This window comes from Panicum virgatum, chromosome 1N, assembly GCF_016808335.1.
Source record: "Panicum virgatum strain AP13 chromosome 1N, P.virgatum_v5, whole genome shotgun sequence".
Lineage (NCBI taxonomy): Eukaryota > Viridiplantae > Streptophyta > Magnoliopsida > Poales > Poaceae > Panicum > Panicum virgatum.
The window spans coordinates 38,229,190-38,300,197 of record NC_053145.1 but is presented as its reverse complement, the minus strand read 5'-3'; the positions used below and the strand labels follow the sequence as shown (position 1 = coordinate 38,300,197).

Below are 71,008 nucleotides of genomic sequence, written 5' to 3'. Positions count from 1 at the left end.
TTTTTGAAAAAAAACAATGATAGAGAACCAATTTGCCAAATTGTTTGAGATGCTCTTATCCCCTAGCGCTCATTAACTTTCTAAAATCTCTCCGCATACTTCCCTTCTACCCTCACACCATTGCAAAAGGAAGATAGCATCTCCAACAGTCTCCTAGTAATTCTTTCACAATAACTAGTATTGGGAGATGTCCCAATAGCAGTTTTAGAATTAATGAGGTAGTCTCTCAATAATCTTCTCTCAATCCAACTACCTTATTGGGAGTCACAACTTCCCTCTTTATTTAGGGAGTTGTGAGGTGAAATGTTGGGATGTCCCAATAATTATTGGGAAAAAGGAAAGATTTTGAAAAACAGCTAGAGCACTAGTTTCTTATCTACTCTCCCAATATGGTAGTTGGATTGGGGATTGATGGACTGCTGGAGATGCTCTGACCTCTCATCCAATTATTCCCTTTGTTTTTATTTACAAGCTCTCCAAACACATACCGATCAGCCGGCGAAAAGGATGAGCGCGACCCCACGCTCGCTCAGAATATCAAATGTTTTTTTTCTAAAAAAGTTTCCTTATTCTAAATATAGAAATTAATGTTTTGCTTACAATTATTAAGATTCAGAAACGATGGATTCAAATGTTATCTGATCCAATAAAACACAAAAATCCTGCTTAATTGGTGGAGTATTTGAAGAGTTGCAAACCTTTCTAGTAACTAAGATGTTCTATATTTATTAATTTATTACAAATATAAATTTTATGTGTACTATATTTTAAAAACACATACATCTTTACTTAGTTGTAGCACCATTGCATCTTGGTGTATACTCTCTTGTCCTAAAATAAATGCAATTCTAGGGCTAAGCATACAAACCAATGCCGGGTGTAAAATTATAAAAATATATTTTGTATTTTGTGATGAGTGGATGAGGTGTTAGTTATCTTTTGCGAAAATCTTCCAGAAATTGTTTTATCTTTTGTTATAGGTAGATTAAAATTAGTAGTATTTTAGGATAAATTTGAATTCTGTAGTTGCAATTATTTTGTGATAGTTACCATTAGCATTGTCACCCTTGCTTTTAAATCCGGGAACTCAGGAGTCCAGCAGAATCATTCAGTTATTTTTCCTCTTTCTATTTGTTCAGAAATATAAAATTTCTCTACTAGAAAAGGAAAATATAAAATTTATTTGTGTATATTAGCTACTAGGAAAAGAAACATGGGAACGTATCTCGTGGAAATTACACTTTCATAAAAACTCGTGCAAATCATGGCAAAAAATTCATCTAAATTCATCAAAACAATTACACATATAGATGATATGATGATACATAATCTTGTAAATTTTTTTTTACAAACTCGACTCAATTTATAAGATATAAAAATAACAAATTTCTAACAAATTATCTGGACAACTTTTTGGCTTGAAAATTGTTATTTTTATATCTCACAAACGAAGTCAAGTTTGGACAAGATATTTTATAAGATTGTGTATCATTATATCATCTATATGTGTGATTTTTTAGTGAATTTAGACGACTTTTTTATCGTAGTTTGCAAAAGTTTTAATGAATGTGTAATTTCCATAAGATATGTTCCCAAGAAACATTCCTTACATGGGCCCAATCCCGTGGCGTGTGGGCACCAGGGTTTACATTTCCGTCGGGAAGCGTTTTCCCGCCTGAGTCCGGGAACGGGAAACCGGCCGGTTCCCGGTGAAAACCGCCAGAAACCGGATGAAATGGCACTTCAAATTCAAAAATCGGGAAACCGGTTTTTCCGACCGGGAACCGGTGTTTTCTGACCGGGAAACCGGTCACAGCGACCGGGAATTAAAAAAAACAGGTGCAGTGAAGCCAAATTTTACAAAGAAATGACTCCATTTGAACAATTGACATGCCGTAAGAAATAACTCCATATATAATGTTTTAATGTATATAATGGACATAGCATTGCATAGTTAGTACGAACAATGAAAATTTTGGCAGCATTTCAGTGCAAATTGAATACATGACATGGCACAAACATATATAAGATACATATATACATGTCACACACATATATAGACATGTCACATACATGTAACCATCATTATGCACCTAACATTTTGATAAGTACTACCACATATATGATAAATCCTACCACTAACATATCATCTCCTACAATATCAACAACTAACTTACTAACACATACATGTACCCATCATTATGCACCTAACATTTTGCAAGATAATGTATAGTCCTCTAGCACTGTGTCATACACACATGAATTTATATGTGTATGCTAGCTATTTGTACGAGGGTATATGGTTCTTATGCAACATAATGATTATTTCAAATAATTATTGTGTTGCATAAAAACCATATACCCTCATACAAATAACATGATGTGTATTTGATGATTTGTATGGACTATGGATATGAAGTTTGGATGGACTATTGTTGTGATTTATGGACTACTCATGCGAACACAACATTTATATGTATATGAACTTCTATTTATATGTTTATCTCCCTGTCAATGATACATAAATGCTTGATATATACTTTGTGCAATGCTATTTACAAAATTACGGAGAAATGTTGCCAAAATTTTTAATTTTCCCCTCGGCCGACGGCATTTCCCGGTAAAAATCAACGGTAACCGGTCGGGAAACAACGGTTCCCGCTCGGGATGCAGCGGTTACCGTTCATACAAATTTTTTTTAAAAATTTAAATTTGGGTGAAATTTTTCGGGAAATCCTGGCGGTTTCCAATCCCGCCCAGTTCCGGGAACGGGAAAAAAACCCGGTTTCCGGCGGTTTCGGAGCGGGATTGTAAACCCTGGTGGGCACATGCCGGTGACTCCGCGCGTGCCGCGGGCGCCACTCCAGACAATTCCCCCACCCCCAACCCTCTCCTCTCTGCTCCAAAACCCCAACTGCTCGTCTGCTCCACCGTACCCCACAACAACCGCTCGCCATGGCGCCGCCGCCTCCTCGTCGTCCTGCTCCCACGCCCTCCGGTAAGCACCTCGGAATCCCTCCTTCCTCACCCGTCCCTCAGCCACGATCACTAACCCTAATCCTCCTTCCCTTCAATTCCTTCCTCCCGCCGCACTGCAGCCGTCGATGCGATGCGAGGAATGCTCCTCCAGGCGGCGTTCGACGGCGACCTCGTCATATTCAAAAGTACATCTCCCTAACCCATCTCGATCCTCGTTCTAATCCTGGTTATCATCATCGCCGCGCGGCCCCATGTAATACCGTTAGCTGCAGAGCTAGCGGGGTTCCTGGACAAGGGGAGGGGACGCGTCAGGGAGACGGTGGAGGCGGTCACGGTGGATTCAGACAACGAGGAGATGAAGGGGCTCGGGGTACTGCACCTCGCCGCCGGCAACGGGAAGCTGGAGATGTGCCGCCACCTGGTCGAAGATCTCCTGATGGACGTGGACATCCTGGATTCCGCAGGTCGATCTATCCCTCTTTCGCGACAAATCCTAGCATACCAAGAGTTATGGTTCTATTCACGCTTCCAGTCCTGGGTGCAGTATAGATTCCACGGCTGCACGTGTAACTTTGTGGTGAGGATATCAACGGTGGTTTGGTTTTTTATGCACAGCGTAAATTATTAAATTACCCGATCAATCCATAAACACCTGTCATTCCGTTGTACATTGTTGGTTTGGACTTGCTAAAGTTAACGCATAGCAGCGTCTGTTAGTGTTTCAAAGGCACAAGTATTTTGTTGAAGAATGGTAAATTTTATGTTTAGACCGAAGCCTTGATTGACAGAAGAAAGGTATGTTGGAGCAGCTGTTCTATATTCCATTTGCGTATATCCTCTGGTAGAAAGCAGATTTTTCTATTGTCTATTATTGTCTTTGCTACATTTCTTAATTCTTTGTTGCTTTTGTTTTTACATGTTTTTGTGTTCATTTGATGAAATCGGGCAGTGGGTGCAAATTATTATGATACGGTACTCATTGTCTTTTTTACTCGTTTGTATTCTAGATGAAGTTCACACATGTGCACATGTGCATAATATTCATGCATACATTTGTGGCGGGCTAAACATTTGAAGTGAACCATTTTCCTTTCTGGTTTAAATTATCTGTTGGGAGATTAGTGGGATGATTGAATTTTGGAACTTTCATTATAAAGTTTGGATAGTTTTATTAAATATGAATTTTAAACTTAAAACCAATGATAATAGGAATCTCAGTCACTAAGAACTTAGTTGCTAATAGTAACATATGCACCCAAGAGGGTCTGCCTTCAATACCCATCTTGCAATTTGCAGCATTTCTAGCCCTCTTAATGCAGGTTTTCCATAGCATTGAGCAGTTCCAATTCCAAATTCAGTAAATCAAAACTTCCGTTGGAAGCGTACATTTTTGTTGGTAGTTGGAATAACTGAATTATTGTGAATTTGGGATCCTCCCTGCTCAGCCTATGTGTCCATTATAGTCTCAAAAGATTCTACTATTTTTTTCTTGACAGTACTCTGATATTCTACTATGTGCAGTAACTAAATATGAAATGCCTATATTTATTTTCTGTATCAAACGGCCATGTTCTTCTGTGCTATCATAAAAAAACCATTTTCCCTATCCACATAGAGATGAAAAATATGTTTTCATAGAAACAGGTCTCTTCTCTAAACCCAAATACTCATCACATCGTAAGCTTCCTTATTTTCCTTGACAGGTAGGACTCCTCTGGTTAGTGCTATATATGGTAAGAGTGTGGATGCTGTCAAATATCTTCTTGAGCATGGTGCCAATCAAGACAAACTCGACCGCAATGGGTTTTCCCCTCTACATGTTGCTGCAGGATTAGGTTTCCCTAAAAAACATCTCTATCATGCATCCATGCATTGCACTTATCTTCAGTTCGGTCTTTTCTGGTTATAATTTGTTCTGTACTGGTGTAATTTTTTTTAGAATCTATCTATCCTTATTTCACATAAACTTTCTGTTCCATGAGCTAATGTATGTAAAATTGTGAATTATTTCAAACCTGATATGAGAATTCTGGATAAGTAACATCATAATAAACATCCTAAAATGTGGGAGGTGGTGGGTCTTTAATGTGTATTTAGAAGGTTTTCATAAACTGCGGGATAGGTCCTTGCCCTGTCACACAATTGCTTCAAGATGGTCCATGAATTGAAAACTTGATATTTGACCCTCAAAGTTGTTGGTGTGGATTGATTAAGTCGAAAACCGTTTTTCCCCTTGAATATGCAGGAGAGCGCATATCATTGCATTAAGAGAGGAAAGGGGCCAAAATAGCCTACAATGCACACACACCACACACAAAAGCATTTTTTTCCTGGGATGTACATGCAGTCCTTGTTTGTCCTTGAGGAAGGGAGAGAGATATGTTACCTCCAAGTAGTTGACCTACCTGCATGACTTGCAAAAAAAGAAGAAGATATTTTCAACAAAATCACTTATTATGTAATAACCACCTGGATCCTTTTCCTTTACTCAGGATGCTGTGAAATTGTAGAGCTATTGCTTGCAAAAGGGGCTTACACTGACTCGGTAACTTGTTGCGGGACACCACTTCATATTGCAGCTACTGAAGGGCAAGATGGTACTATGAAAATTTTGTTGAACCACAATGCAGATGTAAGTTTAACCGTATTTTGGTTGTACCTTACGACTCCTATGTTCAAATGTTCATGGTTTTTTCTTGTTTCCTTTCTGCAATAAACTATTTTATTTACCTAACCATCCTGTTCTCATGCTCTATTTTATGACACTGTTCTGGCGGCTTTTTCCATGCATTGAAAATCACATAAGGTTATAATGTTTCTTCTTTTGATAAGATCATAAGGTATAATGTTGGCCATTGCTTCCTAACTTGTACCGAACTGTTGAGTCTTGAAATTGTTTATGCTTATTTCTTCCCTTGTCCTTGTGCCCCTAGTTGTGTAGCAGTATGCCATTCTGCAAGATCATGATTTGGTAAAAAGCAATGAAGTACTTTGTCAACTTCTATTTACACCAGTAACATTGTATTTTAAAGATATGAGGTTTTTTCTCCTCTTCTTCACAAAAGGAACACATTTCTTTTTGTGTGAATGAGGACATGGTTTTACTTGTTTTCAATAAAAGTATGACCATACATGCTTTTCATTCCTATTTCTGCTATATGTCTTAGTCGACTTATACATCGCTAATAACTTATTTTGGATGCTATTACCCTTCTGTGTGTGCCAGTTGCTGTAATATATATTTTTTATCTGTAATTATAGTTGAATAAAGTGTACTAGTCAACGTTGAAGCAGAACTGTGCACAAATACTCTAGGATTAGGCATGAGATATTCTCATTTCTCGCGACTATATCCTTGTTTATTTTTGCAATGCCATGGGAACCTGCCTCTCATTAATCATGCACATAGGGGTGGGAAAGGGCCTTAAAATTTAGCCTAGATAATTTAAGGGTTGGGCTTGTATTCTATGTAATTTTGAGCTCTCAGAATAATTACAGCCATTTTTTTCTGTATTTTTTCCTCTATCCCACTAATATGCTTGATGTTTCTTGCCAGTACAACAAGATGGTAAATGGTATGACACCTCTTTATTTCGCTGTAAATGCTGCCTCAGTGAAATGCGTAAGACTCCTGGTTCAGGTACTCTTAACTTTGATGTAGCATGTCAATTCCTATAGGCTGTTATTTTGTTTCAACCTTTTTTTAACTCAAGTTATGAAATTGGCAAAAACTTCGGTTTTATTTGGTTAGCATTTGTTTTATGACCAAAGTACACCCTGGAGTCTTAGTCTCACTGGTTGGCGGTATTTAACATTTATTTGATACCCTTTCTGACACCAATCAGTTTGTCAGTTTGAAGCCCAAGTAGATTATTATTTCGTCATGTTTAGTTATTTCGTTTCATAGATGCTAAGGACTTTGTCTACTTATATTTAATGTTTATCTTGTGAACTTATAAATTATCTTCAATATCCCATATTTATTTCTTTTAATAGATACCATAAAACACTGTATCTGGCTTTTTTTAAAGAAAAGGGTATCGGTATTTGCTCTACCTAACACATGCATTGGGGCTCTGTGATATGCTTTTCATAGTGTCTTTTAATTTTTTCTGTCGTACAATGTAGCCATCAATTTTGTCTGCCACATATACAATGACAGTTAACTGGACTGTTCAATAGTAATTTGATGCAAATCCAAATGCAGTTCCATTAAGATCGTTATTTCATTTGTGAAATTGTGAAAAAAAATACAATGCTACCTTATCCATCTCTGGGCCATATCTCTAACTGGTTTCATGATAGGCAGGTGCTGTTGCTAATGGAGATTATTTCTTAACCGCTTTAATCAATGCACCGAAGAATGTCTCAGCTGAGTGCTTGAATTGCGTACTTGGCGTTGGCGTTGGTTCCAGCTGGAATGCTACCGATAATGTAAGATCTATCTCTTTGCTACTATAAAAAATCATTTTAAACCTTGCAACTGTTGTTGAAACAATGAAATTATTTTGGAAGCAATTTTTCCCTTAATGAGTCATGTCTATATTATCTATCAATGATTTAAGATTTACCTCTTTGCTATTATAGGAATGCACTTCAAACCTTGCAACTGTTGTTGAAATTCACTAGAATCCAATATAACTAAGAATAGTGGAATTCTAGTGAAAATTGAGTATTGTATCTCTTTAAGCTTTGGGAGTTGGGACACAATTTTTTATTAAAAGGTCAAGTCTCGTGTTTACTTTTCAGAATTAAGTTCATCTGTTACTGCACTACACACGCTGATTTTTTTTGTACTTCTGTACTGATTATTTGCTTTTTTTGTTGCTAGGCACATAAAAATACATTATTAGGTGTCCAGATTACTATTCCTGATTGTTGGATTTTTCTTCCTACTGGCTTAGGAATCGTCTTTTTAAATTGTTTTTAAAATTACATGCTTGTAGGATTTTTTTTACAAGAATTATTGATGCCCATTTGAGAACAATTTTCCTGTAATTCTTGTTCAAAGTTATAGGCCTGTAGGATTTTGTTTGTTTTACAGGATTCATGCATAGCTATATCTGTTTGGTTCATGCAAATTGCTCAGCTTGGTACAGAAAGACATGCAAAAGCAATTTTGTATTTTCAGAAGCAGATATGAAAATGGCAGCCCGTTGGATAATAAAAATTATTCTCTTATGTATCTGTTAAGCTTTGATCTCTGAAGTTCCTTCACCATGAAGAATTTGACTATGTGGTAAAATCCACACATGTTGCTTTTTTTTTTGCTGTGCCGTAAATCTTGTACTCCTTACTACTGCAGTCAGCAAAAGAGAAGTGAATGGCCTTCAAATTTCATTCTTGTGTATAGAAGCACAATATTATGAAACTTCTTTTGTTGCAAATTTACTCATTTCATTTTCATAAGCCCTATCCTATTGAGGAAATGCCTTTGGTCGAAATTAGTGTAGTTTTAGTCATTGTATTGCCTCCGTTTATGAGCAGAATGCCTGGGGGTGTATATTTTCTTATTTCTGTATGGGGTATAGTCATTGTATTGCCTACGTTTATAGCTTTCTTAGCATGGATAGCTTGGATATTATCATATGTGCTTGAAAGTTGAAATATCATTCGAATGCAGTCATAGAAATGATGAGCAGGAAATGTTTATGTGAAATCATAACCATATTTTTCTTTTTACATTATAATTTTATACCAAGTAGTTTCTTTAGAGTTATTATGTCTTCCATATGTCCATCAAACCATTGCTCATTAACTTCTCTTGATGATTCAGAAAGAGCCGTTGGATAAAATGAAAATGGCAGAGTTGAAGTCGCAAGGGAATAAGGCTGCTGGGAGAAAAAAATTTCTTTCTGCAGCAGAATTCTACAGTATGGTATGTGACAGCACCGTCTGCTTTGTTAATCACCAACCTCTAATACTTTTATTGGCTGGTCCTTGCACTGCATTCTGCATTAAGGATACAAGGTTCATGTATGACTGACGTACTGACCTGGTCTCACATTATTGAATGTAAACACATGAAAAATATAAAAAGGAGAAATTTCTATGCGAACTAGAAAATTTTCGTGTGAATCAGGGTGCCTTCTATCATTTCGTTTTTTTTTTTGAGCCACCAACTAAATGCATCTGGGCTTCAGCTGGCCTTATTATCTATGAATTCTTCCAACGGAACAGGCTATCAAGAACAAGGTCTAACTATGACGTGTTGGACTTATTTTTGTCTAATGGTTCTTCCCTTTCTCGATTATGTGGTGCATTCTCCGGTGTAATAGAATATATTCATACTTCCCTAACAGATGCTCTGTTGAGGAGAGCATATGCCTTAATTCCCTATGATAATGGAATGAGAGAATAATGTACTTTAACCTCCCTAAAATTTGCATGACTGCCTGTTACTATGTGTTACATCAGAAAATAGTGCTGCTATCATCTAAGGATGCATTTGGGATGCTGTTATTAACTTTCTGGATGTAGGCATTGGACCTTGACCCTGAAGATGCAACCTTGTTCTCGAATAGGAGCCTTTGCTGGCTTCACATGGGCAAGCCTTTGCTCAGTTTACTGGATGCTATTGAATGTAGAAAAAAGCGATCTGATTGGCCAAAGGCCTGCTATAGGCAAGGCATAGCTCTAATGTCACTGAAGGTTGGATTGAAACTCAGATTACTGCGTTCTGATTTGCTCTGCCAATTGTTTCGGACCATTACCTTGTCTTGTATTATCAGGACTACAAGGGCGCATGTGAGTCGCTTTTAGACGCACTCAAGTTGGACCCAGGGAGTTCTGAACTAAAGGATGTGTTGCGGTATCTTCTCTCATCCTTAGTTCCATTCTATGATTTATCGCACTTCCATTGCATAGAATTTAATTATACCTAGAAAACCTCCGAATTAGGCAGGATGTGTCCCTCGTCATGAAAAAATAGTTAGTACATGAATTATTTAACTCATACCTGTTTTGAGTTTTCCTTTCCTCCCCTGCCGTGCCATTGATCCCGTGGTAGCCGTATTTTATTTTTCATTTCCTTAATTTGTAGCATACTCTTCTACCCTTGAATGGGGATTTAGTTTTTGAAAAATAGGCATGTCAATTTGCATTAATGGATGTGTGGTCCCTCACTGGCACCTAACAGACGCTTTCAGAAACCACTTGGTAACTTCATTAGTTGTTGAAATGCGCAGGAAAGCTATGGAATCCTTGAAGGTGACTCGAAGCGTCAAGGCTAGGTGAACCTTATTATGGGTGTCGCAGAAGATAGCTCAAAGCACGTTCACGTTTTTGTGGGAAAGCTACATGGGTTCGATATCCTCCGTCTGTAAGTTAAGCCAGTGGGTGCTGAATGATTTTGGTGCCCCTTCTGTCCATGCAATGGAGTTGCTACTCTGCTAGTAGTCCGTGGGTGGGAACGGGCGAACGGCGGAAGTTAGTTGTCAGGCTTTCTTTTGGAGGGGCAACTGGCATGCGTGCGTGTAGCCTCCGCTTTCTTTCTGAATTATTACCAGTCGTGACTCGTGTCACAATTCAAACCACGCTTTTACGGGCCACGTTTATGTTTGCACTTTTGTCACAGGAGTACTATATATGTAGTCTAATTTCTCAAACTCGCGTATGTATTGGTGGTGCTAAACAACAGCTAGCTGCGCTGTGCCCCCATGCGTAAATAGCCAAGCGCCCAACGGCCCAACAGATCGAAGAGGAGGTCGGCGTTGCTTATGCGCCGCGAGTCGAGAGGGACGGCGCGAGTCTGCAGGGGGTGGAGAGGGGCGCACCGCGAACAAGAGGGAACGGGAAACAACTGATCTACTCTGTTTGCAAGCAATACACGCTGCTACCCTACCGAGGAATCCATCGTTGCTGATCTTTGTAGCAGTCTTCCAATACTAGTCTTACCCAAGCTCCAAAAAAAAAAAAAATACTAGTCTTACCCAGTCCATACTACTGGGCTTGGAGGTTAGAGCACAAATTGAATTTGCTTAGATTAATGTTTCTGTGCGCTCTTCTTTTACTATGGTTCTACTGTTAAGTACCATGCACCAGTTACTTGATGTTATTTGTTGATTCCCTTTGGCTTCGTTCCCTTCTGAACTCGGGGCCAGTTATGAGCTCTACAGACTACTAGCCAAATAGCACAGTTTCCATTGCAATAACTAACAAGTGACGAGTACATCATCAGTGTCAAATTCTTTGTTTCAATAAAAAATCATCATTGTCAAATTCTTTCTTGTCTAATAATTCCATACATAAAGTAGAGTATATAATTCCAACAGGAAATGCAGGTCTTTCAGTTAATGTGAAGTTGAGGGAGGAAATATTACCTATTTTTACGAGCTAACATGAAGTCAGATATTGACATAGGGCCCACTTTTCAATTTGTGCAGTCATTTTCTCTGATAGGTCATGAGCTAATAACTGGACTCGAATTTGCCCTTGTCCTTGCGTCAACAGATCAGCCGGCATGCAATGGAGCATGTGGAGAGAGGTCGAGTGGTGTAGAGAAACAAGACGTCGCTCATCTCTGAAGCAATTTATCACATGATCGATGCATGCCTTTAACTTGTTCTTCTGTTCGTTTTTATTTTTATCACTACCTGATCAGTTCTGGCCCAGAAATGCGGAGGTGGACTAGGCAGGAAGCAGAGCTCCTGCAGGTTATGCGGGCAGCCAGGCAGGCTTAGGTAGTGGCGTATAGGCTGCCCGCAGCTCGGCTCGCTTGCGTCCTTAGGTGTCTGCACTGTGCAGCTTGTGGAAAATTTCCATCGTTTAACATGGAAGAACATCAAGCAATTTGAAAGTCGCTCCAAGTCTGCGATTTATCACGAGCTCGGTGGAAGCAGTAAGCGCGCCTCCGTCAGTGTTGACGAAAGAAAAATGAATTCCTAACCCCCTCAATTTGCCTACTGAGAGACCGAAGCCGGCGACCAGAGGGGGTGAATGAGAGCCAATCAAAATTTCTTCGAAATTCGAACCGGCGGCCTATATCCCGAAAATCACCCAAGCCCTCAAACGTTCTGACCAGAGTTTGAAATAGCTATAGAAAAGCTAAACTAACACAAAAAGGCCTCGAACGAGCGAGCGAACCCACGAAGCAAATCGGAAGCGAATTGGGAAAATTGCAGAACTGATCTATCTGGACCGGTCTGACCGGTGCGCTGGACCGGTCTGACCGGTCTCGGCTGTTCAAAAACTAGCAGACCGGTCTGACCGGTCTTGCCTACCGGTCTGACCGGTGGCACCCAGAAAACCCCGAAAAGCTTTGGTTCAAACGGTGAATCTCGACCAAACGACCACGAAAATCGATGAAACTTGGGGGATTGCTTCGCCCCTACCCCGTGAACATATCCCCAAGAGATCTCGTCCTAAAGATCAAAGAATCTCGAGAATTCGAGGAGAGATCAAGAAGGATTGGGGTTTTCTCAACAACTCAAGAAAACTAATTCAGAAGAGCTCGTGATTCCAAAGGATTTGAGACAGGATCAGAAGCACGAGAATCACAACAAAGAGCTCGTAGAATCCTAGCAAACATGTGCACCAAAAATAAAATCGAAATCCATCACACAAGGGCACAAAAACTAGAGAATTGGATTGATTCAAAAGCCCAGAGGGCACAAGGAGGATGGGACCTCCTTTCCCAATCAAATCCAATACAAAGTCTCACAAATCCATAATCAAAACCTACTCTAAAGAGAGGAACAGAGGGAGAAGAACACAGGGGCGGCGGCCTGGGAGATAGAACAATTCACGGAGGCAATACAGAAGCCGCTCTTAACCTAACACAAGTGAAGGGGTATTTATACCCGCGGGACCGGTCAGACCGGTACGCTGGGCCGGTCAGACCGGTTAGTTAGGCCGGTCAGACCGGTTGGTTAGACCGGTCAGACCGGTGCCAGGGACCGGTCAGACCGGTTGGCCTGCAGCACCCCCTGTACACGATCTCATCCGACGGCCGAGGTTCTTTCTTCGGAACGAAGTCTTCTCCACGATGCCGCCGTCTTGATGAAGATCCAGTCCGCGGTTTTGGAGGGTCCGCGAAACCCGGGTAGGTGGCCGGTTTTGAGAAAACCGCCAAAACCTCACGCGCGGGAAGATTCCCGCCTCCACGCCGAGGCCCTAGACGCCGTTCCCGCCTCGGCCTTCTGACGGCCCTAGACGCCGCCCGACGCCCGTCACCTCCTCGCCCGCAGCGAGGCCCTAGACGCCGTCGACGCCCGTCACCTCCGTCAGTCCCGAGACCGACGCCCGTCACCTCCACGACTTGGCGTCTTTAACCGCCGTCCGCCTCCTTGGTTTTGTGACGCAAACCAAGAAACCCGCCTTCCGTCGCCGCTTGCGCCCTCGATCCAGGAGTGGACGCCACAGCTGCCGCCCGGTCCGAGCTCCAGTCCCGGCTGCCCTTCACCGCCGTCCACCGCACGGTCCATCGGCCACAGCACATCCATGGCAGCTCCCCGTCGACACTCGACGCCCGTGTACCTACAATCCAAAGACAAGCGCACGATCACACCGCACGGTTGATAATTCACTCATCACAGGCAGAATAGAGTACTCACATTCCTCACCTACTGCCTTACTCACCGCTCCGGAAAGCATATACCAGGAGCTAGCGACGAGTTACAAAGCTAACGACGTCTCCGGCCATTGGACAAGGCCTGATATTGAGGAGATGTGACGTCAAGATCTGAAGTGTGTTGTGCCACTATGCCCGTGAAGCAGCAGTTCGGTGACTCGATGGGAATAACAGTGCACTTATAGCTGGTCCTGTGAAAGTAGTTTCTGAAATTCGAATTTAAAATCATATCATTAGAAGCACTCGCATGTGTAATAATTCATATGGTTACAGGAATTTGAACCCAAACGGTTGTCCCATTGTAGGGGATTTCTAGTTTACGGGCGACCGTTAATTTCCCTCCGTACAAACAAAGGCAAGATTTCCATTTTTTTTAAAAAAACTATGATGTCGAGCCATTCTCTTTCTAGAAATATTGCAAAAAAAATTGTGACGGCATCATAATATTGCAAAAAACAATCATTGATTTTTTACACAGATTTTCTATAAACAAAAGGTTTGTAAAAAAATTATAGAGAAAAAATTAAATGAAAAGATAATATAAAAATTGTAAAATAATTTTAGGACAAAATTGTTACAAAGTTTTTGAAACAAAGCTTATGACAAAACTTTGTCACAAATTCGGAAGGAAAGTTGAACTGAAAAATTTTGACAACGAAAAAATTTGGAAGAAAAAATTGAAACGAAAAAAGAACGTACTAATAAAAGGAAAAAGAAAAAGGCCAGCGCGGAGCTCGCGGCACCGTGCCACCGTGCCGCTCCGGCTGGTGCGGAGTCCACCGCGGTTCCCAAACTCCCAGACCGAGACCACCGCGCATGCCGCCTTCGCGCCCTCCGTCAAAGAATCAGCTGTAAATGTCCGGCGCGCTTCGCTGGGTCAAACCAGAAGTTCCGACATAAACTTCTATCATACAACCTGTTGACACAGAATCACACCAACACACTCGAATGCGCTAGAACGCGCAGAAGATCGTCAAAACGATCTGAACCAGCGATGCCCTGGCGGACCGGTCTGACCGGTTCTGCAGACCGGTCTGACCGGTGTGGAGCAGAGAACCGCGAAGACCTAGAAACGCAAGCTCGGGAGAGACCCCGTCGGAGCTTGCGCAGCTAGGGTTGCTCTGAGGTCGGCAGGCCACTCAGAACGTCTTCAAACGCCGTAGAGACGAAGGAAGAAAGCAATCTAGGATTGGAAAAGACTAGGGTTTGAGAGATAAAAAGTAATATGATATTTTGATTGATTCGATTGGGAATACCTCAATCGGCCTTAGCCTTTACATTTATAGGCCGGGAAAGTCGTACCCCTCTCCAAGTCGGTTTATACAAGAATTTCCAAAATAAAATGAAGCCTACTCGGATTACAACTGGGCAGACCGGTCTGACCGGTCGGCCCGACCGGTCAGACCGGCCGGCCTCTGAACTGCCAGAATTGGCTGTCAACATATGCCCCCTACTTTTTGGTGAGTTTCACAAGCCAAAAAGTAAGAACTATCCTGATGTACATGTTTTACACAGAGCATATAAGTCTAAAAAATAAAACTAAGGGCAATATCCAATACCGGCCATCTTCATCCTCATGCACTTTGCCATACGCTAGGATAGAACTTATTCAAGTACCTCCCATGATAGCCCTTGGTAGACGCTCACCTTGCACCGTCTCCACCATATACGAATTACCGGAGATAACTTTGATAATCTTGTATGGACCCTCCCAACTTGGCGACCATTTGCCAAACTTGTTGCTTTTCATTCCAAAAGGCAAAGTTGTCTTCCAAATCAGATTCCCAACCTGAAAAGATTTAAGTTTTACCCTTTTGTTGTAAGCTCTGGCCACCCGAAGTTTGTCTTAATCTCCTTCAAAGCCTTCAAACCCTTGTCGGTCACCTCATCAATATTATCCATCATCAAATCATGGTAATCAACAGCGGAGAGGTCATTTTGCTTTGCCAATCTATATGCATTTAGATTTACCTCAACGGGTAAAACGGCCTCTTGACCATACACAAACTCAAAAGGAGTAAATTTAGTAGCACCATGTCTAGATATACGATGAGCCCACAATGCTTTGGATAACACTTCATGCCACCTCTTAGGATTTTCTTCTATCTTCTTCTTGACAAGTTTGATCAAAATCTTATTATTAGACTCGGCCTGCCCATTGGCCTGAGCATAGTATGGAGATGAATTGAGCAACTTAATCTTATAAGATTCGGCAAAGGCACGCACCTCTTTTGATATAAATGAAGAACCTTGATCCGTTGTCAAAGTTTGTGGAATGCCGAATCTATGAATAATATGCTCAGTAATAAACTCAATTACCTCCTTATGTGTCATATTCTTCAAAGGAACCGCTTCGGTCCATTTAGTGAAATAATCTGTAGCAACCAACACGAAGCGCTGCCCCTTTGAAGATGGAGGATTAATTTGTCCAACGAAATCCAACCCCCAACCTCGGAACGGCCATGGTTTAATAATAGGATGCATTAACGCAGCAGGCACCAATTGCAAATCACCAAACTGCTGACATTCTTCACACCCTTTATAGTATTTGAAGCAATCGGATAGCATGGTGGGCCAATAGAAACCGGCCCTTCTAAGTAACCACTTCATTTTGGGAACCGATTGATGAGTATCACAAATACCTTCATGAACCTCACCCATAGCAACCCGGGCATGATCCGAGTCTAAACACTTGAGAAGCAAATCTTCAGCAGTTCAACGATAAAGCTCATGGTCAATTAAAATAAACTTAAAAGCCAAACACCGAATATTTCTCTCCGCTCCACGACTAGGATCTCTCAAATATGATATAAGAGGGACCCTCCAATCCTGAGCTTTGGCCGAGACAATTCAATCGTCTTTCTTGGCCGAATTAGAACCAACAACAGCATTACCGGTCAGACCGGTCTCTGGACCGGTCAGACCGGTCTCGCTGACCGGTCGGACCGGTGCATCCAGAACTAGACACGGCTTTCGTTTGCATCGGCTTGCGAATGTGGAAATATTTTTTCGTAACATTATAGCCAGATGTTTGCTGAGCTAGAGTTTTTGCCTTTCCATTCTCTTCCCTCGGAATATGTTTGATAATAAATTCATCGTAAGAAAAAATAAAATCGAATCATTTATCAAGATATGCATTTAGAGAACCATTATAACACTGACATACCTTAGATATTTGCTGCACCACCAGAAGAGAATCTACAAATGCTTCAACATGCTTCACGCCATGGATTGCAAGAATTCCAAGACAAATAGAAGAGTCTCATATTCAACTTGGTTATTTGTGCACTCTTCTTCCAATCGGTTTAAAAATTCAAAAACAGCACCATTCGGAGAAATAAGAACAACACCTATCCCTTGACCATCATCACAAACTGATCCATCAAAGTACAACTTCCATGGTGTGCAAGTAATATAGCCGACTTCTAGATCATGCTTGTCATTAATCCGATGCTTAACAATAAAATTCGCTACAATTTGGCCTCTCACAGATTTTAAAGGTTCACAAGCCAAATCATATTCAACCAAAGCATAAGCCCACTTGCCGATTCTACCACTCAAAATCGGTTTTTATAACATATGTTTGATCATATCAGTTTGACATACTACTATGCAAGTACTAGATAGTAGATAATGCCTTAATTTGGTACAAACATAATAAAGAGACAAACACAACTTCTCAATATATGTATACCTCGTATCCGCATCAATAAGTCGTCGGCTTAAATATGTAATGATATACTCCTTCTCTTCGGTTTCTTGAGTCAAAATATTCCCAATAACCTTGTCTTCAGCAGCCACATAAACTCTGAAAGGAACTCCTCTCCTAGGTGCTTTGAGTACGGGTGGCGAAGACAAATAAATCTTGATCTTCTCAAACGCTTCTTGCTGTTTTGCCCCCCCAAGTAAATTCGGTTTCATCTTTTAACCGAAGAATAGGAGTAAAAGCATCGATCTTCCCGGACAAGTTAGATATAAACCTTCTCATGAAATTTACCTTGCCCAAGAACTTCTGTAAATCCTTCTTGCATGTAGGGGCTTCAACCTTCCTCATGGCTTCAATTCTTTTAGGATCAACCTCTATTCCCTTCTCATGAATAATGAAGCCAAGAAACTTTCCAGCCGATACACCAAAAGCACATTTGAGTGGATTCATCTTCAAACCATACCGGCGCATCCTCTCAAGAGCAAGTCTCAAATCGGCTAAATGATAATCCAAACCGTCCGATTTAATGACAATATCATCAATGTACACCTCCAAGATGACACCAAGCAAATCATGGAAGATTAAATTCATAGCTCTTTGATAAGTAGCACCCATATTTTTCAAACCAAAAGTCATAACAACCCACTCAAATAAACCAACAAATCCTGGATATGTAAAGGCCGTTTTAGATATATCTTCTATGGCCATGAATATTTAATTGTAACCGGCGTTACCATCAAAAAAACTAATGACACGATGTCCGGAAGCCTAATTGATCAACATATCGGCTATAGGCATAGGATATTCATCCTTGGGAGTAGCTTTATTAAGATCTCTAAAATCAATGCACACTCTAATTTTCCCCGAATCCTTTTTCTCAACGGGCACAATATTAGAGATCCAATCAGCATAACGACAAGACCGAATAAATCCAGCATCAAGTAAATGATTAATTTCAGTTTTAATTCGGTCATAAATAATGGGATTGAAACGCCTAACCGGTTGTTTATAAGGTCTAAAACCGGTTTTAGTCGGTAAACGATGCTCAACAAGATCACGATTTAAACCGGGCATTTCATGATACTCCCAAGCAAAGCAATCAACATATTCCTTCAATAAATTAACCAAATCAGCTTTATATTCAGCCGATAAATTTTTGTTTACAAAGGTCGGCCTAGGGATAGTTCCATCACCAATGTCTACCTTTTCTAAAGGATCGGCCGATGCAAACCCTTGGCCCAGCTTGTCTAGATCATCAGAATCTTCAATGGCTTCACACATATCGTTCGTACGCGCCCGATACTAATCTAGCCTCTGCTGTAACCACTCTGTGTTGGACCGGTCTGACCGGTCGGGGTGTCCGGTCTAACCGGTCGGCTCTGTGCACCGAACGGGACTGGACTGGTCTGACCGGTCGGCACAAGCGGTCTGACCGGTCGCTTCTGGAGCTTCTATTGTACTCATCTGATTTACATTAAATGATTTAGCCGATTATCCATCGGCTTTAGTACAGCAGAAACAAAACCATCCTTAGTGCAACCAATCAAATCATAATCGGACAGATCCATGCCCGATAAACACTTGACGTTGTCGTGTGCACTAATAGAATCCGAATCGACTAAAGCAACAAAGGATGAAGTGTCCCCATGGACAATCTCAACCTCATCGCCGATCCACTGAACAAGAAGCTGATGCAAGGTAGAAGGAACGCACTGATTTGCATGAATCCAATCCCTCCCAAGAATCAAATTGTAATTACCTTGCACCTCCGAGACGAAGAAAGCCGTAGCAAGCGTCTTGCTCCCAATGGTGAGCTCCATGGAAGCAACTCCCTTGGCGCTAAGGGGCTCGCTCCCTCCAACACCACTGACCGTCATGTTTGTCTTGATCAAGTCCTCGTCTTGGCCACCGAGCTTCTTGTACAGCGAGTAGGGCATAAGAGTTACAATGGCCCCACCATCCACTAGCATGCGAGTCACCAGCTTCCCGTTGATGTGTCCCCTCAGGTAAAGAGCCTTCAGATGGTTGTCCTTTTCGCTTGGCTTCTGGAACACAGCTTCACGGGGCCCAAACTAAAGATGAGCCAAATCCTCTTCCGGAACCACGAAGTAATCCAAAGACAAGTGCACCACATTAATTTCCAAGTTGGTGCACTCCGGAGACACTTCATAATCCACCAATTCCTCGTCTTCTGCTATCAGAGGAACTGCTGGGGCTTCGTCTACAGAAGTAACCGAAACGGGCGGTGCCGATTCGGCTGCTGGCTCTGCAGTGGGCTCTACCGGTCTGACCGGTTGGTCAGAGCGGTCTAACCGGTCTATCTGACCGGTCGGCAGTGGCGGTCCGACCGGTCTGGCTGGCTGATCAGCTGTCTTGACCTTCCAAACCTTGCTCTGAGGGAACATGGGCCTGTATCTGTTGAAGTCCTCATCCCTCATCTTCTCTTTCTCCTGCTCCTTTTCTTTGTTGCGAAGGCGCTGCAATTTCCTCTTCTGTGTATGAGTTAAACCTGAAGGGCACCACCTAGGCTGATGGTACTTGTCCGTTGCGCTCTTGCTGCTACCGGCCTCATGATCATTAGCTATGAGCGGCTTTTGTGAAGGAACATCAGTCGATTCTTCAATATCCATCGTCTTTTTGCCCGTGTCTTTTATGGGCACTTTGATTTCACCGATTTGAATAACATCGGCTCTTTTTGCCCATGTCTGGATCAGCAACAGACTTCTGCCCCTTGACGCGATACTCAAATCTTAGAACAGGAGCCTGGCCCGGCCTCGGGTGAGACCGGTCTGGCCGGTGCATCCTGCAGCACTGGACCAGATTGGCGTGGTCCCAATCGGTCATGCACGGGTGCTCTGGAGCTTTCTCCTTGATAATGTGGAGGATAATGCATCGGAAAGCAATGCCTGCATATCCCCCATGGTCCCATGCCGGATTTGTCACATTTGAAGCCGGAGGCACCCATGGCATGGTAGCACACATCTGGGGAGGATACAATGTGACAACATCACCCTTGCGCCTGCTGGATTCCCTCCTTGGGGACACTGGTCGGTCTTGACGCGGTGGTGATCGCGGTCTCTTTTTTAGCGGCCGATCGTTTTGAACGGTCTTTGTGTACTTGTTCAACAACTGGTTGAAGGTGGGCTTCTGATTAGCAGTTCTTCCCTGCACCTTCACCTCATTGGTCTTCCAAGTACCCACTTCCGGACGCTTTGGCTTGAAAGTCCGGGGACGGTCACCAGAGCGGTCTGACCGGCTGGAGGAACCGGGCGGACTGGGCGGAGACACCGGTCTGACCGGTTGTGACTGATCAGCAGACCGATTTTCTAGCGGAGAGCTTCCTTGCCCCCCCCCCCCCCCGATTCTGGGATTTCTGATAATGATCTTTAGAGTATCCTTGCCATCATCAGTTTTCTCTTTGATAACTTCCCGGGCAAGGATCTTGTCACTTGTATTCATCGGTCTTGGATCACCGATGACAACATGCTTCCCCTTAGCTCCTTCGGCTTGTTCCGGCCGAATGAGCACCTTTGGATTGTTCAATTCCAGCATATGAATAGGGAAAGGAGCCTTGTCAATTTGCATCTCAGAAAGTACCAATCGTCCTTCATTAATGGCCGATTGTACCTGTCGACGAAAAACATTACAATCGTTAGTAGCATGAGATGTAGAGTTATGCCACTTACAATATGCATGTCGTTTAAGTTCGTCGGGAGATGGAATAGCATGTGACAATCGGATGTTACCATTCTTAAGCAATTCATTAAAAATCCGATCACACTTAGAAACATCAAAAGTAAATTTCAGCTCCTCTTGTCGATTCTTTTGAATCGGCTTGAGAGACGGAACTGAACCAGGTTTGGCCTTTGATGGCCAAACAAACTCAGCAGCATATACTTCCTTGCTATCATCATCTGAACTATCCGAATCATGATCAAGAATATGTGTGTTGGACCGATGAGGCTTGAAAGTATCTTTGGCATTTTTAAGTTTAAACTCTAAACCCATGACTTTGACTTGCAAGAAATTCACATTATGATATTCAAAGCCTTCGATTTTCTCTTTCAAATAAGAACGTAAACCATTAAACGCCAAATCCACCAAATCCTTTTCGGAAATTGTCAAACTAAAACTCCGATTTTTAATTTCTTTAAATCTTTTGAAATAATCCGAAGAAGATTCATCACGTCCTTGCTTAATCGATGTTAAGTCCAACAATTTTGCTTCGGTTTCCCCACTAAATAAGTGATCATTAAACTTATGCTCCAACTGAGCCCAATTGCGAATAGAATTAGGAGCAAGCGAAGAAAACCAAAAGAAAGCCGTTCTAGTCAAAGATAAAGAAAATAAATGCACACGCAAGGCATCATTGAAACCGGCTTCTCCTAATTGCAAGACATATTGACGAACGTGTTCCCAAGTTGTACGAGAATCATCATCATTAAATTTAGTAAACTCAGGAATACGCCAACCAGCAGAAAAAGGAGTAAAATCAAACTCAGCGGGATAAGGTTTTTGATATAAACGTGTAGTACCCATATCCACCCCAAGCTTACTTTTAATCGCATTTGCCAGATCCTCTTTGAACTTAAGGAGATCGGCCTGATAGTGCTGGCTGGTATAAAACTTAGAAAAATGATGTGCATTAGAATTTCCATGCGCCATCGTCTGTGAAGAAGTCGGGATCAGTCCTTGGTTAGGTCCAGATCCTCGTGGCCCTCCCGCTACAGTAGTAGTGCGAGGTGGTGTATACAGTGACAATTCATTAGTTCGGCTAGGGGCAGCCGAACCTGAAATTGTCTCGAGAGGCGTCGGCGACGGTACTGAGTAACCAGTCTGACCGGTTTGATAACTGGTCTGACCGGTCGGACCGGTTTGACCGGTCTGTGGGACCGGTCCGGCTGGTGCTGTGTGCATGGTCGACGGTGGCAGCGTTTGCCCTGAGAACGAGTTCGGCGGCATACTATAGAGTGGTTCAGATGTGAACTTAGGGGTAGCCGAACTCGGATCTAATGAGTTAGGATCTGACATGGGTTGTTTACCTTTAAGCGCATCAACATCACTACTCAATTTAATCAAAATGTCACCCGCAGCAGCTTGTGCAGCAACAATCTTTTGATCCATTATGGATGACATTCTATCAAACAGAGGGAGAGAGGCTTACATTGGGGATCTCTTCAATCTTATCCTTGCTAAGATTGAGAGACGGCAGTACGAACTTCTCCACCCTCTTGACGAGGCCACCACGATCCTTCTTGAAGCCTTTCAAGAATTGTGCCTTGACGTGCTCCTCCACAAGAAGGTAGGCCTTGCGCTCCTCTTCGGTGAGCTCCTCCATTGTAGCCGTGATGATATTTTCCTTGTCGATCTCTGAAGAGCCCATCTTCTTCAAGGAGTAGATTAGATTGGTTTTAAAACAAGATTAATTTGTCCCCAGCGGAGTCGCCAAAAAGTGTGTTGACACAGAATCTCGCCAACACACTCGAATGCGCTAGAACGCGCAGGAGATCGTCAAAACAATCTGAACCAGTGATGCCCTAGCGGACCGGTCTGACCGGTTCCGCAGACCAGTCTGACCGGTGTGGAGCAGAGAACCGCGAAGACCTAGAAATGCGAGCTCGGGAGAGACCCCGTCGGAGCTTGTGTGGCTAGGGTTGCTCTGAGGTCGGCAGGCCACTCAGAACGTCTTCAAACACCGTAGAGATGAAGAAAGAAAGCAATCTAGGGTTGGAAAAGACTAGGGTTTGAGAGATAAAAAGTAATGCGATATTTTGATTGATTCGATTGGGAATACCTCAATCGGCCTTAACCTTTATATTTGTAGGCCGGGGAAGTCGTACCCCTCTCCAAGTCGATTTATACAAGAATTTTCAAAATAAAACGAAGCCTACTCGGATTACAACTGGACAGACCGGTCGGCCTCTGAACTGCCAGAATTGGCTGTCAACACAACCAAACATGGATGATTACGATAGCACTAAACAGGGCTGTCACCACCTGCAGGCTACCTCTACAAACTGTGGGAGGCACAACAACCGAATGGTAAAGTCTAGCCTAGGCATCACGCTAACATTGTCATTTACTAACTTTAGTCTCGACCAAGAACATCCGTCTCTATTAGGAGTCTTAAACTAGAGATAACTACTATAATACTAGTAGACACTCAATCCAATAAACAATATAAAACTACTCACTGAAGTTGAAATGTAATTATGAAATTGAAACAGTCACGAACACTTCAGACCAATAATTGATAGATCGATAAGCATCCATCGAGCTACGAGCGGAGAAGAGTGCCAACAGACCCGGTACTTCCACCGGCTTCTCCTTACTCTCTCTCTCTCTCTCTCTCTCTCTCTCTCTCTCTCTCTCTATTTCTCCTGACCTCTTAGGCTACCTATGCTCCTAAGAAAGACTCCCAAGCTCCAAGTGAAGGATGAGAGGTGAGGTGTGAGTTGTGTGTGTGTCCTATTCTAGCCCCCCCCTCATATTTATAGGGAAGAGCATATGGGTCTTCAACCGGCGTTTGCAGCAACACTCAGCAGGTATGTTCATCATTTGCTGGCAAGTTCCAAGTCGAGTTGTATAGATAGGCCAGGTTGATGGCACATCGCTTCTTCCTCTGTCTATAGAGCTCAAAGTTATCGAGCATGTTAGATCCACCCGGCGGGATCTAACTGTTCACTAAGTTATCGAGCTTGTTAGATCCATGCGGTGGTGTCTAGCTTTGTTCACCAATTTACTGGTATAAGTTATCAATTTGTTAGGGTAATTGATCCGTCAATTTAGCTTGTTGTTGGTTTTACCACAAGTTATCAACATTTACTTAGATCTTGCTAGGTTATTGGTTTAATCTAGTTTTTTCTATAATCTAATCTAGTTTATTTTTTGTTTTTGTCACAATTTGTTGAGCCCTCTCCCGAACCATGGGGACCGGTGACTGGCTCGCGGGCAGTAGGCAGGGTCACGGCGGCGGGCTCGGCCGTGGGAGTTGGAGCCGATGCCTAGGGCAAGGATGGCGGCGCCGCCCGATTTTCGCCTGGTCTCGCCGAGTCAACTAACTGGCGCCACTGAGGAGGCTCGAAGAGTAGGGAGCCAAAAGACCGAAAAGGATGTTGTCTAGCATGCGAGGCACGGGGTACAGACCAGTTGCGTTATCTCAGCAGGGGGCCAATTTTCTGGGTGGCCCTAGTGAAATTTGATCGGTGCTTAAGGGATAGATAGATTGTGCGAAAGAAGCCATCGTGCCAACATGATGATCCGCGAGGAAATTTTTAGTAACATCTTTATCTCCATGAACTTCTACAATACACGACCAATTGTCTAAATGAAGTCATCTTGCCAATATGATGGGCCATCTCACTTAACAAGTTTAGCACACATGCCTAACTGCTGAGTGTGAAACTGTGAACATGATACCCCTCAATATCCATCAGGAATTCCCATGTGGGCTACAATCTATCTTAACACAAATAGAACATTCGATAAGCCCACAAAAGTATGAGAACCACGCAGAACTTGTGGCCAAGTTTGTAAATTTAACTCAAGTTGAAGAGTCAAACTGAGTTTGCACTTCCAGATAACAAAGTCAAAACCAGAAAATAGCTAGAGTAGTACATGCTTAAAGTTCTACTATATGCCAGCCAACTGACATAGCAAGATGGCAGAACTACATGTTTAATAATAGCATCGAAGTGTCAACACCTATGAAAGTGAATATGGCTGGAAATTGTAGATGCATTCCAAAGGCAATGGCCGATTACATATATAGGCAAGGAACCCTAGTGGTTTATAGAAATACCACCAATCAAGGGATCCTTGCCGTTTACATGAGGGAGCATCTAATCCTAGGGCCAGCACACACATCCAGTGTGGATGGTGGCCAGGCGCCATGGGCCCTGAAGGGCGGAACCAAGCACAGCCCATTACGAGCACTACATAATCCTCTAACTGAAGGGCTCCAATCATGCACCGAACGAGCTCATCAGAAGATGCGGTCAGGACAATATCATCCACATAGAGGAGCAGATAAATAGTGTCTAAACCATGGAGGTAGATGAACAATAAGGTATCTGACTTGGCTTCAACAAATCCCAAACTGAGCAGGTAACTGGCGAAACGGCTGTACCAGGCACAAGGCGCCTGCTTAAGTCCATACAAGGACTTGTTCAGACGACAGACAAACTCCGGGTGACAAGAATCCTCAAAACCAGCAGGCTGAGAGCAATACACGGTCTCCGACAAAGTCCCATGAAGGAATGAATTCTTCACGTCGAGTTGATGAATAGGCCAGCGGTGAGAGAGAGCCAGTGACAGAACCGTGCGAACAGTGGCAGGCTTCACAACTGGACTGAAGGTCTCATCAAAATCAACACCTGGACACTGAGAGAAACCACGGAGAACCCATCTGGCCTTATAGAGCTCGAGAGAACCATCAGCTCGGAGCCTATGCTTGAAAATCCATTTACCCGTAACAATGTTGGCCCGTGGCGGGCGCGGAACAAGCTCTCAAGTGGAGTTCTGCTGGAGAGCACGGAAGTCCTCCTCCATAGTAGCGCGCCAATTTGGATCGGCGAGGGCGCTGCGATAGGTCTTCGGGATCGGGGACAATGGAGAAGCATGAAGAACCGGTCGGGGGGGGGGGGGGCATCCAAAACCCGCTCTTTGCACGAGTGTGCATGGCATGGTCATTGACCACTGTTGTCCTCAGGGCAGCTCCCTTAGGAAGGGGTGGGGAAGACGAGGGCTCCAGCAGGGGTGCAAAACCCGGCGGAACACGAGGGGCACGCCGGGTGTAGACTCACTGAATGTCCCGTACAGGGGACACCCAGTTGGCGCAGGGGGGAGGGGGCGCCAGCAGGAGTCGAACCGTCGGGGGCCGCGCATGACAGCGTGGTCGTAGGTGAGCCGTCGGGGGCCGCGTGTGGCAACACGGACGAAGGCGAACCGCCGGGGGCCGCGTGTGGCAACGCGGCGTCAGACGCCACCCGTGGCGATGGGGTGGCGGCAGCAGGACTGCGCTTAGCGAGCAACGGGCTCGAGCCAGCGGCAGGACTGCGCTCGGCGAGCGAGGGGCTTGAGCCAGTGTAGCGAAGAGGTGTACCTGCAACCACAAGGGTTTGTGACAGTCCAACAGGAGCCGTCACAAAGTCAGTGTTGTCCAAAAACTCGAAATCCGCCGGGGAGACAGGCTGGGAATTCTGCTCAGCGAAAGGGAAGGAGGCCTCGTCGAAGATGACATGACGAGAGATGATGACCTTGTTGGTGGCACGGTCCAGATAACGATAACCTTTGTGATGAGCAGAGTAACCCAAAAATACACAAGGCTGAGCGAGGGGCTAGCTTGTGGGGAGGGGTGGCAGATAGGTTGGGGTAGCACGTACACCTGAAGACCCGGAGGTGGTCGTACTTCGGCGCGGTGCCGAAGAGGACAAGCTGTGGTGCTGCGGAGTCGAGTGTTTTTGTGGGTAGCAGGTTGAGAAGATGGGTAGCAGTGGAGAGGGCTTCCACCCAGAAGGAAGGAGGCGCTGAAGCCTGAAATAGAAGGGAGCGAACAACATTATTAGTGGAACGAATAATGCGGAGGTATACGGGCAAGACATGCGCAAGTGGACGCCGTGTGTCAGGAAGAACGTGTGGGCGTTGGAGTTGTCAAACTCCTTACCGTTGTCGCACTGTACTGCCTTGACTGTGACGCCGAACTGAGTTTGCACATAAGCGAAAAAATGAGTAAGAGTGGTGTATATGTCAGACTTGAGGCGTAAAGGAAAAGTCCACAAATAGTGCGAATGATCATCAAGAATAACAAGATAATATTTAAATCCAGACATACTGACAACTGGAGATGTCCACAAATCACAATGTATGAGATCAAAATTATTTGACGCACGAGATGATGATGCACTAATAGGGAGGCGAACATGACACCCAAGCTGACACGCATGACAAAGGGAGGACCCGCCATCACTGGAGAATGCCGGGAGGAGGGGGCGAGCTTGCTGAAAGCTTCGCGACCTGGGTGACCGAGGCGACGATGCCAGAGGGAAGTGGTGGAGGTGGTGAGCAGGGAGTGAGCAGCAGCTAGAAGATGCAGTGGATAGAGCGACCCAGAGCTATTGCACTTGACGATCAGTTTCCTGGACAGGAGATCCTTCACAGAACAACCAGAAGGGTCAAACTCCACAGAGAAATTGTTATCGGTAGTGAACTGACGAACGGAATTAAGATTCTTAATAAGTTGAGGCGAAACCAAAACATTATTAAGACGTAAAGATGAATGAAGGTCAGTGGAGCCAGTCGCTGTGACAGGCAGAAGAGAACCATTACCGACAACAATAGAAGATGGAGTGAAAGACTGGGGTGGTGAAGAATGAGACAGGGCTGTCAAGTGAGAAGTCATATGAGATGAAGCACCTGAATCAAAGTACCACTCCGTAGCCTGAGGCTGGTTGAGCGTCAGGTGCTGAATATCGAGGCGAGCGACTGCTGGTCCCAGGATGGAAGGCCAACATGCGGGTTGTAGTAACCCGGGGCTGGGGCAGACCACTGGCCGGGGTAGGCGGCGCTGGGAGTCGGTGGAGCCCCGGGGGTGGCTGTGGAGGCGTGGTCAGCAGGGCCTACTGGTAGGCAAGCAGCGCCTGTTACTGCTGCGCCTGCTGTTGCTGCGCCTGGTGCTGCTGCTGCTGCGGAGGGCGCGCTAGAGAGGGGCGGTTGCCCGGCCACATCTGGATGGACCCTGTCCAAGGGTTCCAGAAGGTCAGCCAAGTGCCGGGCTGCTGCCCCGCCTTTGCGCCGCCGGCGGGTTGTTGAGAAGACGTGCCAGCGTCCTTCCTGTTGCCACCGCCGCGCTTGCTGCGGCGACTCTTGGAGGGCTTCGCCTGAGCGCCCCCAGAGCCAGAGCCAGAGCCAGAGCTGCCCTTGGAGTTGCTGGTGCCGCCAGCAGGAGAGGAAGTGGCGGCCTAGGTGGCGACGAGGGCAGTCGGTGTCGCCGCCTGATGCGCGAGGGTGAGTTCCTCCAAGCGCAGGGCCTCCTTCACCTCTAGGAAGGAGAGGAAGGGTTGGCTCCTCCGAAGGTGAGGACAGATGTTGGCGTACTCGTTTAGGCCTCGGATGAGGTTAAGGATGAGAGTCCAATCCGAGACGACCTCGCCGAGCGCGCCAAGATCGGTAGCCATCCGCTAGAGACACCTGCTGTAATCCTTGATGGAGAGATCACCTTGGGAGAACCCCGCGGAACTCAGCGTCGAGGTAGAGGGCACACGTCTCGCAATTGCTGAGGAACTGTGTTTCGACGGCATGCCAGGCGTCGCGCGCGGAGATGGCGCCCGCGGAGATGGTGTCGGCGAGATCATCGGAGATGGACCCCAGGATCCAGGACTTCATGACGCAGCAAGGGGGCGTCGGAGAGGACGTGGTCGCGGAGGGAGAACTTGCCGACGACGAGGAGGAACTGATCCTTCCAGCGCGCATAGTTGTCGGAGACGTCGAGGACGACGGGGATCAAGCTCCGGATGTTCTGGACCGCCACAGCCTGCGCGTGAAGGTCGACGATGGCCGTGGCTTCGTGGAACAGCAGGGCATGGTGGAGGTCACGGGGGGCCGGAGTCAGGACGTTGTCCCGATCGTCGGCGTCGGCGTCGGAGGGGAGAGCGGCGTCGTGCTCACGCTCGGTGCGCGCTAGGGCACGCACTCTCCGGCTGCCGTCGCGGCCTCCTCTTCCGCCTGAGCAGCAGAGTCGGTGGCGGCATTTGGCGGCGACGGCTTCAGCTTCCGCGGCGGCGGCAACAGAGGGCGAGAGGGAGCCGGCCATGGCGGGCGCGAAGGCACAGCGAGGCTGGCGCACGTAGGGGAGGGGAGAGTGCGCGGCGCGGCAGGGAGCGCACGTGTAGAGGATGGTGGAGGGCGCGGCGCGGCAGGATGCCGGCACTCGCGCAGGGGAGGGTGGACGCAGTGCAACGGAACGCCGACGCGTGGGCGCTGCACGGCGAGGCCGGCTCGCTAGGGCAGCGGAGATCGAATCGGGAAAACCCAAACTCGTGATACCGTGAAAGTGAATATGGCTGGAAATTGTAGATGCATTCCAAAGACAATGGCCAATTACATATATAGACAAGGAACCCTAGTGGCTTATAGAAATACCACCAATCAAGGGATCCTTGCCGTTTACATAAGGGAGCATCTAATTCTAGGGCCGGCACACACATCCATTGTGGATGGTGGCCAGGCGCCATGGGCCCTGAAGGGCCGAACCAAGCACAGCCCATTACGGGCACTACATAATCCTCTAACAACCTACATGCTTACAATCCCCAGATGCAACAGTTTCAGCTAGTCCGCTGAGCTTTTTGGGCACTTCCTTCAGCTTCATATGATTCTTTAGCCTCCTTAAACAAGGAGGTCAATAATACATAATTCGCCGGTCTAGCTTTATGGGCAACCACTAGTTCTTTGTAAATCCTCTGGCATGCCCACTTTAAGAATTTGCTATTGTAATCCTGTACATCTTCCTGCAACTTCAATCGCTCAGCATCTGTAAACATCTGAATGAAACACACGTCGGCCCATTAACATGAATGACAAGCTTGCATCAAATGTAGCTCAGCGCAAACAATTTACAAAACATTTACCATTTTAGGGTTTCCTGCTACGATATTTTCTTCAGGATAAAATATAATCATCAGTGCTGTTGCAAGTTTCAGTAAGCTCCAACCCTTTGTGTTGATGCCAGACACGTCCTTAATGTACTCACCAGCCTTTTTCAAGGTTGCACAATGTTTCTGCTCAATAAGTTCACAATCAAGCAAGGTACAGGCTGCCAGAATAATCCGCTTATTAACCTGGACATAGAGCATTGCTGAATCAATAAACGAAAAATGCAGAGGCAACAATATCTACAAAAAAACATTACATCCAAAAAACTTTGATCTTATCTGGAGTGAAAAACTAAATGACAAAGAAAGCATCATTTTGTATCAGATATATCATATCAGAAAATAGGAACGCCACTAGGCAGCTGGTAAACTCACCATCTCGGGTTTGACATAAAAGCCATAACGATTCAGGAACTTTTTTAGTCCTTGACTCATGGGAACGCGGTCCTCCCTAGTCAGCCCTCATTTTTCTTCAGGTACTAAAGTAGGCATGATATTCTTGAGGCCCCACATCACCTCCATCACAATTTCATTACACAGGCAGCGTATACCCTGAAAAGAAGCCCAGTAAAATTGCGCTCAAAAGTCTACAAACATAAAAGCAAACAAGGAGTACACTGACCATGCTCATTTCTATGATTGTTTTATATTCAGGTTTCCCAACAACCAATATCTGCCCAGGACGGCGCCACTTCATGATCATCTTAGACAGCTTTCCGTCAACACCAGTATCAAGCCTAATGGTGCTGGACTTGTCCTTAAAAGTTTTAAATTCCTTGAGCCAAACAACTGACAAGAAATAATCAATGATGAGCATGTCATAGAGCAAGAAGAAACAACTAAACAATATCATACAACGTTTCTCAATCATGAAAGTAGGGGAGGGGGGCCAAGGTACAATTAATGATAAACAAATAATTCCGAAAAATTCATGTGCTAAGGCAATGCAATATACTTAAAATAAACCATGGTGGTTTCCGGTAGTGATCATTTCACGGCCTAATTATTCCTAGCTAGCAGCATGTATAGTTATAAACTGGTGCATAGACCACCCATTCCTAGCTATCAGCTGTGCATAGCATTACCCCTGCACCGATAAATTCTTCCAAAATTTCCTTCATACCGGCTGACCTATTGAGTTGTATGCACCAACTAGTTCAACACCTAAAAGCTCAAGCTAATGAGGAAAGGTAAGCGATTCACTTATAGTCCAACACCGCCCCTCATGCGCAAGCTCTATTAGGCTGCATACGTGAAAACTGGAGCGGGTTGCAGTTATTTTATTCCATCGAGCCCGCCACGATTCAAACTCAAGACCTCTAACCCTGATGCCATATTCACCAGCTTAAGCTGATGGTGAAAGGTGGATAATTCAGTTATACTACTCTGCCTCAAGTGCAGGCTCCATTAGGCTGCATAAGTGGAAATTGGAGTCGGCCACAATTATTTTATTTAAGTGTGCCTGCCCGAATCCGAACTCAAGTCCTCTGACCAGATTATGGCAAATAGTGATTGATGGCTATTGAATACAAGCACATATATAGGCAGGGAAGACCAAGGTAGGTTTATAGAAGTATCACTACTGTAGGATATCCCTGCCCATGATCATCTACTGGTGCGCACGGGCAGAAGGCCGAATGCAGCACCAGGCTGGCCCAAGCCGGCTAAGCTATATATCTAATATGACCTGTTAGGAAAATAGTTTTTGGGGTGTATGCAAAATATCCAAATAGGTAAACAAAAATAGCCAAACACAAAGATGAAAGATCGCTACTCAAATTAATTTGGAGACGAGAAACTTGAAAGAAGTGACAGAGGGTAGAGAAAGGATGGGGCACTAACATGTCATGCTCTATAACCATCTGCGAACTTTGCCCAGATATTCTGAAAAAGAGAAAGTAGAAAATTAGCCGATGACAGACAACAAGAGTAATCAAGCGCATTAGTAATCAAGCAAGGAAGAACAAAGCTACCTCCATGGCATCTGGAAGGTACAGGCACACCCCATTAATAGTTAGAATTGCAAAGCCAGAAGGCGTCTCAAACAGCACCATCATCATTCCATAATTCCCCAACTTGTCCGCTGCAAATTTAGCAAAATTGAGCGAACAGGATTACTAATAAGGAAAAAAACGCAAGACCAATCACTGATTTAGACATCAAGACCAATCGTCGACAGCCAAGGTGGGTACGTAGATTGAGAGGGGGAGAGATGACGGCGACTGGGTGGCTCACCTATACTGACGACTGATTCCGGCGGAAGATTAAGACCACGCTTGGTCCGTAGCGCCACAGCCGGAGGAGAACCAAGGCGTCGCCGCCCCATCAGCGGCGGAGGGGAAAGAGCAAATCCCGCGCCGTCGTGCTATCGAGGAAGAGAGGTTGCGGAATCCTGCCAAACTGATCGTGTTTAACTAGAGCATACAAGCTGCAGCTATGAATTATTTCAATTAATTATAGAAAACCATAGATTTAATGCTACGGCAAAAACTTTGTACCATAGTATATGTTCACCGTGTAGATCCTACTCATGTGGAGTCCAATAAAATTAGATTTTTCTATTTTATGATTTTTCTCTGATTTACTATAATTTTTCAAAGATTTAAGGAAAACAAAAATAATAAAAAGACAAAATTGTGTTTGTAGCAAAACCTCCGTCCAAAAACACCTGAGGTTATTTGACCGGTTTTGAAAAATTCAGGGGTAGAATATCCGATTTTATAGTTTAGGGGTGAAATAGTACACCATGAATAGTTAAGGGGTTAAATAGACTTTTTTCCTTTTTGGAACGTGTCAGTTTTTTATCGGCAAGTCTACCTAGGTATACCCCGCGGTAGAGGATTGATCGTGGGAAGTCGCCGAGATTAGAACACGATGGTGCAAGCAACATAAGAGTTTAGACAGGTTCGGATCGCACGGATGCGTAATACCCTACATCCTGTTGAGTGGTTTTTATTGCTTGAGGTATGGATATGTTGTGAGATGTCTTTTAAGAGTTCTTGCCCGCCCTTATATAGGTCGGGGGAGTAGGGTTATATGAAAACCTAGGTCGGTACGAGCCTACACTACCAAATAAAATAGCTAATGCCACCGATTTTTATTGCGACACCCTGAATTTTGTTGCGATACGTAGGTTTAGCGCAGCGACAGTCGTATTTCGTTGCGTTAGGGTGACTTGTTGCCACAAAAATTTTAGTGTTGCAATTAAAATTGTAATCGTTGCAACAAGGTGAGGTATTTGCGACCAAATAATAAACATTGCATGTTGAGTGAGGATACAGCAACGTTGCTTGGATTCGTTGCTATTTGTGATGATGTCACAACCAAAATGAATCGTTGCTATTAGTATTCCCTGTTGTTGCAATAGAGTTCCTGTTATGGCAACGCTAATCATTGTTGTTGCAAAAGGGAGCATAAATATTGCGACGCAAACCAGGTTGTTGAGAATGGAAGGTTACTTATAGCAACGCGAAGCAGAGGCGTTGCAATGTGGTAATTGCATTGCAACAATTTAATGTCGTTGCATCTGAGCTCAGAGATATGGCAACGAACCGAAGGGTCGTTGCAACATGACTAGGATATAGCAACGACCAAAGCAATTGGCCCACACAAAACCCTGAGGCTACGAAACTTAATTATTATTATATGTATAATACCTGCAACACGTACGGCGGCGAGACCCCTGGTATTCTATGATCCCGATAGCAACGCTAGCGCCTAGGGCCGGCGAGGAAATTGACGTGCCGTAGCTACCCCCGCACCAGGCCCCCAGGTCGCTGACGAATAGGCTCCCATGAAGAAGAATTGATCTCAGCTGGATCCCTCAATTGAAAGTATATATATCGATCGTCAAATGAGCATAATCTCTCCCTCAATTCCCGTGTTTTGTTCTTGTAATTAATACTTATTATCACTCTTCTGCAAAGGTTATACTTGGTTGCCAGGATTTTGCAATGTCACTCGATCCTTTGAAGGAACATATTTAGGAGAGACAACAGCATGTCCTTGTGGCATGTGTCGAGGCATGGCATACAGAACCAAAGATGAGGTTGAGGAACTCGTGATTCGTAGAGGGTTCTGCAAGGATTTCATAGAAAGCAAAACAGTTTGTGCTGCTAATCCTTTGGATGCTTGCAATTTCAATGAAGGTGGTGATGATGGTTGTGTCAGTAATCTGCTTAACTCACTAATTATTGGTGCCTGCCGTGGAGAAATAAATGAAGATGAGTCAATTGCTGCGTCAAGGAAAAATTTTGAGTTAATGCAAGAACGAAGGAACTGTACCTGGGATGCAAGGAGGCTAGCCAAGTATCCTTCATTGTCAGGCTATTTCAGATTAAGTGCATGTTCGGTATAAGCAATAATGCAATGGAGCAAATTCTTCTCTTGATCTGCCTTGTGCTCCCCAAAGGACATTGTGTCCCAAATACCATGGATAAAATTTGAAAGGTAGTTCGAGAACTTGGCCTTAGCTATGAAAAGATTCATGCATGTTTCAATGACTGTGTATTATTTCATGGGGAGTACGAGAACTTGGAGAAATGTCCAATATGTGAGGATAGTAGGTGGGAACATACAAACTCTGAGGGGACTGATGATGTGGAAGATGACACTGGTGGAGTTAAAAAGAAGAAGGTTCCTCGTAAAATTCTTAGGTATTTCCCACTTATTCTCCGGCTGCAAAAATTATATATGAACGACACGACATTGGCATATATGTGTTGGCACAAAGAAGAATTGGCTAAAGATGATAAAGTGTGGCACCCAGCCAATTCTTTGGTTTGGAAGCACGTAAATGACACGTATGAGGACTTTGCCATGGATCCACATAATGTTAGGCTGGGACTTGCATCAGATGGCTTCAATCCATTTGGCATGTTGAACGTGACTTATACAACATGGCCGGTGATCCTAATTCCTTATAACCTGCCTTTTTGGTTGTGCTCGAAACAATCTTATTGGATGATGTCAATGCTAATTCCTAGGCCAAAATCTCCAAGAATTAACATTGATGTGTATTTGCAGCCTTTGATCGATGATCTCAAAGAGCTCTGGGAAAAAGGAGTAGATGCCTGGAATATTAATGTCATTTTACACTAGTCACAAAGTAAGGAGTTGGCTTATTCTTCGGCCAATATTAATGTTAGTTTATCATTTTTTTCGAAAGATAATGTTAGTTTATCATTGAAATATGCACTTATAATACATCTAAATGATACCAACAAGAGCAAGGAATCATTTTGATGACATGGTGTTCTGGAATGGAATGCTTCAGCATCAAAGCTCTAGATATAAGTACAGAAAACCTCATGCATTACTCCTTAAAAGGAAAAGGAAAGCACCACATCACTAGGATAGGAGCTAGCCTGTCTGCTGATGCACTTGGACTGATGTTGAGCATTTGAACAAACCCAGCAAGGCATTCGTCGCAGAAAGAGGCAGATCCTTACCCATCCTAACCAGGGGACAAAGAACTCTATCCTTAGGAAGCAAGGTTACTCATGCATCTCTTTTTCCCAATGGATTATTGATGAAGAGCTTGATTACTCATGCATCAAAGATCTCTTCTTTTTATGTGATAAAACAAGTAGATTGTTCTATACAAGTCAGTGTGTTGCTTTTGAATTAATGTTTTTAAAACAGTTCTTTACTCAAGGTGAGACAAAACTGCAATGTAATAACATGCTACTATTAAATGATGAATAAGATTCATGAACTCTATGACCCCTAAAATAGAAGTGAGAATGAGATCTACTGGTAGAGTTTCCCACCCCTGAACCAGCAGGACTGCCTGTCACTAAATTAAGAAGGGCAAAAAGAATCAACTACTACATTTGTTAATGAAAAAACAGTCGACTAATGGAAGGATGAAAAAACCTGGACAGGTTCAACTTACCCCTGCATCTACTGCGATGGAATTTCCTGTTCTAATGGAAGGGTGACAGGAGTGTGACTGCTCAAGTAAGTGAGTAACCTTCTTCTATTAACAAATAATCAAAACTGAAACCTAGTTTTTGCCATACTCGTGTTTACCGAATCCATCTATGGGCCCATAAAAAAAAGAATCCATCTATGGGAAAAAACGTGCTCAACCATTACTGAAAAATCATGGTTCTACACTTGTGTACACTGCTTCACATAAATAACATACGAAATGGAGCAAAATTGAGAGAGTACCAAGTTGCAGGATCTGAAGATTAAGAATTCCATGGTTGACCGAAGGGGCTTTGTCCGCCGCTTCCGAAGAAGCCGCCGGCGCTGCCGTTGAAGAAGCAATTGCCGTCGGTGAAGGGTCTTAGTGGAGTAGCCACGCTAAATCCCAAACCCCTCTGCTCCGGCACACGCGCCGCCCAGCCCGAACTGCTCTGCTTTGGCGCCCAAGCGCTTCCATGGGCCTTCCGCATCGGCGCCGCTGCATCCTTTCGCGATTGCGCCGCAACTGCCTTGCGCACCCGAGCTGCATCCACCTTTAGCAGATTTTGCGTCGCCGCCGCCGCCCATTCCTGCCGCGACATGGTGGCCGGAAAAGGAGCTAGGGTTGGATGGGGAGGACACAGAGGGAGTATTTGAGGGAATACTCCCTCAAATATTTGCTTTTGAATACTCCCTCAAAGGCCGCAACTTGACATTATTTGCTTTTGAATACCACTTATTTTATTGCAACTATACTGGAGATCATTTCTGCCTTTGCTTGGAATAGCTACACCAGATTAATGGACTCAGCTCAAACATTAACTTTTGATTTGTTGGGGTTTTCTGGCCAAGCAATGTTCCGATGTTTCTTTTTTTTTATTATTGAGTTGTTTTTTATTATGAATTGTTGAGTATTGTCTAATGGTTCACTATACAATTTAAAACATTTGCACCACACTCTGTTATGTCATAATTTTGCATCCAACCATTTCATTGATAGTAGCTGTGTGCACTGCCTTGTTATGGTTTCTGAAGACTGTTATGGTTTCTATTGAGATAGCTTGGTCATTTTCAGAGCTTATAGAATATACATTTGAACTATAGCAATTGTGCCGTCAATTACTGTAGTTGTGGTATGCGAAATGAGAAAACTAACTGGCCTAAATGTACCACAATCCAAAGGTCAATGTGTGTGTCTAGCAATTGATCTTTTGAGATATGGTATACAGTGGGGATTAAATGATGCCCACACTATATTCAATTTGTACAACCCATGTGTGTTTCTCTTTCTCATACAAACAAGTATATTTACAAGGCAATACCCAACACCCTGCCTTCCTTATCTTTGCAAACTTTTATCATGCAGTTCTTGTTCAAATCTGATTTGTACTTCATTCCTCATTATATCAGGCTATTAGATAGTTTTGAAGTCTGCCACATGCCCAGTATTTCTTTGCGTATACACCTTTTGTACCATAGGGACTTGATCAGCCCTTGTACTGCTAACCTTCCTCATAATTAATAGATTCAATTGATTTTTCATATGGTGAATCTGGTCCAAGTGAAAACCAAAGACATGCCAGTTATATCATTGTCTAATATCAGTGTGTTTGTATTTAGGGAAGTGATGAATTCCATGGTTCGGAAGTCCTAAGCAGAGTGCTATTGATTATCCCTGTTGTATGTTTCAGGATTATGCACGTCCATAACTTGATATATTTGGTGGCTGTAAAAACACTCTTGCTTTGATAAGAATGTTTGTTTGTGATTCTTCTTATAGGTGAATCGCCTCTGGCTTATGCAATCAATGGTGTACATGTTGCTACGGTGAGATATCTTCTGGACCATGGTGCCGATCCAAACAAAGCTGATGATAAAGGATTTACCTCTCTCCATATTGCAGCTGAAGATGGTCTCATTTTCTGACAAAAAACTATATCTTTTTTTTTGTGTATCGCATTGAAATTGCATCTATGTGCATTGGAGACACAAGCATAGTGGTAGCAATAACAAAAATGCTATAGAACAGCAATCCTGTAATTAATTAATGACCAATTGGAATATTTCTTTTTTCATCCAGGATATTGCAAAATAGTGGAGATCTTACTTTGTAAAGGGGCTTCTGTTGATGCATTATCTAATCGTGGTACACCACTACACCTTGCTGCTACCAATGGGCACCATAAAACTGTGAAGATTTTGTTGGACCACAACGCTGATGTATGTGATTTTATGCCTTTCAATTCCTCAAACATTATGTGATTGGAGGAAATTAATGGTTTTAGGATGTTCCTTTGCTTATTATCTTGCTCATGTTCTTTTTGGTCTGTTATTGCTGGGCCTTTTGCAGTTTTGCTTCCTTTGTGTTATATTCTTTACCTTTTAGATCCGTAGAAGTTGAAAATTTTGAGCATTCTTGTTCATATGCATAACAGAGCTCCTATTTTATTCTCTGAAGTGTCAAGTCTATTTATATTATACTTACATAATATTTTAATTAACTTTTTCCATCCCCTAATAATTGTCATATATGATTATAGCTACTCATTTGTTTATGTTTCTTTTCAGTGCAATAAGATCGTACATGGTATCTACACTCCTCTCCTTGTTTCTATATATGCTCCATCACTAAAATGTGGGAAGATACTGATTAAGGTATTGTGGGCTCTTAGCTTTGTTAGTGTTCAGAATCACTTTTAGTATGTGGGTATTGTTGTTAATAGTTCTTTCATGTTTTGGGTTATGTCTGTGTCACTTTGCTCAAGTTAAGTGTTACTCATAAGTTTTGAAAATCCAGTATAGTATAATTCTTTCTGCATGAATCGTTATTGTTGGTTCCGTCCGTATTAAATAAAGCTAATTGATGCTGTGCTGCCACAATCCATTCTGCCAACAACCATCAGTAGTAGCAAAGAAATGATGCTAGAAAAATGCAATCTACTGGAGGTTGCTAACTTTCCTCCTAGCAACAATTACATTTTACTTGGTCAATTGTCCTGAGTCCATGTTTCAGCCTCAGCTATGAAACTTTTCAATTGCCATCCTTCAGTACTCACACAGCTAATAACGCTTTTATTAAAGGCCATTCTGTATGTTCCACTGGTGTTCTTTTTGTCCAATATTGTGATGTGGCTATGGATATCTAGTTATCTAGCAATAGTTTTATAAATTGCCTCTCACATCCTAATCATTAAAATTGTTGTGATCCGTAGACTTAGTGATATGAGCCCAGGAAAAATGGATCTATCAGTTCATAAAAAGAGAAACTAGATGTTTATAAATTATTGCATGTTTACCATATTGTTCTTTCAATGTGGGCTGGTGCTGATGTGAATGGTGTGGGTAACATAACCCCCTTAATAGCTGCTGTAAGTGGTGTTTTAACTGAGTGCATGAAGTGCTTATTGAAGGCTGGTGCTGACCCAAATGTTCCCGATGAAGTATGATTTTCTACAGTGTACATTATTCCTCCATTTCCACTGTTTTCTTCAGCACCTTGCTTTTATCTTAATTACTTGAACAAGAGCTTATTTTAAAAACAAACTCGACCGGGCGGGGGAAAAGACCGCCCCCGCGGCATTACAATTAAGAAGAGGCCAAGATGACCCCGGCCGAGAAACCCCCCGAACCCCGACTCTTGAGCTTGGAACTGGTGCCACGTTCCTGGGACCGTTACCCAACGGGCCGGGCCCAAGCTGACAACATAGCCCACTGGGTCTGGTGCCACGTTCTTGGGGCCGTTACCTACCGGGCCGGGCCCAGGCTAACAACACAGCCCAAGTCATCAAGAGCACAGCGAGGGGGTTTTTTTTCCGCAGGCGGGGAAATCCGCCCCGGTGGGGGTTCGAACCCCCCACCTGCGGGTGCCGCTGGCTGCGCCCAAACCAACTGAGCTAACAACCTTTGGCACAAGAGCTTATTTTACTTGGTCATGTATTCAGTATTCGTAACAATTCCTCCAACCTTAAAATGCATTGATGTGTAAGATGCAGAATTGCTTTATTACCCGGTTAATATTCATTTTAGTGTACAGTGATGGATAATAACTCCTTACATTCAGATTGTTATGAAAGCACATTCTTTTCTAAGCTCATCTTCTCTTCATCATGAGCAGTTTGGAAGAATGCCAATAGAATTTGCTGCTATATGTGGTTCACGGCAAGATGTTGAGATACTATTTCCTTTAATGTCTCGTATTCCGTTTGTCAAAGATTCGAGTGTCAATGGAATAATGCTTCATGCGTGCTTATTGCCAGGACAAGAGGTATGATTTTTGCGTCATTGCCAGACTTGACTTTAGAGTAATAAGTTAACTTATTATTAGAGATATATTGTTGTATTTCCTTGTATTGAGTTTACTTGTACTCCAAGCCTATATGGCAATATATAATAGAGGTCATCCCCCTCTTTGGGTGTGTGGTGTTTTCCCAATTCTCTACATTGTATCACGAGTCCGGGCCAAACCCTAGGCCGGCCGTGTGCCCTCTCCTCTCCGCTGCCCTAGCTCGCGCAGCAGCCCCTGCTTGCGCGACCACCCACCACCAGCCGCCGCCTGCCTTAGGCCGCGGCACCCCTTCCCCTATGCCGCCCCTTCCTGGCCGGCAGCTCTCCCCTCCCTGCGCCGCCCAGATTGCATCTACTGGCCGGCTGCTCTCCCCTCCCTGCGCCGCCCATCCCCTGGCCGGCTGCATCTCAGCAGATTGCATCTGTTGATGTCCTGTGTCACTAGCACCTCTACCAACGCCGGTGACACTCTCAACGACGGTGACTCCCTCCTCGACGGTATCGCCTCCCTCTTCGTCGATGACATCCAGCCCCTGCCGATCTCCATGGCTGCGTACGCCGCCATCTCCGTGTAGGCGCACGTTCCCATCAAGTTGGAACATCGCATCTCCAACTACACCAAGTGGAGCAACTTCTTCGAGGCCATGTGCGGCAAGTTCGGCCTTCTCCATCACATCACCAGCGCTCCTCCTGATCCGCGCACTGATGCCTGGAACGAGGAAGGCTGTGTTGTCCGCAGCTGGCTCTACGGCTCCGTCACCGAGGACGTCCTCGACTTCACCATGACGGCCAACCAGACTGCGCGGGAACTTTGGGTCACCATCGCCAACCACTTCCTGGTGAACAAAGCCCCTCGCGCCATCTTCTTGAGTCATGCGTTCCATGCGCTTACTCAAGGGGATATGTCCGTCCATGAGTATGCCCAAGCAATGAAGAAGGCCGCCGATGCACTTCGGGACGTCGACAAGCCCGTCGCCTCGACAAGCCCGTCGCCGACTCTGAGATGGTGCTGGCCCTTCTCGTCGGCGCTGATCCTCGCTACAGCACCACTGGAGAAATCATCGCAGGCGAGGCGGGCATGACCTTCGTCAAGGCCGTCGATCGCCTCGCCCTCCAGGAGCTGCGCCTGGCAACTCAGGCCAAGATGTCCACCTCCTCCGCCTTGGTCGCCTCTTCTTCATCTGGATGCGGCTCTTCCTGCCAGTTTGCGTCGTCCTCGACCTCCGTCATGCAGCCACGCCCCAATCAGCAGCAGCAGCAGGGCGGCCAGCAGCAGCAACGTCGTCGTAGGGGCAGGCGGTCCAACGGCGGCAGCAGCAGCAGCAGCCACCTCGCACGCCTAACCCTGGCGGCCCATGGATCTGCATCAACCCGTGGGCTGCCCCCCAGGGTGCGCAAGGCGGGAGTGGTGGTGTAGGAGGCCAATTCCAGCGCGACGGTCAGGGCATCCTTGGCACCCCTCCTCAGGCTCACACGGCACTCACCCCACCCCAGGCTCCAGCTCAGTCTCCTTCGTGGGATCAGGCTGGCCTGATCGCCGCTCTTCAACAGATGGCGCTCGAGGGCAACGCATGGGTGATGGACACTGGAGCCTCCACACACATGCACTCCTATGAAGGTATACTTCTCTCTCGCCTTCCAGCTGCTTCCTCTTCGATTACCGTAGGCAATGGTGCACATATCCCTGTCACGTCCCGAGGTTCTTCCGTTCTAGCCACAGATACGTCCAAATTTGTTTTGAACAATGTTCTTATCGTTCCATCCATCATTCGCAACTTACTTTCAGTTCGCCAATTCACTCGCGATAAATGTTGTTCTATCGAGTTTGACGCCTCTGGTTTTTCTATTAAGGACATCATGACGCGCCGAGTGATCCTTCGCTGTGATAGTGTCGGCGACCTCTACACCATCCCATCAGTTGCTCCCGCCACCGCACAAGCCCTCCTTGCAGCCTCCTCCACCTTATGGCATCGTCGGCTCAGTCATCCTCGTCTAGCAGTCTTAGCTACTTTAAAACAGAACAATTTGGTTTCATGTAACAAAGTAGATCGTTCGTTGTGCCATGCCTGTCAGCTTGGCAAGCACGCACGTCTTACTTTCACTCCTACTTCACAAACTACTTCTCCTTTTGAAATAGTTCATTGTGATGTCTGGACCTCTCCGGTTGCTAGTGTTTCTGGTTGCTCTTATTACCTTGTTCTACTGGATGATTATACGCACTATTGTTGGACGTTCCCGCTTAAGCATAAATCCGATGTACATCAGCATATCGTTGATTTTATTGCTTATGCCCGTACACAGTTCGGCCTACCCGTTAAGTGCTTCCAAGCCGATAACGGGACTGAGTTTGTCAATCGCGCCATGCACGCCTCCCTCCGCGCCAACGGCATCATATTCCACCTATCCTGCCCATGCACCTCCCCACAGAATGGCAAGGCCGAACGTATTCTTCGAACTCTTAACAATTCAGTGCGAACCTTACTCATCCATGCCTCCATGCCGCCCAATTATTGGGATGAGGCACTTGCAGCAGCCACAAACTTGCTCAGCCGGCGCCCCTCTTCTATCCGAAACGCGATTCTCTATTTTTACCTCTATAACTCCTATCCCACTTATAATCACTTGCGTGTCTTCGGTTGCTTGTGTTATCCTAACCTGCAGGCTACTTCTCCACATAAGTTTGCGCCGTGCTCGACAGTCTGTGTCTTTTTGGGATATCCACCTAATCATAAGGGATATCGCTGTCTCGATCTTTCTACGCGTCGCGTTATCATATCGTGACATGTTGTGTTTGATGGGTCCACTTTTCCCTTTGCCCGTGAGACTCACCCACCCTCCACCAGCTCCTTTGATTTCTTACCCGGACACGATTTGGATGTTGCACCGTTGTTTACTAATCATGCAGCTGGTTGCTCTTCTGCGCCTGCTCCGTCTTCCTCAAACATTGAGCAACCGCCCCCGGTATCTGGTGGCGGCGGTACTATACCCCCACTAGGAACCTCGGCTTCCTCCAGTCCGGGCGAGCGTGGTCTAGTGTCCCCGTCCGGTCCTTCGGCTTCATCCACTTTGGGCGGGTCGTCTTCCTGTCCACTGCCAGCGCCGGCTGTTGAGCCAGCAGCAGTGGCACCAGCTCCGCCTGCTCCTACTGTTCCTGGCGCGAGTTATGCGCCCGCAGCAACAGCACCTCCTGGCCGCTTCGGTCAGGTCTACAGTCATCGACCGGCTGCTGCGCCTGCCGCTGTCATGACATCGCCGCAGCGTGGTCGTCCTCTATGTGACCTTCCCTTGCCGCAGCAGCAGGGCCACTACTTGGGTCCTCTTCAGGCGCGGTCTTTAGATGCTCCACCTCGAGAGCTTCCAGCTCTTGAGCCACCTCGACGTCCGATGAGTGGTTCTCCTCCACCGCCGACTCTTCGCCGCATTACTCGACTTCAGTCAGGTACAATTTAGCCTGTCAGTTACAAGAATTTGTCTGTTGATCATGTTGTTGCTTCTCCCGTTCCGGCCAATTATCGCAGTGCTCTTGCGGATCCTAATTGGCGAGCAACCATGGCAGATGAGTTTCAGGCTCTGGTTGACAATGGTACTTGGCGCCTTGTTCCTCGGCCCCCTGGAGCTAATTTGGTCACCGGCAAGTGGATTTTTAAGCATAAATATCATTCAGATGGTTTTCTTGTACATGACAAAGCTCGGTGGGTTGTTCGTGGCTTTTCTTAGCAGCATGGCATAGATTATGATGAGACTTTCAGTCCTGTGGTTAAGCCTGCTACCATTTGCATTGTCCTCAGCCTTGCTGCATCCCGATATTGGCCTATCCGTCAGCTTGATGTGAAGAATGCCTTTCTGCATGGACATCTTGACGAGACAGTGTACTGCCAGCAGCCTCCTGGTTTTGTTGATCCTTCACATCCAGATTATGTCTGTCTTCTACAGAAGTCGTTTTATGGGTTGAAGCAAGCTCCTCGTGCATGGTACTAGCAATTTGCTACATATATTCGTCACTTGGGGTTCGTTCCATCGGTCTCTGACACTTCCTTGTTTGTTTACAAGGATGGCGCCAGCACTGCTTACCTGCTCTTATATGTCGATGACATTGTTCTCACTGTCTCGTCGACAGATTTGCTTCTCTCCATTATTGGACGCCTTCATGCTGAGTTTGCTATGACTGATTTGGGTGATCTACGTCATTTTTTGGGGATTTTTGTCACCTGCACTTCAGATGGATTGTTCTTGTCGCAGGTCTTAGCGACAGTATGCCTCGGATCTACTACAGCGTGCCGGTATGAGCGAGTGCCACTCTACCTTGACGCCAGTTGATAGTAAGTCCAAGCTGTCTGCTTCAGATGGTCCTCCAGTTGCGGATCCTTCAGAGTACAGGAGTATTGTTGGTGCTTTGCAGTACCTCACTCTGACTCGTCCTGATTTGGCCTATGCTATTCAGCAAGTCTGCTTATTCATGCATGATCCTAGGGAACCACATCTAGCACTCGTCAAGCGGATTTTGCGCTATGTCAAGGGCACTCTGGACGCTAGTCTTTCTTTAGGAGCTGGTCCTGTCGACACTCTCACATCATATTCTGATGCTGATTGGGTTGGATGCCCAGATTCCCGCTGTTCTACCTAAGGTTACTGTGTTTATCTTGTGATAATTTGGTGTCTTGGTCTTGTAAACGCCATACTACAGTTTTCCGATCTAGTGCTGAGGCTGAATACAGGGCAGTTGCACATGTTGCTAAGTGTTGTTGGCTGCGTCAATTACTACAGGAGCTTCATGTTCCTCTCGCCAAGGCTACCGTTGTCTACTGTGACAACGTTAGTGCTGTATATATGACTGCTAATCTAGTCCACCATCGTCGCACGAAGCACATCGAGATTGACATTCACTTTGATCGCGAGAAGGTGACTTTGGGAGAAATTCGGGTCTTGCATGTCCCGTCTTCTCATCAGTATGCTGATATTATGACTAAGGGACTTCCAGTCCAATTGTACACTGATTTTAGGACTAGTCTTGGTCTTCGTTTAGCTCCGCCTACGACTACGGGCGGGTATTAGTGATATATTGTTGTATTTCCTTGTATTTAGTTTACTTGTACTCCAAGCCTATACGGCAATATATAATAGAGGTCACCCCCCCTCCTTGGGTGTGTGGTGTTTTTCCAATTCTCTACACTTGTGATTTGATTTCAAAGTCTCCTATTCTATATTTTGTTCAAGTTAACTTATGGTTTGATTTCAAAAGTTTCCTGTTCTAGATTGTCTTTCGTTCATCCTTTAAATGCACGTTGCAAATAAAGTATGTCACATGTTTTTTCAGAAAGGAAGTTTGGAAATGGGGGTTGAGAGATAATTGTGTGCCGTTGAAATGAATGTTCCGGCAACCATATGAATCATGTGCAGTTGTATTTGGATGCATAATTAGTTTTATTTCTTACTATTTAACTCCATCTTAGGCATTTTCTTTGTGATTATCTTTTTCCATGAATCTTTTGTTCATTATCTGTCTTGATTGATTGTTCAGTTCTACGAGAGTGGTCTTGAACAGGAAACAGCTAGGTTGAAATTGCAAGGAAAAAAGGCACTTGAGGATAAGGATTACCATTCTGCAATTAAACTATACACTAAGGTGTGTTATTAAATATTTTTTCCATAGTAGTGATTTTCCTTGCATTTTGTTCCAAAAAAAAGTACTCATGATCTCATCACTTTTACTGAGACCCACATTGACCTGGCAAGTTGCCAGCTGGTAGCTTACATAGTTGAGCTAGATGGTTCTGAATTAAGAGCCTGCATTGGGTGTTTATTTAATGAATGGTGTGTGTGTGTGTATTTTGGCGCATTGGTCCATTGCAATGTCCAATTCATGAGCATGGTACTATGGTATCATGAGCACTGGTTAGGAGTTAAGTTTTCCTCTTCTCTCCTACCAACCCCCCTTCTTCGCCTATCACCACTCCATAGACATACTGTTCGTATTACCAGTGACTAGGTAAATTTCAGCTTGTACCTGGCTTGAAATTCTAAAATTCAGTTGGTACACGATCAGATGTTGCGTGGTTCTTAATAACTGCCTAGTTCTGGTATATTGTTCATTTCTTCATTTCGATCCTTGCTTATTGGTAATGTTGAAATTGGCTTTCACATTTAGGAGTGTTAATTACTAGTTTAATTTTGTTGAGTGCAGGCAATGGGCCTTGACAATTATGATGCAACCCTTTACTCAAATAGGAGTCTCTGTTTTCTCCAAATTTGTGATTGAGACAAAGCTTTTGCGGATGCTTATACTTGTAGAATGACCCTGGAAAATCGAGTTCTTTTTCGTCGTCTGTATGAAATAGAAAAGGTAGTCTGAAGACCGTCCACCGTCCAGATTGGCCAAAGGCCTGGTATCGGCTAGGGGCAGCTCTAATGTTGCTGAAGGTGAGATCACCGTAATTGTTTGTTTGTCACTTTCATAAACAACTCATATTTATGCATGATCTGATTTTTTTTTGTTCAGGATTATGAAAAGGCATGTGATGCATTCCTTGATGGTTTCAAAATAGATCCAGGAAGTGCTGAGATTGAGAATGCTCTACGGTATGTTACATATTATCCATGGCTTCAATTTCTCTACACATTATCTTTTACTTGCGATGGCATCAATACACATTTTGTAAACATTTTTTTTTTAACTGAAAAAACAGCGAGTGAGGCCCCCGCTGTTAAAATTTTATTAAACAAGAAAAAAAGGAGTTATTTACAAAGACCACAGAAACAACAAGGGGAAAACTCAAGGCTATAACACCATTCAAAACATCCTGTAAATTTTCAACCAATAATCTCCAACAGTTTGCCAAATCAGGTTGGCATCTTTGAGTTTTGACAAAAACAACAAAAAAATATCTCTCCAATAGTTTGGCAAACGACTTGGCATTTTTTGGCAACTTGGAAAAAACATGCCTCGAGCGCGCAAATATACGCGCGCGGCTCCGATTTGGCATCATTGTTTCTCACGAGAAGCCAGGTGGGAAGGTGAAAAAAGAAATAAAAAACAGAGAAGGGTTCCTGATGCAAATATATAAGAGAGAAAGAAAGATTTGGCAAGTTAAAAATAGCAAATTCTTGGAGATGCATTCTTTTTTTAGCTTGGCAAATTTTTTAGGAGTTGGCAAATCACAAGATTTGGCAAGTTAAAAATAGCAAACTCTTGGAGATGCTAACACCATTCAATTAGCAAGTATTGTTCAAAACAAACAACAAAAGAAAAGTTCGAAAATGCATAGTTTTTGACAATTTTATATTTTTATCTCCAGTACTAAACAATGTTCGTAGTAATGGGTGGTAATCTAGGGTCTGCAGGGTCTCGAACCTGTTTGCCGCTAGTTTCAGCAAAATTTAGCAGTACCATGTTCACAATCAAGGATGCCATACATTGCCTTACATAATAGCCAACTAACTCACTAACTGTTCGTCCATGTGCAGGGAGGCTTTGAATGCCTTGAGAAGATCTCGTGGTGCCAAGAGGACTTGATTGAAGTGCCCGTAGGAGCCTATGTGCAGCTGCAGAATTTTCCAAAAAAAAAATTCTTATTGCGTGCCACATCTAATGTTCAAATCATTTGATATTTGGGAGACAGCTTCTGTAAACTTCGGAGAACTATAGACGCATATATGCAAACTTGTTTGAGGAAACTGCATTTTTTTTACACTGCTGTCTCGAAACGACACATACTTTGTTGATGAGAGCTTCTCCTTTGACTTGGGAATGCCATTACCGCATTGCAAGTTTACAATTAGGTTTGAAAGGCACATCGTACTTCTGTTTTCCTATGGTTTTGTTGTCCCACTCATGTTTGAAGATAGGGATTATTAACAAAGAAGTAACTAAAGGTTTATAAATTCAAATGATGTTTCTGGTTCTCGATGTCATCTCGTGGTGCATGAGAAAAGGAAAAGAAAAGATGGAAACCCCAACTTCATCGTCTGTGGTAGTTGCAGGTTGTATCCAGTATATATGGTTCATCATTAGGCATAATGAACCAACTCTTGTGAAATCTCTCACTTCCAAAATATCATGTAGTCGATTGAGACCATTGTGCTTGATATTGATCAACAGCAATACAAACCTGAAAACCTTAAGTAGCGAATGGTACAGACGAAGAACATAAAATTAGACGAAATAGGCAGCAAGCAGAACCAGAAGACAATTGACAAAACTTAGAAAGATTCCACAACCCCCGCATTATTACAAGTTTACGACATCATCGATGTGACAAATTCCACACCACTAGAAAGGCCCGCATCGTAGTATTGTAGTTGATGCAAACTTTAGTTGATGCATGTAGTAGTTTCTGTCACTTCATTATTTTCGCATAGATGCCATGGTCTGTTGCACTTCGTATATATTCTGGGCATTCTATTATCGTGAAGCTATTGTTTGAGTAGTATATATTATTTTGTGCATTGAAATGGAGCTCTAACATTTGTTACTATATTTATTGTGGTGGAAGAAGGGATAAAATAATTTAGAGTAAAATACATGGGCGGTCCCTTAACTCGTTAAGGTGTGTCATTTAGGTCCCCACACTCCCAAATTGCAGAATCAGCTCACTCATCTTGGCTTTGGGTGCCATCACAGGTCCAAACGGGCTTTGGGTGCCATCACAGGTGATGTGGCAGGCCAACCTGGAACCAACGTGGGAAGGGGGGTAGTTGGCCTTGTAATAAATGCGCAGAGACACCCCATCTTTCTATTCCTCTATCATTCCCGTCTCCCCTACCTCTTCGTATTCATTTGTTATGGAGGGGACGAGGCGGCCATTGCGGAGGGGACGAGGTCGGCGGCTATCGCCGGTCGCCGGCGATCTGTGGCGACTGGACAGACATAGGTTGGCGAGGAGTGGAGGGGCTAGGTGGGCATCTCAATCTGGCCAAGACGGTGGTAGCAGCGGTGGAAGATGGTGGCGAGATTGCGACAGCATGGTGACACTGCATCTGTGTATGGTGAGTCAAGAAGCCAAATTTCCATGCTTTATGTGTTCTAGATCGATGCTGTGGGCGCCATAGTGACATGGTTGTTGTAGGAAAGGATGTTTTTTTTTTGTTGCTAAGGTTTTGGAAAGTTCTGATTTTCATAGAAAAATTTTAGACATTTTCTGTTCTGACAGTGAATCTGCATCGTCTTGCTTAGCTGATTGGGTCTGTATGCATTTTTTTAGATGATGGTAAAGAGGAGTTCTCGGTTGAGGTTCACCATGGGGGGTTCTTTGTTGGGCATGGCTATCTCATATCATATGTGAGTGGGAAAGTCAGTTGGTTTGATCATGTGGAGACAGATAATTGGTCTCCGCTGTGGCTGGATCAGTTTGTTGAGGATCTAGGGTACTTAAGGACTGGAAACTTGAAGATATATTGGTTGTTACCAGGGAAGGAGATTGCAGATGGACTTAGGATAACTGTTAGTGATAGTGACACAAATGTGATGGCTGCAGTTGTTGATAGATTCAAGAACTTGGTTGTCTACTTTGACCATAATGATAGCATTTCAGGGTATGAATGGGATGATATCATAGCTAACCCAGTTGCTAATTTACCTAAGGTTATTAGCCCTACAAAGGTGAAGCATGTTACAAAGCAAGATGGTGAGAAGTTGCCTTCATTCTATACTGAAATGAGGTTCAGCACTAGAGAGGAGCACATCAACACAGAACAAGGCAGCAGTACAAGAGAAAGGGAGGAGCAGGTTGAAGATATTATAGAAAGTGATGGTGGTACTGATGACAATGACAGTGAGGATGAAGAATTCCATGATAGTGAGTATGAATTAGATGATGGTGACGATGATTTATTTGTTAACAATGTTGATGACAATGTGGTAGATCAAGGTGTGTTACAAGGATAGAAGATATCAAAGGGAAACAAGGCCAAAGGCAGCAAAATTAAGGGGGTTGAGGCAATTGTGGAATATAATGGTGAGGTGTCTACTGATGAAGAAGAGCTAGAACTTCCAGAATCTGAAGGTGGAGTAAGGTTGAAGTTCAAGACTTTTAGGGATGAGGACATGAACGATCCTACATTCTATGTTGGCCTAGTATTTCCTTCAGTTCAGAAATTGAGAGAAGCTATTATAGAGTATGGTGTTAGGCATAGGGTTCAAATCAAGATGCCAAGGAATGACAAGAAGAGGATAAGGGCTCATTGTGCTGATGGTTGCTCTTGGAATATTTATGCTTCAGAAGAAAGTAGGGTGAAGGCATTTGTAGTGAAGACTTACTTTGGTGAGCATAGCTGCCAGAGAGAGTGGGTTGTCAAAAAATGCACCTCAAAATGGCTAGCTGCAAAGTACATGGAGACTTTTCGAGCAGATGACAAAATGAGCCTCACTAATTTTGCAAGAACAGTGCAAAAGGATTGGAACTTGACTCCTAGGAGCAAGCTGGCTAGAGCAAGAAGGCTTGCATTGAAATCCATTCATGGAGATGAGGTTCAGCAGTACAACCAACTGTGGGATTATGGAAATGAATTGAGAAGATGCAATCCAGGTACCACTTTCTATCTAAAAATTCAAGATAGCCTATTCAGCCATTGCTACATGTCACTAGATGCTTGCAAAAGGGGCTTTCTCAGTGGTTGTAGGCCTGTAATTTGCTTGGATGGATGTCACATAAAAACTAAGCATGGGGGTCAGCTGCTCACAGCAGTAGGGATTGATCCAAATGACTGCATATATCCTATTGCCATGGCTGTAGTGGAAGTGGAGTCCCTAGTTACATGAAAATGGTTCTTAGAAACAATTGCTTTTTTTCAGTAATTGTCTGAACTAATATTTGTCTGCTTATTGACAGGGATTGATCCCAGCTGTAGGACAAGTTTTCCCTGACTCTGAACAGAGATTTTGTGTTAGACATTTATACTCAAACTTCCAAGGACACTTCAAAGGTGAGGTCTTGAAAGATCAGTTGTGGGCATGTGCTAGATCTTCATCTGTGATGAAATGGAACTACAACATGGAAAAGATGAAGGCACTGAACAAGGATGCTTATGATTGGTTGGAAAAGATGCCACCAAATACATGGGTAAGAGCCTTTTTCTCAGAATTTCCAAAGTGTGATATTTTGTTGAACAACAACTGTGAAGTATTCAACAAGTATATCTTAGAGGCTAGAGAATTACCTATACTGAGTATGTTTGAGAGAATCAAGGGACAACTCATGAGTAGGTACTACAATAAGCAAAAGGAGTTGGAGGAGCAGATGCAAGGCCTTTTTTGCCCAAAGATTAGAAAAAAAGGTGCTAAAGAATGCTGAATATGCAAATATGTGCTATGCCTTACCAGCACGCCAAGGAATCTTCCAAGTTCAATCAAAAGAATTTCAGTACACAGTGGATATCATATCTAAACATTGTGATTGCAGGAGGTGGGACTTGATAGGGATTCCATGTAACCATGCTATATCTTGTCTAAGGCATGAGAGGATCTCACCTGAAAGTGGTTTGCCAAACTGCTACTCAACAGATGCATTCAAAAGAGCATATGGTTTTAACATTTGGCCCTGTAGTGATAAGAGCACATGGGAGAAGGTAGATGGCCCTGAGGTTCTGCCTCCAGTATATGAAAAAAAAGGTTGGTAAACCACCCAAATCGAGGAGAAAGCAGCCATTTGAAGTGCATGGGAAAAGTGGAGCCAAGTTGACAAAGCATGGAGTGATAATTCACTGTAAGCATTGTAAGGCACCTCATCACAACTCAGGTGGATGTAGGCTTAAGAAGGATGGCATCAGCTCTGAGGATGCTAAAAGAATGGTTGCTGAGTCACAACAAGCACAGCTTGCTAACCAAAGAATTGATTAACCATTAAATGCCATAAGCCAGGTACTAGACAAATTGTTCACCTTTACTCTTTTCTGCTAAACAAATTATTCTGCATGACTCTAAAATAATACAAATGATTCTGCAGGATGTTATTGATCATGACATTTCTGGTTCTCAAATGCTTCCACATCTTAATAGCACTCAGTTGAGCCAAATGATGCAAGAGGTACTTAGCTGAGCCAATTATCATTGTTACAGATATTTGTATTCAATAGTGCAACACAGTTTAATAGCATCTATCATTGATACAGGAGCCTCAGCCTAGCTTGCTCTCACAACAACGAGGGTCATTGCCAGATCCTGACTTCATCATGACCAACAGACCAATTGCAAGGTCTGCTCCACTTACAACAGGCACCAAGCAAGGCAAAGCTGCCGCTACAAAGAAGAGAAAGGTGGCAAAGAACACTGAAGTTGCAGCAAGCAAGAAGAACACTACAGCAAAGAACACTGGAGCTGTATCTAGCAAGAAAAAGACGGCAGCAAAGAGTGGGACTACTTGATCAAGACTGAGAGATAGTTGTTTACTTTTGTGAATGATAGATAGCTGTTTACTTTTGTGCAAGGCAGAGGAGGATGGTCTGTCTTGTCCTAATATTTATGTAAGGTGGTGGGCACTAGTTTAAGGTCACGCTAGCAGCATCAAACAATGTGTTAAGTTATGTAGTGCTTATCTTGGTTTAAGAGCATTACTCATCTGTCATATCCAATGCAAAATGCATTTCATGCTTGTGACCAGTCAATACGTGGAGATCAAATTATATCTGTCATAATTTCATTACATTCATCAGGCTGGACACGTTCCAATAAATTTTAGTCAAACAGAGCATGTTTCATTACACCATGCAGAGTGCAGCTTGTTTAAAAGTGTACACTATATATTACAAGGGGTCATTAGCAAAACGATCGCCATCACGTGATCGAACTAAGAGCAGATAGGGGTGTCTCTGCGTATTTACAAGGTCAACTCACCCCCCTCCCACGTTGGTTCCAGGTTGGCCTGCCACATCATCTTCTACAGCGGGTCAAAGCCCGTTTGGACCTGTGATGGCACCCAAAGCCAAGATGAGTGAGCTGATTCTGCAATTTGGGAGTGTGGGGACCTAAATGACACACCTTGACAAGTTAAGGGACCGCCCATGTATTTATTAGGGAGGGCGAAGCACAATTAGTCGGAACTTAATGTATTTGCGAAATCATGTTGCAATTAATAGATATATTATTTTTAAAGGAAGTAGTGGTTATATTAAAATATGACGTGTTATTGTGGAGGTAGCATAAGAAGCCATAATAGAACGGCGGTACGATATTATACTTTTAGCAAATTAAGATGTTATGTTGAACGAATTACAAAAATGATTTGAATTTAAAAAAATTCGCAAATATAGTAAAGTTGTAGATTTTTAAATTCTAGACAACTTTTTTGTTGATCATTTTTTGACTTGAAGACGTTTTGGTGTACAAATTGTAGGTACAACGGATAGCATGTAAATATTTGTGCAAACGAATTATGAAAACATTTTGAATTTTAAAATTTACTCTATAGTAAAGTTGGAGTTTTTGAATTCTTGATCAAATTCTATGTTGAGGAAATTTTGATTCTAACGTGTTTTGGCGTTCAAATTGTACGTACTCCCTCCATCAAATTTTGATTGATATATTTTCATATGGCACAATGACCAAGATCACAAGTGTGCTTATCAATCTACTATTCTTTATTGAGGGAGACTCCTCGGACCCACGTTGAAATCCGAAGGACCAATCAAATTGCGACAACGAAGCGGAATAGGTTATTGTGTTGTGGAAACTCCGAGGTGGAGACTAAATACATCAATCAAATTTGGATTTCTCAATTTTGGCAATATATCTATCAAAACTGGATAAAGGGAGCATAATGTTGTTCGTGTAGAAGTAACGGATGGAACAGATTGTGGTTTGATTTAATTAAAATCTGAGGATTTCTCTAAAAAAATCTTGAGATAGGACCAGGACGGCGGGTTGATTTTATGAAAACCTAAGGGTTTCTTTGCAATTTTTTCTGAACTGGACTGTTGGACTGCGGGTTGATTTCGGAAAAAGTTGAGGGCTTTTTTGCAAAAAAAATTTAAGAGAGAAGGCCATATTGCGGGTTGATTTCTCTAGAGTCCGAGAGCTTCTCTGCAAAATGATTGGGAAATGCACGATTTGTACCATCCGCTCGGCCGATCTGATGGGCGGGAACTGCAGGCGATGTGGCCACACGCTCCCTGGCTCCCTTTTGGTCCAAGAAGCGAACGGCGGGCTGATTTTAAAGTTTTCTTTACAAATTTTTTTGAACATGAAATATTGAACTGCGGGTTGATTTCGGAGAAGTTGAGAACCTTTTTGCAAAATTTCTTGAGTGAAGAGACCGGACCGTTAGTTCATTTGTCTAAAGTCCGAAAGCATTTTTGCAAAATAATCGGGAAACATACGAATCAGGGGCGGAGCTACAGGGCATGCCAGGTGGGCCGCGGCATACCCTGTGGCCCAGCCCAGCCCAGCCTAGTATCAGTAGTCGGCCTGTTTAGAAAAAAAAAACACTTCAGACTTCAGTCCGTCTCTATCGTCGCCTCTCAATCACCGCTGAGGCGCCGAGCGCGATGTTTCAGATCTGCGTCGGTTCGCATTTGATCCAATCGCCGCCGACGCCTCCGTGTGCTGCGTGCATCGTCCGTTCATCGTCTGGCCAGGGGTCCGGCGGGCGGCGGGCGGCAACATCGCAGCACAAGCAGCGACGCTCAAATCTCACGCACCTCCATTGCTCCGATCCGATCTCCTGCAGCTGTAGTCTGCTACTCAGCTGTCATCCAAAGCCTTCAGAGTACAGGTGCGTTCCTATCTTCCCACCAACCCTTTCACGTTCCATCCAATCCTTGTGAATTTTGTCCACGCAATGGATCGCAATGTCATTGACTAGGAAAATTAAAGCACAATGCAAGTATCTAACGGCACAAGACTGCATTCAACGATTCGACAATTGCTACCCTTTGTTTCTAGAGCAACCTGGGTACCTGACACACAAACAATTTTACCGATCAATCAAATTGTCAATAGCCAGTAGGTTAATTCATGAAATCACAGAAGAATAAACATACGCTTAGGCAGTATTGTTTGAGAATTAATCATCATCAGCTAATGTTGCATCTTGTGCATTTACTTGTAGACTTATTGAACTTTGAAGAGGAACAGAGATTTGCATCATCCTCTTTTCCAAAAACTATATAGTCTTTTGGATGACTGTCTAGTCATGTTCATTGAACTGGATATTTTTGCTGAAGTTGATGAAGATGATATATTTTGAGACTTTCATGACCTTTAAACATCGCAGATCAGACAAAAAGAAGAGGAACTGTTAAACTCTTATAGGTATGCAAGCTTCTTTCTGTGCATTTTGAAGCTAATATATTTATACTATTTATATTTAATTTATGTAATATTTATGATTAATTGTTGAGTTTACTGGACTTTGTATGTTATTATCGAATTTCTTAATAAATTGGTATTGTTAGTTGAATTATACATGAATCATATTGTTAGCTGAAATTTTTTATCGGCATACCCACCAGTAAAATTCTAGATCCGCCACAACATACAATCCGAGCCATCCGCCAGTACGCTCCCTGTTCCTGTTTTGGTTCAATCTCTAACACTCTTTTAGCTCAAGAATCGTATATAGAGATTACTATGAACTTAAAAAAACAGATTTACATTGATGATAATAGCTCTTGACCTCATACCCTCATTACCATCGGCCATCGATTTGCTGACATCGATGGTGATGGCGGCGCACCATCGGCTGTGATAACCGCCTCCTACGCCTTCCTTATGCATCCGACGGGCCCAGTCAGGCATGCACCGCACCATGCGGGCGACTATGCGTGCGGCGGCGATGTCTTTGGGCTTTCGGCTCAAATAATGGACCGGCAAAGAGCCAACCATGAACTATGGGCTACCCTTGGCATCAATCATGTTTTATTTATTTACTTTTAGAGCGTTATTAGATCAGTCCTTCGTGAGAAATATGTGACACAATTACCAAGACTGTGAAATAGAAAACTGAGCCGGAAGAGTGTCATAGTGATGACATTCCTCTCATATTTCATGACATACTCCGTTCTCTCTCTTCTGCAACATCAGCAAATTTAATACTGATGATACTCTCATTGAAATTGGTGTTAATATGCTTGGAGCAACATGAGGTTCCTTCCAGCGTAAATTATAATCACCGTTGATTATAAAAATAGAGGACTTTGTAGTAATTATATCTCAGTTAATTTACTCTTCTCCGTTCAGTTGAGCGATAGATCGAACAAATCCCTCCTCTGTATGGCATGCAAAGGGGCTCGCCGGCGTCCGCTGCGCCGGCAGTCGCCGGGCCATCAAGTCCGGTGAAAATCGGATCCCGTCGTCTACGTGTTTGTTACATATTTGTGATCCTCTACCAACAACCTCCAAAGAGGGCACACCAAGAACAGTGCGCGACACGGTATCTGTACGGCCGGCCGGCGGGGATCCCAGGAGCAAAATTTCCTTGGTGGCGTTCCCACGAGAACCTCTCCACCACCCAGAGATCACTACTACAGCCACCCCTATCACCGCCGGTTCTAAAAGGACATCACCAACGGTTTTGGGTACCGTTGGATTTAAGTCGTTGGTGATAGCGAGGCCATCACCGCCGGTTCTACAACCGTTGGTGATGTGCACCCATCACCGCCGGTTCGTATCTGGAACCGTTGGTGATGGAGACATCAACACCGCCGGTTGAAGACACGAACCGGCGGTGAAGACCTTTTTCCCATCAAAAAAAATATTTTCATATAATAATATTGCATCATTTGTACAACATATATAATATATAATTATAGCAGCAGAATTCAACCATATGAGCTCATACATCGAGATTAAACAAAAGAGTCCATACAATCACCTCTCAGCCTTCTCTGTATGATGTTGATGTGCAATGCAAAAGAAGCAAATGGCCGTTCAAAGCACAAATCTATTTTACAGGCTACAAAGCACAAATCTATTTTACAGGCTACAAATGGATGTTTTTAAATGACAATCAAATCTATGTGACTACTAAGTTCATGCATTCCACACAGATCCTAGTATCAGTACTTGCAAAAAAGACTTTTGTGTGCACCTTGTCAGCAAGCATCTCTGATGCAGCATCTTCACTTCCTCAGAAGTCGTACACCAGCAGATTAACCGACAAAGCACTCCGCATTTCGGCTAGAGCTTCACATATAATAAACCAGCCCTTTATTAGATCCCACCTTTTTAGTGGCGATTACCAACGAAATGGCACAAATATGAAGGCCATTGTTACTGTAAGAGAAGCTCATTGATCTACCAAGAATGAGACTTAAAACAACATTACAAAACTATTTTGGTGAATGGTTTTACTTCAATGGAATGAACATCGAAGGGCTGGACGACTCACCTTGGCCTATTAAATGGAGAAGGGCTGGAATGCCTGGCAGCCTGATCATCCATCAGACCAAATCGAGAAGGCAAACAAAAAAGTTTTCTTTACAAAATATGCCTAAAGATGAGATTACAAGGTTCTCTAGACACCAAACCAAGGTTACGTGTATTAGACTGAAATAAGAGAAATATTTTAGCCAGCTGAATCACAATCTTTGTTAATCGGAAATTCACAACTTAAGGTAGTGCCCCCAAACCTAGCACTCGTGATTGGGCTAATAAGGCCTAGAATATTGAAGGGCAAAGGCACGACAACAAATCAGATAGTGCAGTCAATAAATATAAGATGAACTTCATCATACAGAAATGCATGCCAGTAAATCAAAATTACCTGGATGTAGAAATTTGTGCCGCCAACAATAATAGGGAGGCCACCTCCATCTAGTTTTTCTTGTATAATCTGTGACCAGAGTTAAAGATGTGAGCCATCCGTCAAAACCAATCATAACGGAGCATGAAGAGTAGAGGGAAATCAAAATCAACGGGATGGGCCATCTCCAATTTCCATCCATCAAAATCAATCATCAGTGTGTCGCCATCGAGCTCTGAAGACGGGTGAGGCAGCACCGCGAGAAGCGGCGCCCGAGCGAGGAAGGCAAATCGACGCCTCACCTGTGCAACCACCAGGTTCTCCATTGCAGATCCAGCCGCATCCTTCGCGGACGCCATCCATGCCTACATCGCTTCATCCACGAGGAGCTGGATGGATTGCACAAAACTTTAGAAGAGGGGAGGCGCGAGAGGGGCTGTGGATGGAGGGGTGAGGTGGTGGAGGGATTCACGAGCAAAGAAGGTGCGGCAGAAGGGGACTCACTGATAACGCTACGACGGAGACGGCGCGGGGAAGAGAAGTTGCGGCCTCGCGGCTCACGCCGCCACAACCGCTACTCGCACTGCTGAGCCCACGCCGCTGCCGCGGCCACAGCGCACGCCGCCGCTACCCGTGCCTCCACTGCTGCGCGCGCCGCCGAGCCCATGCCGCCGCTGCCGCTGCCCGCGCCTCCACTGCTGCGCGCGCCGACGGGGACGGGAAGGAGAAGGGGGGCAGGGGGTTGGAGATGGGGATGAGAAGAGAAGAAGGTTCTGAGGGGCATCGGTGGGGAGATAGGATAAGGACGCACGAAAAAAATTTGACGAGATAGGAAGACAGATCACCGCCGGTTCGTAATACGAACCGTTGATGATGTTTTATATCACCGCCGGTTCGTGTTACAAGCCGGCGGTGATGCGCTCGCAGGCCATCACCAACGGTTCGTACCACGAACCGGCGGTGATAGGAAGCATCACTGCCGGTTCCAACGGCCACTACGGCCACTTGGGCTGGACCCAGCGGTGATACCTCATCACCGCCGGTTCGTGTTGAACCGGCGGTGATAGCCCGTTTGCGATGACCAATTCTCTAATAGTGGATGCTTCTAGGAACAATATTTGAAGAATATTTTATGCATGGAGGTCTAAACAAAGTCTAGTTGCAAACATTTTCACAGTTGTGTACAACTTTGCGTAACGAATCTAATGAGAAAAAAAATCCATGATTGGCTACAGTGATGCTACAATAACTATCCTCTAATCGTACGGTCAAATGTCTCATTAGATTCCTCTCGTGAAGTAGCAAAGAGGTTGTAGAATTAGTTTTGCAAATTGACTTCATTTAATATCAGAAATTAATGATTAATTTTCCCTAGCACAACTTGTGCTAGGAACCAAACAGGGCCCAAGTTCACACCACTTCGCTTGGCTTGTCATCAGCCAACCAACTAGCAGTACTGTTCTCTCATACTAAATCAGCACCAGCCACCAACTACCAGCCAGTCAGCAGTACTGTTCTCTCATAACAAATCAGCACCAGGCAGCAGCCACCGCCAAACAAACACAGCGGCGTGCGAGCTGGATTGAAGCACATGTCGCTGCAGGGTCAGGGGTCTAGATGACGGCGACGGAGATAGCGCCGAGGAAGTGGTTCCTGACCCACAAATCAAAGTACCAATTTGCTGAAACGTTAAATTAAAGTACCAAAATACCCTTCATATTATTTTAGAAGTGGTTCCTTACTCACAAATTTGTAGGTTCCGGTCCACATTTATATTCTTTGTAATATAGGTTCCTTTTGACTTTTAAACATTGGATCTAGATTCTTCAACGGCTCTTAAAATTCACAAGCTTACTTTTATGATAAAAACGCTCGGCTCCATCCCAATTTCATTTCCAGGTATACTAAACCGGCCGTGGTGCCCGTACATGTGACCAAGCGTAGACAAGATAATCCTTCATCAGCTCTACGTTTGACTATGTTGTTCTTGTGAGGCTGTTGAATATCCAACTCAGGCGTTGTAATATAAGAGTAGCACAAACATTGGCACAAGATGGCAGCGCGCTACTCGCAGAATAAGCAGTCTCTTACTGAAAGACTTGTGCTATCTGATATTAGTGCTATTTATCTAACTCGAGGCCTCGCACCGAGATCAGGTGCAGTTGATACTGCGACTGCAAGTTAGCAACTGCACACGATCCCAGCCATCCAGTTTTCCAAACCAGTTTACTACAGTGATGAAGAGTGCTAAATACATTAGTAACCTGCTGAACAGTGCTACTGTGCTCCAGAATCAGAATGACGATAGTACTCGCTCGTGGATCCAAAATTCAAGACGAGTCATAGGTCGATCAACACCCACAAGCATCATGCATTTTAACAAGCTGGTTCCATCTCACATCACCAAACCCAAATGAAGATAACTTGCCGATCGAACACATAATCCATAACAAACCAACGACGACCAACACAAGGTCTAGAACATCATGACATAGCAAGCACGGATTAATTAGTACGATAATTAGATAAAGGCCTAACGATTGGGGGAGATAACCAACTAGTCTGTTGTACGCGCGCAGCAGGCCATGGCCACCGGCATGCCGGCCGGCCGTTCACGCCCTCCAGCGGCGCGGGCGGTGGTTGGCCTGGCTGACGGTGACGCAGCGGCCGCCGACATGCTGGCCGTTCATGCCCTGGATGGCGTTGTCCATCGACTTCTGGTCCTCGAACTGCACCCACCCGAAGCCGCGGGACCTCCCCGTCTCAGGATCCACCGCCATCTGCAAGCAAAAGTCAAGGGGTTATACAGTCTCGTCGCGTGTATCCAATCAAACGAAGGCGCTTGCTTGGAAACAGTTGCAGATCTACAACCCACCGGGGTCCAGATAATGAAAATAACTGCAGATCGACATGGCATAGAAAGGGAAAATGTGCAGCACACTAGATACATACATCTCATAAACTACAGATCTAGAAGTTCAGACACAAGATCAAATGAAAAAAAAAGGTATAGATGAATTTGTAGAAAAAAAAGACCGGATCTACAACAAAAGTTAGTGCCGGGGACAAGGAAACACGGATCTAATTAATTAAAGACCGGATCTGCAGTCAAAGTTAGTGTTGTGGACAAGGAAACACGGATCTAATTAATTAAAGACCGGATCTGCAGTCAAAGTTAGGCCAAACAATCCCAAAATTTTACACCAAAAAATATCACATCGAATATTTGGACACATGCATGCATGTAGTTTTAAATAAAATCTATTTATAAAATTTTTTACACGAATGGGTTGTAAATCGCATGATGAATCTAATGAGTCTACTTAATTCATGATTTGCAACAGTGATGTTACAATAATCATCCGCTAATTATAAATTAATTATAGAGTAATTAGTCTCATTAGATTCGTCTCGTGATTTATAGCTCATACGTGCAAAAAAAAATTTGTACATAGATTTTATTTTGTGCTTCGAAATAGTAAGATTCGCTTCCAAAAATTTACGTAAAAAAAATCTAAACACAGTCTTAGTGTTGGGGATAAAGGGACCACGCATCTGATAAAAGCACACGGCAGATCAGACCCATTAGGAATTGCGCGGGGACCAGATCGATCGTGAGCACGAGCGGAGTCACCATGGGGACCAGACCAGACCAGCTCACCTCGGAGTAGAGGGGGGCGTAGCTGGAGAAGGCGTCCTTGAGGGAGCTCTCGCTGATGCCGTACGGAAGGTTGCCCACGAAGCAGCGATACTCCGGGCCGGAGCGGTCCTTCCAGTCGGAGTCCCACCACGGCGCCGACATCGTCGAGGCCGCCGGTCCAACCCTAAACCACGAGCAACCAAGGATGCAAGGAGCGAGAGAGGAAGAGGCTTGGTGGAGGTGGAACGAGGCGGCGCCGGCACCCGGATATACAGGGAGGGAGAGGCATCGGCCGCACCGCCATTCTCGTGTTGGGCGGGCCCACAGGCAGTGGCCGAAGCCACTCAGTTTTCCTGCACTTCTTGTGATCAGTAGTCACTACTACAGAATAGGCTTTTGTTCCAGGTCATTTATCCCGGTTACCTTTGGGCCCGGGACAAAAGGTGGCTTTTATTCCGGGTCCAAAGGCTAGCCGGGCCAGCGGGGGGGACAGGGACCTTTTGTCCCGGGTGGAGCCACCAACCCGGACAAAAAGCCCCCCTTTTATCCCGGTTGGTGGCTCCACCCGGGACAAAAGGTCCAACCCCTTTTATCCCGGTTGGTAACACCAACCCCGACAAAAGGGTGACTCTTTTACCCCGGTTGGTGATACCAACCGGGACAAAAGAACCCTTTTGTCCCGGTTGGTGTTACCAACCGGGACAAAAGGCCCCTCCATGTGATAGTTCAAAAGGGAGTTATTCTTTACTGAGTCACATGTACTACTTAGTTGAGTTGGCAAGGAAGCCATGCGCTAGGCAATAGGTCTTGGGTTCCAATCCCGCAGGGCGCAAATATTTTTTAGCGCGAGGGACATTTTGTCCCGGTTCTACCACCCGGGACAAAAGCCTCTAGCGCTTTTGTCCCGGCGGCCTTGTCCCGGTTCCAAAATCGGAACAAATAGCCCTTTGGAACCGGGACAAATGGCCCGATCTGTAGTAGTGAGTATTCAGCAAAAGTTGAGGGGGCGAAATGGAAAGCTGCCCACCCGTATGCTCTCGCCTCGCCGCCGCCCCACAGCCGACAGCCCCCACCCACGGTGAGCCACCCTCGAACCCTACCCGTCACCGGCCTAATCGCGGGCTACCCCGTACCGCTAATCCCTAGCCCTCTCCTCTACCTGCAGGTCCCAGCGCGCTGGAGCGGCGGCTGCTCCAGGCAGCGGCGCGGCCGATGGCGGGCTCCAGCTCTTCAAGCGTACGTGCGCGCGCGGCGCCCTTCGCCTGCAATCCCCACCGTACTCCCTTGTCGCATCTCGGTGCTCGCGATCGCACGCTGTTTTTTTCTCTCTCTTTTTTTGTGGGGGTGGGGCCGGGGTGTGTTTGGGGGGAGGGGGGTTCAATCGGGGCTGAATTTTGTTGATCCGTGTCGCCCGCCGCGCGCAGACATTCGCGCGCTACACACCGGAAAATAGCCGCCTCATGGGATGCGGTGGAGGCCGTGAAGAGCAGCGGCGCCGGGCGCTGCAGATCGCCACGGGAAGCGGGAGGATGGCGGTATGCGGGTAACCTGGTCAAGGAGCTTGTGCTTGGACGGGAACGCATCCGACAAGTCAGGTGGTTTCTTGCTCTCGTCTCCCTCCCTTCCTCGCGCAGAAGCAAAATCTTAACCTTTTTTAGGGATCTTGCCACATTGGTACCGTTGTTGTTCTGCGATGTGATTATTGCTTCTGAGGTATAGGGGCACCACAGGTTCATCTGTAGGCTGTAGCTGTTTTCTTTTTTCTCTATTTGTCCATTGTGATTTCACGGTCGGATGTTTGGGCGTCTGCTTCCTTGATGCCAATTAATGAATATGATTGTTAACTCGCATGCATGAGCTTGAGACTGGGCTAACTCATTTATTTGAGTTTCACATTGTTGTATGATATGCGTGATCATGTTCGACTATGCATCTATCGATGTGATTTCCAATGTTCCATATTCCTATTTTTGGCGCACTATGCAACTGTCATACAAAATTGTTTGCAGAAGGCTGTTTAAAGCTTTATGTAAGATTATATATGCCCCTTTTAAGTTTTATAACATGCAAGTTTGCAATCCTCTGGTTACTTGGCATTGGTGTGGACGTGGCTAAGAGAACTTGAATTGATAATTCATGCAAAATGACATACACACTTGGTCCCGGATTAAGCTTACTATTTTGTGAGAAATATGAGGCCACATTTGGCAATTGGCCCTTTTGAATTAATTTAATGAGGACATGTATATGTATAAAAAGGACCTGTGATTTTTGGCAAGCAATATTTCTTCGGTATTTCTTTGGTATATATAGTGGTATATAGATATAAGTGGGAATCTGTAAAGAGATGAGAACTTCCCTATTATTGTTTACTTGTTTACTGAATGGCTTGATAGTTCATCTTAAAAGTCATAAGCTGGCTTAGGGTGTGTTTGGTTGGGCTTGATAGTGTTCGGAAGTGGGCTTCGGTGTTTTGCCATCCCGCAAATTGGTTTCGGTCGATTGCCATCATGAAACTTGAACACCCTGCTGCAATGCCATTCCACCCTCTTCCGATTCATTTTTTAATTTTGTGCCTTTTATTTGATCCAATCTTCCCAAACTACCCTTGCCCCCATCGATCCAAAATGTTCCTTTCCTCCAGTCTTGTTCCTTTCCTCCTCGCTCTGTTTCTTCCCAGGCATACGACGGCAGGCGGGCAGCTCCCCCTCCCCCAACCTGCGCATGACAGCAGGCAGGCGGCGGCCCCTCCCCCAAACTCGACGCCGCCGGCCATGCCGGAGCCAGCGCAGCGCACTGGTACGGGCGCGGTGGCCGGGGATGGGGATGAGCCGCCGGCCATCGGCGGCGACTGCTCGGCGTGGGTCACAAATATAAAATGGATTACCTAGGGACGAGATCCATCCAATCACAATCCATGGCTCAGATCCACGAAGCTAGTCAATCCGGGCCTTGTAACACGGGGTCCTTTGGTGGCAGCGGGAGCTTGTGGGAGAGCTCGAGGTCGGCAGCAAGGGGCGGGGGAGGCGCGCAGAAAGGTGTAAGCATCTAGGCCCTCTAGGTTTGTTTCGGTGATTAATGACAACCATTATTGTGACTAATGAGTTTGTGCAGCTTAATAGATCATTATCGCTCATTTGGTCATATGTCAAAAGAGGCCCCTCAATTTCGTTACCCAAAAAGGCGATCTCGGTATTCAACTCAAATATATGTCAAGACTAAGGATCTTTCTAGTCCTAAGTGTCATAAGGCTGAGAAGGACACTTAGGTTAGTATAGGTTTTATAGTTTTGTAGTGATCGCACTATTAAGTGGGGTTAAGGTTAAGTAACTTGAGCATGGACATGGTCATTTGAAAATGGATGCACACTATGGTCACTCAGGTTCCTAGAAATTCAAATAAGTGGTTTTCAGCTTATATCTCAAGAATACTTGGATTTCACTCAAGACTCAAATCAGAAAAGGCAAAATCAGAAAAAGTCTATACACCGGTTTAACCGACGCCTCCACTTTTCTATACGTCGGTTAAACGCAGTCAGCAGAGTCTGGACAGGTTCTATACACCGGTTAAACCGATGTTGTTTGAATTAACGTCGGTGCATTAGTCCAGAGTTGGTTTTTCCAGGGCATTTCAAGTTCAATACACCGGTTAAACCGACGCTGTTTGAAATGAGACGTCGGTGCAATTGACCAGTGAGATAGTTTTTCCAGGGATTTCAGAAGTTGTACTCACCGGTTAAACCGACGATGGATTTGAGTCAACGTCGGTGCAGTTGTCCAGAGACTTGGTTTTTCAGTTGATCAGTGGACAACTACACTCACCGGTTAAACCGATGATACGTCGGTTAATCTGCCCGAGTTGTAACGGCTAGTTTTCAGAATGGACAGTTTACATTCATCGGTTAAACCGACGCTGGCTATTGGAGGATCGTCGGATTAACCGGCGCTACGCAGTTTTCTGGTAGCTTTTCTCCAACGGCTCTATTCGTGTGAGCTGCCTATATATACCCCTCCAATGGGTCATTTTGCACTCTCTTGACACCAGGCAACATTTCATACACTCATATATTGTTGAGAGCCACCTTGAGCTTCATCATTCACACATTTGTTCATTCAATCATTCAAGAAGCAAGACTAAGGACTTGAGTAGAGAGAAGCTTGTGTGCATCCGTTCTTGTTGATCGGTTCTTGCTCAAGTGAAGACCCTAGCTTGTTACTCTTGGTGATTGGCAGCACCTAGGCAATCTTGGTGATTGAAGGTGTTTCTTCCGGAGCTTGCCAAGGATTGTGGGAGCCCGAAGAAGGTTGTACGTGGCTTGAGCTCCACTACGTCGGGATGGTGAACGGAGACTCTTAGTGAGCGCCCAAGTCTCGGTGACATGGGAGGTGACAAGACTCTTAGTGAGTGTCACAACGTGGATTAGGGGTGTGTGCCAACACATCGACACCACGGGAAAAAATTCGGTTGTCTCTTGTCCACTCTTTCATTTCAAGCACTTACTTTCTTGCAATTATTCTTGTGCTTGACCTTAGAGATCATAAATTAGCTCTACCTTGCTTAGTTTCATATCTTTGTTAAGCTTGTGTAGTTTGCTTTGTTAGCCGGTTGGTGAATTGAGCCTCACTAGCATTGCATAGGTTAAGGTTATTTTAATTGTCTTAGAAATTTGAAAAAGGCCCAATTCACCCCCCCTCTTGGTCCATCGATCCTTACAATTGGTATCAGAGCCTCGTTGCTCATTTGGATCATTAGGCTTCACCGCCTATAGCTATGGCCAAGATGGGAGGTTCACCGCCTCACTTCGAGGGTAAAAACTTTGCCTATTGGAAAGTTCGTATGGCCGCATACCTTGATGTGATTGCCCCCGAAGTGTGGTTGGCAACAAAGACCGGGTTCACCGGAACTCCCACCTCGGAGCAACTAAAATGGAATGCTAAGGCTAGAAATGCAATTTTCGAAGCCATTAGTGAGGAAGTCTTTGCTAGAGTTAATGGCATGGACTCAGCAAGTGATATATGGAAAGAGCTAATTGAAATTCATGAAGGCTCCACAAAAGTCCGTGAACAAAAATATCACTTGTTTAGAGCTAAGTATGATTCCTTTAAGATGCTTGCTCATGAAAATTGCAATGATATGTATTCTTGATTGAATGTCATTGTCAAGGACATTAATGCTCTTGAAGTTTCTAAAATTGACAGTGGCTCCATCAACCGCAAGATTCTCATGCTCCTTCTAAAGCCCAAGTACAACACTATCAATGCTATGCTTCAAAAGGAGAATCTTGATACGATGGAAGTGGGAGAGCTTGTGGGCGAAATTCGCGCTCATGAAATGGGTATCCTTGGTATGTCCGAAGAGTCAACAACAAGCAAGTCAATTGCTCTCAAAACCAAGGCCAACAAATCCCGCAAGCTCAAGATGATCAAGCAATGAAGAAGAAGATCATCATGAAAGCTCATCCGATGATGAAGAAGATGGAGAACTTGCTCTCATGATGAGAAATCTCACACGCTTGAGTGACAAGATAAACAAGAAGGGTTACAACTTTGACCCTAAAAGAAGGATGTTCCGGCCAAGGGAAGATGTCAAGTACAAAACTTGCTACAATTGTGGAGAAAAAGGCCACATCTCTCCCGATTGCCCCAAGCCGGACAAGAGAAAGAAGGACAACAAAAGCAAACATCGCCATGATTCAAGCGATGATGAAGAGGATGAAAAGAAGAACAAGAACAAGAAGCTTGGGAAGAAGAAGAGCCATGACAAGAAGACCAAGCTCTTCCCAAAGAAGAAAGGGCACACCAAGAGAAGCTTCTTGGTAGAAAAACAAGAATGGGTGACCGATGTCTCATCAAGTGAAGATTCAAGTGATGAAGAGGACATCGTAACCATCACCCTCACCAATGAAGAACCACCACTACCTCCGCCTCCCATGTGCCTCATGGCAAAAGGTAACACAAAGGTATGTGAGGTGGATAGTGAAGATGATAGTGATGAGTAGCTTGACCCTTATGAGTTTACTAACCTCATTAATGAGTATACATCCGTCATCAAGAGGGAAAAGGGCAAAGTCAAGATTCTTGAGAGCACTCATGCCAAGTTAGAGCTTGCCCACTCCGACTTGTTTGGCAAGTACAATGACTTGCTCAAAAAGCACAATGAGTCACTTATACTTGCTAAGCAAGTTGAAGAGAGCCACAAAAAGCTTAAACAAAAGCATAGGGAGTTGGCTCACAAGTATCAAGAACTTGAATTTGCCTATGAAGCAATTGACCCAAGTCTTGAGAACTTTGTCATTGAAACCATTGAAAAGGTCAATGCTTCTACTTCATGTGATGACCTACTCATTAATGCAAATGCTACTAATATTGTGCCCGAGCTTGCTCCTTCTAGGGAAAAGGAATTGATGGATCAAGTAGCAAGCCTCAAGAGTAGTGTGGAGAAGCTCTCAAGAGGAGAATACATCCACAAGGAAATTCTCTTCAACAATGCACGTGACTATGGCAAGAGAGGTCTTGGTTCATTTCCGGAGCCAAATCAAGGCACTACTCCATCTCCGGAGATCAAGACTAGCTTCATCAAGGAAGTTGGTTCATATTGCCAACATTGCCAAGTCACCAGGCACCACACTAGGGAGTGCACCTTACCATCACGCCCTCTTCCCACTTTACCAAAGAATTACTCTTCAATGTTTCAAAATAACCATTTTCTTTTGAGTAAAGTGAAGGGCAAGGTGAAGGCCAAATTCATTGGCAAAATTGCTAAGGAGTCAAAGAAGAAGCTCCCCAAGCAACTTTGGGTCCCAAAAGCTCTTGTCACACATGTGCAAGGCCCAAAGCTTGTTTGGGTTCCTAAAACTCAAAAGTGAATTCTCATATGTGTAGGTGAACTACAAAGCCGGTGGGAAACATTGGGTACTTGATAGCGGTTGCTCTCAACACATGACCAGCAATGATAGCATGTTCACCTCTCTTGAAGACCCCGGCGATCATGAACATGTCACCTATGGTGATAACTCAAGGGGGAAAGTCTTAGGTTTGGGTAGAATAGCTATTTCTAAAGATTTATCTATTTCTAATGTCTTGTTTGTAGAAGCACTTAGTTTTAATCTTATTTCTATTGCTCAATTATATGATCTTGGACTAACGTGTACCTTTGACAAGAATGGTGTTTGTAGTAACTCTTGAAGAAGACAAGTCATTGGTGTTCACGGGGTTTAGGCATGACAACATTTACTTGGTGGACTTCTCTTCAAAGCAAACAAGCACCATGACATGCCTCTTCACCAAGTCGTCTCTTGGGCGGCTTTGGCATAGAAGAATTGTTCATATTGGAATGAGCAACCTCAAGAAAGCCCACAAGAGAGGGATGATCACCGGCTTGAAGGACGTCACATTTGACAAGAACAAGCTATGTAAGGCATGTCAAGCCGGGAAACAAGTTGCAACACATCATCCCATCAAGACGATGTTGTCTACCTCCAAGCCGCTCGAACTACTACACGTGGATCTCTTTGGTCCAACTACATACAAGAGCATTGGTGGTAACCTCTATTGCCTAGTAATCGTTGATGATTTTTCATGTTATACTTGGGTCATGTTTCTAGGCGATAAGGGTGAAACTCCGGAAATCTTCAAGACATTTGCAAGAAGAGCTCAAAGGGAGTACAACTCCCCAATTGTGAAGATCCGGAGTGACAACGGCACCGAGTTCAAGAATATGAAGATTGAAGAATGGTGCGATGAAGAGGGCATCAAGCATGAGTTTTCCGCCACCTACACGCCTCAACAAAATGGAGTGGTGGAAAGAAAGAACAAGACACTCATCACCCTAGCAAGAGCAATGTTGGATGATTATGGCACGTCCGAGAAGTTTTGGGCGGAAGCAATCAATACGGCTTGCCATGCATCCAACCGAGTATATCCCCGCCGACTCCTCAAGAAAACTCCATATGAGCTCATCACCGGGAAGAAACCAAATATATCCTACTTTCGAGTCTTTGGTTGAAATACTTCATTTATAAGAAGAAAAGGCTTGGTAAGTTTGAGAGTAGATGTGATGAAGGTTTCTTTCTTGGTTATGCATCAAACTCCAAAGCATATAGAATATTCAATCAAACCTCCGGGTTAGTTGAAGAAACATGTGATGTGGAGTTTGATGAATCTAATGGCTCCCAAGAGGAGGTTGTTGGCTATAACAATGGAGGTGATGAGGAGATTGAAGAAGCTTTGAAGAAGATGTCCATTGGGGATATCAAGCCGGAAGAGGTGCATGAAGGCAATAATCAAGGGGGAGGACCTTCCTCATCTACACCAAGCACCTCCACGGCACCCCAAGTGGATGAAGATCAAGAAAAAGATGATCCACTACCTCAAGAAAATGTGCCAACACCAACACCCCAAGTCCAAGAACAAGAAGAGCAAAATGTTCCACCACAAGCACAAGTCACCCATGATCCACCCCAACAAGCATCCACGCATGTACCGCTAGTGAAGCATGGTCGCATCTCCAAGGATCATCCAATTGGTCAAATCATTGGTAGTCCTTCCAAGGGAGTAAGAACTCGCTCTAAGCATGCTTCATTTTGCGAATATTACTCGTTTGTTTCTTGTATTGAACCCACTAGCATAGAGGAAGCGCTTGAGGACTCGGATTGGGTGATGGCCATGCAAGAAGAATTGAACAACTTCACCCGCAATGAAGTTTGGGTCCTCGAAGCTCCTCCGAAAGACAAGAACATCATCGGCACTAAGTGGGTCTTTCGAAACAAGCAAGATGAACATGGGGTGGTGATACGCAACAAAGCAAGACTTGACTCAAGTCGAAGGTTTGGATTTTGGTGAAACTTTTTCTCCGGTCGCAAGACTTGAAGCTATCCGCATCCTTCTTGCTTACTCTTCACATCATAATATTAAGTTATATCAAATGGATGTGAAAAGTGCATTCTTAAATGGCGTTATTAACGAACTTGTTTATGTTGAGCAACCTCCCGGGTTTGAAGATCCGAGGAATCCTAACCATATTTATAGGTTGCACAAGGCACTCTATGGGCTCAAACAAGCTCCAAGGGCTTGGTATGAGAGGCTTCGTGACTTCCTAATCATGCAAGGCTTCAAGATTGGGAGGGTGGACACCACATTGTTCACAAAAGACGTCAACGGGGATCTTTTCATTTGTCAAATTTATGTTGACGATATTATCTTTGGATCAACTAATGATTCACTAAGCCATGAGTTTGCTACCATGATGTCTAGGGAATTCGAGATGTCCATGATTGGTGAATTGACCTTCTTCCTTGGTTTTCAAGTCAAACAATTGAAGGAATGGACATTCATCCATCAAGAAAAGTATACTAAAGATATCTTGAAAAAGTTCAAGATGGATGAGTGCAAGCCAATCAAGACACCCATGGCAACCAATGGGCATCTCGACTTGGATGTGGACGGTAAACCGGTTGATCAATCCCTCTATCGTTCTATGATAGGGTCTTTGCTTTACCTTACCGCATCTAGGCCTGATATAATGTTTAGTGTGTGCTTGTGTGCCCGCTTTCAAGCTAACCCAAAGGAATCACACCTCTCGGCTGTGAATAGGATCCTT

The 71,008-nt window shown here is 44.4% G+C and overlaps 3 protein-coding genes, 3 long non-coding RNA genes and 2 pseudogenes across 9 annotated transcripts; 4 read left to right on the top strand and 4 right to left on the bottom strand.

The window, feature by feature from the left end:
* Window positions 1-2,862: 2,862 nt before the first annotated feature.
* Window positions 2,863-10,581, top strand: LOC120655763 (26S proteasome non-ATPase regulatory subunit 10-like). 3 transcript variants are annotated; one of them, XM_039933727.1, is made up of 11 exons: window positions 2,863-2,998; window positions 3,099-3,164; window positions 3,252-3,443; window positions 4,683-4,814; window positions 5,472-5,611; window positions 6,536-6,619; window positions 7,285-7,413; window positions 8,756-8,857; window positions 9,460-9,630; window positions 9,711-9,790; window positions 10,167-10,581. In XM_039933727.1, the coding sequence occupies exons 1-11, from the start codon at window positions 2,956-2,958 to the stop codon at window positions 10,213-10,215; spliced, it is 1,188 nt and encodes a 395-aa protein (XP_039789661.1). In that variant the 5' UTR covers window positions 2,863-2,955; the 3' UTR covers window positions 10,216-10,581. The 3 variants fall into 3 exon arrangements, with proteins under 3 accessions (XP_039789661.1, XP_039789663.1, XP_039789662.1); XM_039933729.1 differs by lacking the exon at window positions 4,683-4,814 and having other exon boundaries at window positions 10,167-10,552; XM_039933728.1 differs by lacking the exon at window positions 6,536-6,619 and having other exon boundaries at window positions 10,167-10,543.
* Window positions 10,582-29,311: 18,730 nt separating this feature from the next.
* LOC120653503 lies at window positions 29,312-30,722 on the bottom strand (annotated as a pseudogene).
* A 1,019-nt stretch (window positions 30,723-31,741) lies between these two features.
* On the bottom strand, window positions 31,742-32,287 carry LOC120655768. The gene is made up of 3 exons (XR_005667723.1): window positions 32,141-32,287; window positions 31,879-31,988; window positions 31,742-31,789 (listed from the first exon to the last, which is right to left on the bottom strand). It is a non-coding gene; the product is annotated as an uncharacterized LOC120655768 (long non-coding RNA).
* A 1,642-nt stretch (window positions 32,288-33,929) lies between these two features.
* LOC120653502 lies at window positions 33,930-47,808 on the top strand (annotated as a pseudogene).
* A 1,104-nt stretch (window positions 47,809-48,912) lies between these two features.
* Window positions 48,913-52,689, top strand: LOC120655764. Its single transcript, XM_039933730.1, has 4 exons — window positions 48,913-49,084; window positions 49,300-49,514; window positions 52,057-52,119; window positions 52,205-52,689. Exons 1-4 carry the CDS (start codon window positions 49,039-49,041, stop codon window positions 52,454-52,456), a joined length of 576 nt encoding a protein of 191 aa, XP_039789664.1. The 5' UTR covers window positions 48,913-49,038; the 3' UTR covers window positions 52,457-52,689.
* Window positions 52,690-54,543: 1,854 nt separating this feature from the next.
* Window positions 54,544-55,499, top strand: LOC120655769. The gene is made up of 2 exons (XR_005667724.1): window positions 54,544-54,801; window positions 55,303-55,499. It is a non-coding gene; the product is annotated as an uncharacterized LOC120655769 (long non-coding RNA).
* A 1,275-nt stretch (window positions 55,500-56,774) lies between these two features.
* On the bottom strand, window positions 56,775-58,807 carry LOC120655766. 2 transcript variants are annotated; one of them, XR_005667722.1, is made up of 5 exons: window positions 58,276-58,807; window positions 58,074-58,160; window positions 57,793-57,861; window positions 57,418-57,458; window positions 56,775-57,212 (listed from the first exon to the last, which is right to left on the bottom strand). It is a non-coding gene; the product is annotated as an uncharacterized LOC120655766 (long non-coding RNA). The 2 variants fall into 2 exon arrangements; XR_005667721.1 differs by lacking the exons at window positions 56,775-57,212; window positions 57,418-57,458 and having other exon boundaries at window positions 57,470-57,861; window positions 58,276-58,568.
* A 1,307-nt stretch (window positions 58,808-60,114) lies between these two features.
* Window positions 60,115-61,643, bottom strand: LOC120655765 (glycine-rich RNA-binding protein GRP2A-like). The gene is made up of 2 exons (XM_039933731.1): window positions 61,433-61,643; window positions 60,115-60,551 (listed from the first exon to the last, which is right to left on the bottom strand). The coding sequence occupies exons 1-2, from the start codon at window positions 61,571-61,573 to the stop codon at window positions 60,384-60,386; spliced, it is 309 nt and encodes a 102-aa protein (XP_039789665.1). The 5' UTR covers window positions 61,574-61,643; the 3' UTR covers window positions 60,115-60,383.
* Window positions 61,644-71,008: the final 9,365 nt, after the last annotated feature.

Coding starts and splice junctions, on each gene's coding strand:
- LOC120655763 (XM_039933727.1), top strand. CDS start 2,956: ATGGCGCCGCCGCCTCCTCGTCGTCCTGCTCCCACGCCCTCCG. Junction 8,858..9,459: donor CAGCAGAATTCTACAGTATG/GTATGTGACAGC, acceptor TTCTGGATGTAG/GCATTGGACCTTGACCCTGA. Junction 9,631..9,710: donor TAGCTCTAATGTCACTGAAG/GTTGGATTGAAA, acceptor TTGTATTATCAG/GACTACAAGGGCGCATGTGA.
- LOC120655764 (XM_039933730.1), top strand. CDS start 49,039: ATGGTGGCGAGATTGCGACAGCATGGTGACACTGCATCTGTGTATG. Junction 49,085..49,299: donor TGACACTGCATCTGTGTATG/GTGAGTCAAGAA, acceptor GCATTTTTTTAG/ATGATGGTAAAGAGGAGTTC. Junction 52,120..52,204: donor TGAGCCAAATGATGCAAGAG/GTACTTAGCTGA, acceptor TCATTGATACAG/GAGCCTCAGCCTAGCTTGCT.
- LOC120655765 (XM_039933731.1), bottom strand. CDS start 61,573: ATGTCGGCGCCGTGGTGGGACTCCGACTGGAAGGACCGCTCCGGCCCG. Junction 60,552..61,432: donor ACGCCCCCCTCTACTCCGAG/GTGAGCTGGTCT, acceptor TTTTGCTTGCAG/ATGGCGGTGGATCCTGAGAC.